Raw genomic sequence first — 72,089 nt, forward strand, 5'->3', positions numbered from 1 at the left:
TACGTCCGCCTTTTCAGAGGTGCAGTGGGTCCCACCTTCCTCCTGATGGATGATAACGCACGGTACCACCGAGCTGCCATTGTGGAGGAGTACCTTGAACCAGAATATATCAGGCGAATGCAGTGGCCTGCCTGGTCTCCAGACCTAGACCCCATCGAGCACGTCTGGGATGCTCTCGGTCGATGTATCGCTGCACGTCTTCAAACCCATAGGGCACTTGAGGAGCTACGACAGGCACTGGTGCGATAATGGGAGGCTATACCCCAGCAGTTATTCGACCACCTGATGCGGCCTGTGTACTTGTGCATGGTGATCATATCCCATATTGATATCGGGGTAAATGCGCAGGAAACAGTGGCTTTTTGTAGCACATCTGTTTCGGGACGGTTTTCTCAACTTTTCACCAATACCGTGGACTTACAGATCTGTGTCGTGCGTGTTCCCTATGTGCCTATGCTATTAGCGCCAGTTTTGTGTAGTGCCACGTTGTGTGGCACCACATTCTGCAGTTATCCTTATTTATATGCATGAGTGTATTTGGGATGTGGTTGTGGAAAAGAACGCTGAAAATTACGTGGGCTCTTAACATGAGTAATGAGGTAGTTCTCCACAGAATCGGCGAGGAAAAAAATATGAGGAAAATTCTGAGAAGAAGAAGGGACAGGTTGATAGGACCTCTGTTAACACATCAGGGAATAACTTCCAACATACTAGAGGTAGCTGTGGAGGATAAAAGCTGTAGAGGAAGAAAGATATTGGAATACACCAACAAATAACTGAGTGTTTAAGTTGCATGTGCTAGTTTGAGATGGCAAGGCTGACACAGGAGAGGAATTTGTGGTGCACTGCATCACACGACTGATGAGTCACATAAACACAAAAAAATCTGTAACAGGTAATGACCTAGAAATAATTTCTTATCATTAACGGTGCAATAACATATTAAGAAAAGTTATTAAAAATCCAGGGGTATGCACATCTTGTCTGGAACTGGTAGATAAGATGATAAAATGAAATCAGTATGGAATATTATTGAAAGAGAGACAGGGAAAAAAGCTGCAGAATATGGCTTTATTTAAGTCAAATATAATGGGAGCACTGTAAATGAAAGTTCATGTGTAGCAAATGTTTTCAATTATTTTTTAAAATAAATAAGAATGTTGATGTAAATAGTCCAGAAAACAGAGCAAAACAGTTCATTGAAGTAGTAATACAGACGGTATTTAGTGAATTAAAAACTATTCGTAAATTCCCATGTGAAATCAGGAATTTCATCATAATTGTGAAACGAAAAGTTCTTATTGCTCGGACAATATTTACAAGAAAAGACTAAATTTTTTTGACCCTGTAATATGTAATGTTCTTAGTCACTTATGTAATGCATCATTAGACCAGGATTTTTACAAGAAGGATCGAAATACGCCATTCTTAGGCCTCCCTATAAAAGGGTGACTCCATAGATGTGAATAACAACCACTAAGTCTCACTCCTTACATCATTTTATAATTTTTTTTAGAAGAAAACGAAATTCAAGGTTATGACTCACCTTTACAGTAATAAGATACTTAGCAAGTCCCAGTGTGGATTTTAAAGCAGCGATTTTACTAATTCGACTGTTTGTATATTGACTGCGAACATAAAAAAATTTAAATAATAAAATAACGCGAACTGAGATCTTCTGTGATTTACCAGAAGCATTTCATTGAGCAATTAAATTTTTATTGAAAGCGTATTTCAGCAAATGGCTGGTTTTTTTCTTATTTAAGAAACAGAACTCATAAAGTTTTTGTAGGAAAGAGACGACAGATCATTTGCATGCGTAGAAATCACAGTGAGCGTCTCAGAGTTCGATTATAGAGCCGTAATGTTCATTATCCGCCATTTTATTTGGATCAGGAGGAAGAGTTAGTCCTGTTAGCAGATGACAAAGGCATTGTTGTTGAGCCAAGTAAAGAAACATCAGTGAATAATATTGTATTCGATGGTGAGTTGGATTCCCGACCTAAATCGCACATGGGCATGTCAGAGGCACTGATTATCTGAGCAGTGGCAGGTACTGAGAAAGAGCACGTGGACACCCTAGCTTTTGTCACCATGAGGATTTATTGATTATTTTTCTTTGAAAGCTGTTAAACAGAATGTAGATGCAGTAATGCGAAGTACACGACACTAAATCTATAGCACTGTTTTTCATATTGCTCCTCTAGACTCGGTGAAACTTGGCATCAGAGTCGCGAGCATATGTTCACTTCGGCACGTTTTAAGGAGCTTCTGCGCATGTACCACTGGAGTGATGTAATTACCTAATGGGCCAAATACAAACGGATTTGATAAACAATGTGCGCGGTTCACTGCAGGCGCTTATAGCCCTTACCACTGAACTTCAAACATACATCAATGCCACTAGGTGGTAGCACACTGCAGCAGACTTTTACCTACGTTTGTTTACATATATCCCGCTAGGCGGTAGCACACTCCAAAATATGCAAATTCACTCACTATACACTATAATTAGATCAGACATCAGTATATGTTGTAGTTATACTGACAGAAACAATTAATTTGGTGGGACTCTTAATGAGGTACACTACATTAAGTTTTGGATTTTATCCTGCAATAATCCATTTCAGCCGGTGAGAACCATAAAGCACATGATCATCGATTGTGAGACTTTATCTTATGGTGGGTCGGTTTATCTGTACTGTAGGCCCACATTGTATGTATATCTGATCATTCATGAGAAGCTGTCTCACTGATTTCTCTGATATTGATTTCAATGTGAGGGTTTGCAGACGGTGACGTTTTCGCCCTTATGGTTCTCAGCGCCTGATTTGTGTTCTACTCAAGTGACCTTGTTGGTTGATAGTACTATTTTCAATATTTCCGCTATTGGCAGTTTGTGTTTGGAGTTTATTGTCTACTGTGCACGAATCGGCTTTCCAGTGGAGTGTCAGCATGAACTCTTTTGAACCTCTATTAAGCGCTAGCAGAAAAGAAAATGCCTGGAAAACTTAGCCGCAAGGAAACTAGGGTATTTCATACCAGTTCCATTGTCTGTGGAAGTGACAAAATCAAATAAGCATGACAATCAGCGAACATTTAACGAAGAAGTGTATAATAAACCTAAGCTGTTGTGTGGATTCAATGTAAGAATGCCTGATGTTCAGCCAGGAAGTTAATTCTTTAGCTAATACATGAGTTAGGGATCTTGTACATTTGTCCAAAAAAGCAAAAAAGCACATAAACTCCCACTTATACAAAAATGCGAAATGGAGAGTAAAGAAAGTTTAAACACTATTTCCTTCTTGCCATAAACTTTACTTAACTATGTACAAAACAACAAAAATCCACAAAAAAATTTTTCCTTTTTTCAGAGAAGGTATGCATATTGTTATTGTTATTATCGACAGCAACTGAAGTTGTATTAATATGTTGAAAAGCATAAATATTGTGCAGAAGATGATATTAATTTCTCACCCTCATATTTATCTGAATTTAAAAATCTGTGAACATCCAGGTAGTATACGTACGAGCCACCAATAGATCTGAGCGTTGGCAGCAAGCCGTCATCGTAAGGGGAAAGATCGCTGAGATATGTGCGTCACGTGTCGCCACCTGGTGGCGACTGTTCGCTGCTGAGACTGTTGCCCCTGCTCACGGTGTGACTCACTCCTTGCTGTACTCCTTACACCGGGATCAGAATAACAAAGTGATTGACAGCAAAGCACAGCTGAGCGTGGAAGGGGGCGATGTTGTCAGTTTGCTCAAGCGAGCAAGTCATTATGGCTATAATAGCAACAGCTGTGCGTTTCCTTACTGGACTACCTTCTCATGCCACCTTTTAATGTGTCGTATTGAGTTTGCTTTACAGATTCGTTATATCCTTGTGGCTTGACAAACGCCCTCCAATGTATAAAATGATAATATGTTCCTATTATTTGTGACTCAACAAAAGCAACAGGAAGCTCATGATTTTTACAATAATCAGAATGAATCACGTTCAGTTGTCGTATTTGATGCGTGAGGGCTGTTACAATGGATCTGAACTAACAACATTAAAAGGATATAAACTGCTCGAGTACTTACCAACCACTGTAGTGCACATGCAGAGTCTCATACTTGTTCAGAGGAGTATTCCTTAATAATGAGTTGAGCCAAGAATACGAACCACAGACACAAAAATAAAGACGAATTAAGGCAAAGGGTGAGTGGCAGTTAGTTCAGAATCACTTTCTTCCTTGACGCTGCCATTGTCTGAGCTCTGGCCCTTGAATGAGTCACTGGAATTACCCAAGGGTATAATTGTATTACTCTGTACATGCGCTTAACTTTTCCATGGTTCTTTCACAACTATTTCCTTGTGGCATACAACGTTTTTCCACTTCTCTGGCGTTATTTGTGCCACTGCTTCCTCTAAAATGCTTTGAATTTCTGCCACAGTGAAACTTTCTTTATTTGATGCCATGTAGTTTTTAATTTGTGCCCAAAACATTTCGATGGCGTTAATGGGGTATGGTGGAAGACTAAGAACCCTATGGCCATGTTCTTTAGCTACCTCGCCCACAACATACTGTTGAAACTGTAGCTTCTTTTTCTTCACTATTACTATGAGCTGTGCCTTACGTAAACCGTCCTGGATTTTCATGTTGTGGCGTTTCAACCATTCAACTGTGTCGGCGTTTTTGGTCGACAGCGGTGGAGATTTATTTGTAATAACTGGATGGTCTGGGGCATTATCCATTACAATGACAGACGGCAGATTTAAGTTTTCCGTTAGTTGCTCTTTGAAAAACTTCAGAAAACTATCGTAGTTCATTTCCTGGTGGTAGTCGTTTATTTCCTCTATTAGTAAATAAGGAGACAATTAGGTACGAAACCAGATGCAGTTCCGGCATGCAAAACAATGATTCTTGCGCCCTTTCCCACTGGAACAGCAGAACTTCCACATATGCTATCACCACCAGTCCAGTCTTTTCTGACGGAATAACCAGATTTATCCAAGTGTCATCGAGCCACACAATGTTTTCAAACGGCAGTTTAGCAATAGTTCTTAGATACTGACAACGCCGCGCTACGATGACACCTCTCTCCATTATAATTTTCCGGCGATTAATTATACTGAAGACCGGGAGCTCTGGCAATTAACAAAGATGTTTTGGTGCCACTGAATAACTCTGCCTCATGAAGAGTAACGCACAGTTTTTTGTAGTTTCACGTTTTTTTTTCTCTCGTGATATCCGTATATGTGGCTACGAACAGCATCTTGTTGAAAAGAGTCCAAATTTGTTGCAGGTGGTTCTGTTCTTCTCTTCTTTCCGGGTGTCTGCAGTTTGGATGAACCAGGCTCTTCTCCTTCTGCACAGCATTACTCTTTAGAAATTTTGACAACAGTATTTTTGTGTATCTTCAAGGCGTCTACAGTTCTTTCGACTACCTTCGTTAGAGGCCATAGAGTTGCACCACTGTCCCTCTCTTTACCGAAATATTCTCGCATCGAACACACACACTCACTGTCTGACCATGCAAAACGTGAGTAGATCTCTGGACTCTCTGTTTAGCAGACACACTTTTTGCGCACTTCCACTGCAAGCTTCAGACATTCTGTCACGCAAAATAAACTTCGCCGCACAGAGAAACAAAGCACCCAACGAATAGGGCCACAACTGTGTACAGTTTAGATGCAGATAACTCCAAGAGTGTGAAATTAATAGCATCTGCTATAGAACAGTTACGCTTATCAACAAGTTTATACAACTACAGAAACTGTCAATAATTATAACAATAGTAACAATAACAGTAATAAAATGCGTAACTTAACTGACAAAAGAAAGGATTGTTTACGTGGAATTTTGTTGTTTTGTACTTATTTAAGTACAGTTCAGGACAATAACGAAATAATGTATAGGCTTTCGCAGCTCTCCATTTCGCGTTTCTGTATAAGCGGGAGCTTTAGTCCTTTTCATTTTTTTCGACAGATGTGTAAGATCTTAACAGATGTATTAGTTCACGAATTTACCAATCAGATTTTCTTACGCTGCACTCACACGACAAATTGTGGTAAGTGTACAATTCCTTCTTAAATGTTAGCTTGTAGTCACGCTCATTTGATTTCGTCACTCTCTCAATCAAAGGATCTGTCCTCGGAGACCATAGTTCCTTTGCTGCTGACTTTTCCTGGTAATTTTCTTTTCTGTTCCTAGAATGAGATTTTCACTCTGCAGCGGCGTGTGCGCAGATATGAAACATCTTGGTAGTTTAAAGCTATGTGCCAGATCGAGACTCGAAATCGGGATTGGACCTGCACCCTGTCAGAGCCTCGATAAATTTTCCATTGAAAAAAACCTCTCGCTCTTTCTATTGGCCAACGACTGCCAGGAAGCTAATGAACTGCGTGGATCACAACTAGTACACGTTTCTAATCCACAAATGTACTGCTGCTTTAGGCAGAAAACTTAGTCAAGCTGTTTGAGGCTTTCGGCTGGCTGTGTCAAGAAGCATGGTGGATATGTTAGTTGAAAAAGAACCTAAATGAGAATGCACAGTCCACATAGGCTTATCACAGGAGACACACCTGCAAACAGGACGTTGCCATATCGTTGTAGTTGAATTTTCTTGTAACCATTGATAAATTATAACTAAGGACACAAAGCAAATAGTTGCTATAAACGTAAGAAAATTGTGAAACGTAGTCCACATCCATAGGAACAGCGACCAGGGCATCATTGGCAATCACAGAAAATCTCCAATAATGAATGCCAGATATAACTTTTGCAGCACAGTAATTGAAAATAAACTGCAACATTTAGCTGAAAATCACTCCCGGTAAATCAATGTGCCATTACAAAATGAATCTTGTACATAAACGCTTACTGAACGCAACCTACAAGTCTATGCACAGTTTGTAGGCTATGAGATGGCATAAACAAGTAATGTAAATTATAATATATGCTAAAATATTATCCACTATCATTTAGTTTAACCAATGCTATAAAATGCCTATGTCATGAAAAATGAATATTATTTGCAGACAGCAAGAGGAGAAAGTTCTTAGCAGCAAATCAAGAAATAAGGTTGTTTTAGGCATAGATATAGATATAATATCCACAAAATGAATGAGAAAGAAATATAACCAGTGGGTAATAATGATATTAGAGCACCGCAAAGACAAATAATTAAATGCTGATGGTGCATTCAGAAAACATATTGCGAAAAAAAGATACAGACGAACAAAATACTGGCAACACATCGAGACATCAGACAGTAAATCGAAGACTCTGCCAGAAAAAAAAGTTTGCAAAGAGCTAATATAATGGTCCATGTGGAAACTCTATAAGTAACTTCATTTAAAAACATAGATGTAACATATCTGTCAAAGAGGTTTGATGCTGACATAAAACACAATATCTAGCAAAATAACGATCTCATTGTACACATTAATAGGTGATTTGGGAAACAAGAGTAAAATTTCAAAACTTGAATGTAGAACAACAGTCCTAAACCAGCTCTGTTTTATGAAACTGGGATGTGAGCAGTAAGGCAACAAGATAAGAATAGGATAGAAACATTAGAAAATATACTTTTATGATACAAACTTAGAGTTTGCCTTATCTACATGATAAAATGAAAAATGGTAATACCAGTAAAGATCTTACTGTCAATAAAATTGTAGATGAATTACCCAACTTCCAAACGCTATAGCCATAATATTTCAATTGATGATCCAGACTGCGCAGTTTGCTACCTGTGAGCGCTCACAGGTAGCACACAGCACCTAGTAGACGTCCACCGCGGCGCTCGGGGACCACAGCACAGTTGCAACACATGAGGATAGGCTTATGAGAGCCGGAAACCGGTCGTGATAGTAAAATAAATTTACAACTGAAGCGGTGTTTTCAATCTGTGGTAAGATGATCAGAGTTTGCTTGTCCAAGTAATGACACCACATGTCCATATTTAGTTACTGCATATTTAAAAATATATACATGCCCTCTATATACATATATATGAGGTATGCAAGGGTCCAAAATCGTTATTTTTCCTTGTAACTAAAGAAAGAAAAAGTTTTACCTATTTATAGAGACAATGAAAGACATTGAGACTGGTGCGAGTATGAAATGTATTATTCAGGTATGAAATGTATTATTCAGTGCTGGGAAGATATAGGAAAAAAAACCTATCTCTTCATACAGAGCAAAGTATCATAAATGACGCTGTGTACCACACATTGCCAACAGAGAGACAATACCATGCGAAGATCAAAATGAAAACGAAGGACACCATTTACAACAGCATTGACTAGCAGATATGCAATGTGCTAACAATGTCAGAATCTTCTTTCTCAAAATAAGCTCCCAAAAATAATTTCACTATTATCTTTAGATTAATATAAAATTAGGATAAAAGGTATGGCTCTAAATAAAATTTTAAGTAATGATTTAATAATTAAGAGTTAATTAATTTTTAATGTAAGTGAGTTAAAGGAAAAAAGTGCACCAGAATATCATTTGAAATTAAAGTGTGAAAACATACATGATTTTTCCACTCTAGAAGAAATATTCAGGCCCTATTGTTCGAAAGGCAAATTCTAAAATTTAGGATTTTGCACAACGCTTTTGACTGCAGCCTGCCATTAAAAGATTTTCAGAGTCTTTCCACGTTCAAAAAACTTTTACTCTTAAAAGCTTTGTCACTGAGTAGACCAGATCCCCAAATAAAATCAAGACAGTATGACATTGGTAAATAATCGTTATATGAATGTATGGTGTCTGTTCTTTCAGACATGTACGTGTGTCCACCTGTGGGAAGCTCAGATTAGCTAGCATGGAGGAAATGGATATGGACTGCAAATAGGTGCCACTAAGTGGGAATGTGGATTGACAGCAAGGTGTGCCGAGATAGTTGTTCAAATGGTTCTCAGTACTATGGGACTTAAAATCTGATGTCATCAGTCCCCTAGACCTTAGAACTACTTAAACCTAACTAACCTAAGGACATCACACAAATCCATGCCTGAGGCAGGAATCGAACCCGCAACCGTAGCAGTTCCGTGGTTCCAGACTGAAGTGCCTAGAACCGCTTGGCCACTCTGGCCGGCTGCCAAGATAGTCTGTGCAGTTGAATAACACTGTACTGTGGATTGCACAGTAGTTAATGCACTTGCCTAGGAAGCAGGAGATCCTGGGTTCGAACCCCAGTCCAGTACATATTTTCACTGATCGCCACTGATTCTATGTAACAACATCAGTAATTCCTTCCCTTTCCTTCCCTTCTTCTCAAATCCACCTTCAATTTACATATAATGATAAATAGTCAGTAAAGAGTTGGCCTATTTTCTTATAAAATATAAACAAAACTAATGTTGTGCAAATGATAAATATAGCAACTCTATCACTATCACAAGGACTTTTTTTGTAAAATCTTACTTAAAAACTCACAATAATGAAATCTGAAACTGAAGAAATGAAATTAAATCTTAAGACAGTAGCTTCGAAGTCCATTATTACTCTCAGTATATAAAATAGGTTAAATGTGTTTGAAGCTTGTTCCTAAAGAATTTGTAGATTAGCATTTTAGTTGAAAATACTAAAATCATAAAATTTGACGAGAAAGGAAATATTTGTCATCAAAAACTAAAACCCTTAAGACCCATTTAACACTTCATTTCTATATTTAATGCATTGATACTTTTGAAATATTAAATATAAATGATTTGAGAAGCAATGTAAATGAAGGTTACTAAAATGAATATGAACATTTTGCTAATGATAAAAACGATAAATAACAATAAGTTTATTAAGTTGAAAGCCATTAAAAATTCTGGCATTAAACACAAGGTAAACCAAAAATAAATATAAGCATGACATCTCACTTTACATAGAATAATTGTCAGTGTTGAAGAAATACTTTACTAATAAACAATATTTAGAATTTGTTCCTCAATACAATTTCCAGTATACCTCGTATATGATGACTTACCACATCTAATTTGAAAGTATTATTTACAAGAATGTAAAGGGTATTAATTAAAAGAGCTATATTTCATTAATATGTATTCCACCTTCACTACCTCTTGTACCATCAAATCTGTTACAAACAAAAATCAGTTTTAAAGCACCTCCTCTTACACATAAGCAGCGTTTTATTATAAAGGATTTTATGATATAAATCAATAAAATTATAATTCTAAATTAATTTTATCTAAGTAGAAGTATTGTGACAAAAAAATGAGCAGCATCAGTTCCATGTTATCAGTCATGGGAAAGGTTCATTCGAGTGTAAAGAGTTGATGCACAACATTTTGGGCTTTAAGAATTTCACGCTGGTACCCAGTTAAATACAACTAACCTAACTTGATATGACTCAAATTTTTAAAATTAATTACTTCTTGTTTAATTTTTGAATAAGTATTTTAGTTATGTTGTATTTGTTCCATAAATAGGTATTGGTTAGAGTATGCCATTAGTGATGTCATAGATTGATTTTTATACATATCTGTAAATATAAAACACGTTATTTTTACAATAAAACTACATTAATTTATTGAACTATTATTCTAATACAGCTGCTAATATATTAAGTGTGTCGCTTTAATGTTAGTTTAATCTGTCCTTAATTAGAGATTTTCAGTTCAACTACATTATTAACAGGAATACAACTCTCTGCAACTCTACTGTTATATGATAAGTACAAATTTACGAAACTTCGAAGTCTAACTGATCAAATATTTTGTTTCTTATTCAGGAAAAGAATTATTAAATAATATCAGTGTATCTTGGATGTAATCCAAAGGTTATACTTAGCTACAACCCTTTATTCTACTCATTGCGCAGAATCGTAATGTAAAATATTTCTGATAGAGATGAAATTATAATATTTGATGTCTTTATTAAGATTCCTATTTGGTAATGTAAATGTTGTTCCTACAAGATAGTTTAGAATCTTATTGAAATTTAGATGAACTGAAGAAAGGAAGGTATTTAAATAGAACTTTGAGGATCAAATCCACATCGGAATAAATATTATTCTAATGTACTAATTACCTTCCCCATAGGAAGTATGCAAGTAATGCAGAAATTAATATGGCATTAAACATAATATGAATTATTATTCATAAAGATAAAGTAGTTTCTTTCAAATATAAATCATTATTCTTGAATGAAAATGTGCTATATGTGATATAAAGAACCAGATGTATATACTATCAGTAATTGAAAATATGTGATGTCGAAAATTTTTTGCAGAGGTTTATGTCCTGCATGCCTTCTCCACAAGTACTTCAGTTTGTGGCACATGACTTTGATAGGAGTGGTCTTTGGTTGGGAGCTGTATAAGTGTGATTTCTCATCAAATTCTTTGTTTTACTAACAGCAATATACGATGATAGAATGAGTGCAAAATAAATGAGGCAAACACTTATCCTGGATTTTCGTTTCAATTAACTTCCAGTGAAACAATAATTTAAGAAGAGCCAACACACACCTGTCAGTTAGAAAATAATAAATGCTTAAACTGGGCCTCTAAGAACATATGGTAGTTCTTAACCTAGGATATACAAAAACGAATAGTTCAGAAGAAATATGACTTTGTGGCAGAGAAACTATATTTACAAAGGACCCATAAATAATACTGCACATCAGTAGCTTATCATAAATGAGAAAAACGCCCTAAACTGACCACCACTACCAGCACACACTGCACAGATCTTACTCATGAGAAACACAAAGTGCACTGACAACACTCCATCGATCAGTCAACAATGAAATGATGATAGATTACAAGGCTCACCTCTACGACACAGACACAGCATAGCCTTTTGGTGCCTTTTGAATTAAATCAAAATTGTAAAATGATCAGAGCACAACATGTCCTCAAATCCTAGTCACACACTAATGCACACATGCAGTTCTGGGCGCATTCAATGGCAAAATTTGCTCTTATGTCGTACTTTAGTATCGTCAGAATGAAAACTTTCTTCTGCAATTTCTCACTGCCTCCCAGCTCCCATAGGTTCTGGAAGTCTAGAGGAAACATCACTTGGTACACCAGAAAAGGACTATTTTACATCTGGGCACACCTTTTATTAATCGTTTCAGTGTCTGTGTTGTGCTACCTCCAGCATTTCTCGGAGTCCTTGGAAATGTCTTCTCGTTTCTCCATGTAACTGCATTCCCCTTGTTACCGTCGGTGCAGAATGCTCAGCTCACGACTGCAGTCAAGCCTTTGACCAGTCTCACCAATAACAAGGACAAGCATGGCTGTCACATCATATGAGGCCAGTACCAAATGAAAGGTTCGTCAGCTGTTGCTCATATCGACCTCCAGTGCTGGCTCAAGTTGATGTGGCTACTTCCACTTCACACTGCACATTCCGAGTGCAGCTGCTGTCGCCGACTGCCTACTGCCAACCTTCAGTCATATGCCCAGGCTCTGCTGCATGGCAGTTAATTCCCAGAGCTGAGACTGTGAAGAAAACTAGAATTACGACGTTTGTACATTACTGGAGTGTAAATGTGTGTCTTAATAAAGTATGAATCGGAAACGATAAAATAGAATAGCCTTTTTTTGATCTTTACAGTGTTAGCAACAAGAAGTGATTGGTGTTGACATATTCTGCCTGATCCCGGTATGACTGAACTTGGAAGTATTACTACTCCCTGAGTATGTGGGAATAGGTACATGTTTCATGCATATTTCCTGGTCTAACTATCGCTGTTCTTTTACAATATTCTCCAGGAGTGCCTGCTTTATATGTCATAAACATATGAATTCAATAAAAAGAAATATGTAAAAAATATAAAAATTATTACCTGTGGTGTCCAGCTGGTGCTACGGCAACACTACTTCATGTCTGCTGTTATAATCAATTTTTCTTACTCAGGCTCAAATACCTGCATACTATGTCACATGCATACTGTGCTTCCAAAACATAATAGAATCACTGTGAACTGACTAAATATTACCAATGGAAGATGACAGCTGGTTGACAATTTGTTCACTGAGTGAGAAAATAAAAATACTAATAAAGAGATTGTACCAAAACTTATGTGTAGTCCACCAGATACTTGGATAACAATGCAGCGGCCATAATATGGAGAGATTTTCAGTATTCATGTGATAGTAGTACAGTGACACATAACTGTAGTAATACTGTGAAAAGTTTTCACTGTAAAGTGATTACATGATTATGTTCAACAAGTCTGTGATAACATCATGTTACAGGTACATCTGAAGCAAGGAGAAATCTCTATTAACCAGTGGACTTCAGAAAGGATTAAGAAGTTGTGTTTCTGTTGGTAGTCTTAATGTTCCTAGATCATGCTAAACTCTTTGAAAACCACTCAAAAGAACGACACAAAAAATGAAACTCCAGTTCAAGAAATGAAATCATTGTCAAGATAATTCTATTGATGAAGTTGCTGTATGTAATCCTTGATATGTTTCTTCTTGAACCACATTTTATATTTATTAAATTATAGGAAGGAGTGTAATTTGAGTTCCAGTTATGATTTAATTTGTATCATTTAGCTTCTCTTTCTAGCGTTAAAAGGTTTTTGCTTTTCGTATTTAACCAAATATAACATTGATGATGATAATTTATGGCAATGTTTGCCGACAAGATAAAGAATGCAACCTTTTAACACTAGATTGCATACTCACGGCAGTTCTCCTTGGCCGTTTTTTTTTGGTACGACTTGGAAAGAGAGAAAAATTAATGAATGATCGACGATGCCTCGATTCTCGATTGTGTTCAGGAGACGTACAGATTGATTGCGCGAGAATAGTTTCTCAAATGACCTCTTAACCCGGATTGCTTTCACGCAATCAGACTCTTCAATGAAATTACTTAAGGGACCTATTTGAATAATAATAAAAAATTGGAAATGAATGCAAAACAGTGAAACGTTGTAAAAAAAGTTGTCAGATCGGAAATTGAACACATTAATGGTCTCCCAAATACAATCGAGACACCGCGATAAAGAGCGAACCTGTAACATAGTTCATTTAAACATAAAGATTATTTGTGGTTAATTTAAAGAAAAGAATAAGCATAGATTTTCTGTACAGTGAAGCATCAATATATTCTCAAAGAACAAAGGCGTTAAACTATAAACATTAACAAATTTACAATGAATACAAAACTTACTTTTATATGTTTTTCTCATACATGGAGCAGTCCAACAATCGCTGCTTTTGTATGTGTGATATTTTGTAAAAATTAAATGTCCTGGCGTGTGCATAAGTATTTTTTATCGTCACAAAGTTTACAAAAGCGTTTTTGTTTTTCTTGGTGATAATGTGGTTTTTCACACTAAAATAAATATAACTTGTAGCGGTGCTACACAACACGTCTTTACAAGTCGGCGACCAAACATCAAAAGTAATGAAGTACATGTTAACATATCGGCGACCAGAAGTACAACTAACTATAAAGACTCTAGAATGTTCCTAACAAATGATGAATGGTTCTTTCTTCTGTTTCGCAGCTTCTTGCTATCAAGCGCTGCGGCAATGATTCTAAATATCTGCGCCCAGCGAGTCATAGTGTTTAAAAGTACCTTTTAAACGCTGGCCGCGCGTCTTGGTATAAGCGACGTTATAAACAGATTTCGTTTCTTTACTCTCGCGTTGTCATGCTTAGTATCATTACAAACTACAGGTCGGTGGCTGTCCTTTTCTCATATGCAAAATGTCTGAAATCCAATAATATCACATCTTGATGCTACATGTATTACTCCATTTTCTTCCCGTAATGTGAAGGTCTGTAATCTAATGAGTTAAATATGCGATTTGAGTCAGTTGTTAAAGTAAGTTATTTTTGTGAATTCTCTATCGTGTAGAGTTCTTAAAATGGAGAATACATTTGTCCAAATTACTGCTACTGCTGGTTCTAGGATTAATAATAATATACTAACAAAAAAGTGTAAGTATCCAGAAAGAGAGAGGAAACAAAGTCAAAACTCATAGTTGGAGAGGATATGTGATGATAACGAGTAAAATTTAGAAACAGCTTGAGAGTATGAGCTCATTTACAAGTATGACATTGCACACTTCTTGCTTTGATGTGTACACTGATTCAGTTTTTATGTGTCTCATAAAGCTGTTGTATCTTCTCCTGAGGGAAGGTGGCCCACAATTATTGTAACTTGTCCTTGATATGAAGGATAATGGCACTGGAACAGAGTTGACATCTGAACTGATGTCAACCTGTTGTTTCAGCACATATCTGGGAATCTTGCTAGTGATGGGAGTATCTGAATGTACTTCATACAGCTCATGGAGATAAGTGAATTTTTAACAATGACACTTTTGTGAATTTTGTGGAGTATAGAATTCTTAAAATGAAGAATACCCAAGACTTAATTCTTAATACTACTGATTAGTATTTATATAATATTTAGCCAATGGAAATAAGTGTATGGCATTGTGGGCTGGGAGTCCCCAGAATGGGGAAGTTCGGCCACTGAGGGCAAGTACTTACGGCATTCAACGCCACATTGGGTGACTTGCTCATCGGAGATGGGGATGAAATGATGATGAGGATAACACAACACCCAGTCCCTGAGCGAAGAAAATCTCCTGCCCCAGCCAGGAATCGAAGCCAGGCCCCCAGGTGTGGCGTTCTACTGCACTGACCTCAGCTAATGGGAGTGGACATTTAGCCAATAAATTTTGATGACATAAAATTTGATAATTAAATTTGTTCCTGTTGATGGTCTTGCCTTGCCTAATAGTGTTAATCAGTGTGTTGCAACTGTACTGTAAATGAAATTGTTGGCTGAATAACACTGATATTCAACACTTAATATGAAAATGTTCTATCAAGAAGTGATGCAAGAATCCATAAATAAGGCAAATGAAAGTGATAATATTCCCAATCATTTTCCGTTTGTTTCATATAATATTATAAATTGTACTGACACCGCGATGCTAAATGCATGACTAAGACTAGTTCATCATTACAAAATGAATCTCAGTCATATTGTTGTCATTGTGGCAAATCTTACTGTTAGGTCACTAGTTCTTGTGTAAGAGTATTTGAACTTAATTCCGAATTAGTTAATTAATATCACAATGAACATTAAAATGAAAACCAGTAATGTTGAACGACATGACTTTGCTATAAACAATGTTTTGTGTAATCACATATTGTTATGTTTAATAAGTTACAGATAAAATAAATTTGTGGTATTGTTAATTAGAGTAATGGAGGGATTAATAACAATGAGAAGAATATGCCTGTTCAGTAGGTAGTCAGCTGTTACTCATATCGACCTGTATTAAATATAGTGGCTGATGAATCAAATGGTGAGAATAAGTTTGTTACTGTTTGTTTTTTAATTTACTTTGTGAAACACATGTTGTTTTAAATGAGAAACTGAAACAATAAAAATAAGAATAATTGAGAGGAATCATCTGAGAGGTGCTATTTGATTTACTGAGAATGGTATCTCTTATCAGCAGTGGCTGTAAATTCACTATTTTCTAGTTTACATTCAGTCATATGATGTTCAAAGGGTACAAATTTTTAACAATTAGATATTGATACTTGTATATTTCAATTTTAGGAAATTCCTTAGACTGGCTTAAAGAATCACTTTATAACAATTGGTATGAAATAATTTCAGCTCCACAAATTAACGAACACTGTCCTACGAATATCTCAAGACTATTTATTGGAAAAGTTACTTTGTTTGATGGACTGAGTAGTGGACAAATCGTAACACCTAATGTTAGAACTACTCTTGGATATTCTGATGCTCTTGATGAGATTCAAACTAGTGTACATGCAGGTCAAAATCTTCAGTGATCTACATCTGATGTATGAAATTAATCAAATTCTACAAATATTTCTTAAAGTATGTAATAGTCAAACAGCTAAAAAAATCTGAGTACTCATAACTTCAACATATTTGTTGTATAATTCTTTTTTTTGAAATTATTGCATAAATAGTGTCATATAGTAATTAATGGAGTGTTGGTAGAACAATAGACATAAACATGATGGCTGTTTGGGATGTTCAAACAGATTCTATTAAATGACCACATTTTGAACTGTGTGAGTTAAAATTAATATTCAATGAAGATCATATTTTTCAATAAAATTAATTACTGTAAAGCTCATGTAATAGTCACAGAAGGATAACTGGCTCAAGGTCTCTATAATAATGATACAGATGAAATTTATAAGGTTTTATTACAAATTCACGCCTTTAGTTATACAGCTACAACCAATGGCACAAACCTACAAAAATATAATCTCGAATTGAATAGAGATCATTAATTCTTTTTCTTCTGGAAGCTTATGTTGTTGTTTGGTTTCTGTGCATACATTGGCATCCAGTTTGCAAGTATTCATTTTCATACAGTAATAATGCAGTGATAACTGCAACAAATGAGACAGTAAATTCTAGATTATATACAATATTTTATGATGTATCAGAATATGGATTATCAGAAAATCATGGAAGTACACCTGCTAATCCTAAGAAGTGTTGAAGAAATATTGCTACATTCATCGCAGTGAATACAATCGAAATTTAGGTTTTTAATCATGTGATATCTATAGTGAACTTTTTAAATGAAGTGTACCATTAAAAACACGTCTTGCATCTGAAAATACTACTATACATGTACTACATATTTTTAGTTTAAAACTACATTGTAAGTGTTAAGTAAAGAGAATCAAGAAGTGAATTTGTTAGTGTTAAACTTACTAAACTTGAAAAAGTAAATAGGGAAGTGAAAGCAGATTATAACAGTGATGGTGGATTGAACTTAAATTTTGTTCTCTAATAATCTACAAATTCAATTGTCGACATGGTAGCTCAGTGTGTTCAGTCAGAGGGTTAGCTGCCCTCTTAACACGAAAAACTGAGTTAATGGATCAACACTGAACTTGAACAAGTGTCAGAGGACGTCCACCACGAACAAATACAGCGATAAATTACGAACAAAATGAGGTCAACAAAAAAGGGCGTAGCGTCTTTGGTTCATAATCAAAACGTCTGTGGTCCTGGATTCGTATCCTGCTGCTGCTTAAATTTTGACTTATAATCAGCATTGGTGGCCGAGAACTTCCGGTATAAGAAGTCATCCCTCATTCTGCCAATGGCCTTGTCAAAGAGGGTGGAGGAGCGGATGGAGGTTCAGAGCACTCTCTTGTCCTAGGGATGGGAAACAGCCCCTAAAGGTGGAAGAATCTGCAATCATCAACGGTATGATGATGTAGAAGGTAATGGAAATCACTGCATGAAATACACACAATGTGTATTCACAGGACATGTGTCCTGTAATTGAAAAAGTGTCATGATGATCTCCCCATCGGCAAAAGATTCCGGAATAGTTCCCCATTCGGATCTCTGTGAGGGGACTGCCAAGGGGGAGCTTACCGTGAGAAAAAGATTGAAAATCAACGGATAGATAATGTTCACTGAGTTGGGGCATGGTATGTCAGAAGCTTGAACGTGGTAGGGAAACTAGAAAATCAGAAAAGGGAAATGAAAAGGCTCAATATATACATAGTAGGGGTAAGTGAAGTGGAAAGAAGACAAGGATTTCTGGTCAGATGAGTATAGGATAATATCGACGGTAGCAGAAAATGATATAACGGAAGTAGGATTCGATATGAATAGGAAGGTAGTGCAGACAGTGTGTTGCTGTGAACAGTTCAGTTATAGGGTTGTTCTTATCAGAATCGACAGCAAACCAATACCGACAACGATAGTTCAGGTACACATGCCTACGTCGCAAGCTGCAGATGAAGAGACAGAGAGAGTGTATGAGAACATTGAAAGGGCAGTACAGTATGTAAATGGATATGAAAATCTAATAGTCATCGGAGACTGGAAAGCAGTTGTAGGGAAAGTAGAAGGAAAGGTTACAGGAGAATACGGGCTTGGGACAAGGAATGAAAAAGGAGAAAGACTAATTGAGTTCTGTAAAAAGTTTCAGCTAGTAATAGCGAATATACTGTTCAAGATACACAAGAGGAGGAGGTATACCTGGAAAAGCCATAGTGATACGGGAAGATTTGAGTTAGATTTCTTCATAGTCCCACAGAGATTCAGAAAGTAGATACTGGATTGTAAGGCATACTCAGGAACAGACATAGACTCAGATCACCATATAGTAGTAATGAACAGTAGGCTGAAGTTTAAGCCATCACTCAGGAAGAATCAATACACAAAGAAATGCGATACGAAAGTACTACGGAATGACGAGATACATTTGAAGTTCTCTAAGGCTGTAGATACAGCAATAAGGAATACCTCAGTAGACAGTACCAGACATCTCTAAAAAGGGCCATCACAGAATTTAGGAAGGAAAACATAGTACAAAGGAGGTAACCGCAAAGAAACCATAGGTAACACATGAAATTCTTCAATTGATCGATGAAAGGCGGAAGTACAAAAATGTTCCGGGAAATTCAGCAATAGAGAAATACAGGTTGCTGAGGAATGAAACCAATAGGAAGTACAGGGAAGCTAAGACGAAATGGCTGCAGACGAAATGCGAAGAAATCGAAAAAGAAATAACTGTCGGAAGGACAGACTCAGCATACAGAAAGTCAAAACAACCTTCGGTGACAATAAAAGCAAGGCTGATAACATTAAGAGCGCAACGTGAATTCCACTTTTAATCGTAGTGGAGAGAGCAGATAGGTGGAAAGAATGCATTAAATGCTCTATGAGGGGGAATATTGTCTGATGTGATAGGAGAAGGAACAGGAGTCGATTTAAAAGAGACAGGGGATCCAGTATTAGAATCAGAATTTTAAAAAGCTTTGGCGGACTTAAGATCAAATAAGGCAGAAGGGATAGATAACGTTCCATCAGACTTTCAAAAATCATTGGGGAAAGTTGCAACAAATCGACTATTCACGTTGGTGTGTAGAATGTATGAGTCTGGCGACATACCCACTAACTTTCGGAGCAGCATCATCCACAAAATTCCGAAGACGGCAAGAGCTGACAAGTGCGAAAATTACCGCACAATCAGCTTAACAGCTCATGCATCCCAGTTGCTTAGAAGAGTACTACACAGAAGAATGGAAAAAAAATTGAGGACATCGTAGACGACAATCAGTTTTCTTTAGGAATGGTAAAGGCACGAAATAGGCAATTATGGCTTTACAGTCAATAATGGAAGCAAGACTAAAGAAAAATCCAGACACGTTCTTAGGATTTGTCAACCTGTAAAATGCGTTCGACAATGTAAAATGGTGGAAGATTTTCGAAATTCTGAGAAAAGTAGGGGCAAGCTTCAGGGAGAAACGAGCCATATACAATATGTACAGCAGCCAAGAAGAAATAATAAGAGCGGGCAACCAAGAACGAAGTGCTCGTATTAAAACGGGTGTAAGACGAGGATGCAGCCTTTCACTGCTACTGTTCATTTGTACAATGAGGAAGCAACGTTAGAAGTAAAAGAAAGGTTCAGGAGTGGTATTAAAATTAAAGGAGAAAGGATATCAATATACGATTCGCTGATGACATTGCTATCCTGAGTGAAAGTGAAGCAGAATTAAATGATCTGCTGAATGGAATGAACAGTCTAATGAGTATAGAGTATGGATTGAGAGTAAATCAAGACGAAGGTAATGAGAAGTACTAGGAATGAGAACAGCGAGAAACTTAACATCAGGATTGGTGGTCACGAAGTAGATGAAGTTAAGGAATTCAGCTACCTTGGCAGTAAAATAACCAATGACGGACGGAGCAAGGAGGACATCAAAAGCAGACTAGCAATGGCAAGAAGTCCAATACTGGCCAAGAAAAGGCTACTAGTATGAAACATAGGCCTTAATTTGTTGCAGAAATTTCTGAGAGCGTACATGTCGAGTATGGCATTGCATGGTACTAAGCATGGGCTGTGGGAAAAACGGAACAGAAGAGAATCGAAGCATTTGAGATGTGGTGTTACAGACGAATGTAGAAAATTAGGTGGTTCTGCGCAGAATCGGAGAGGAAATGAGTGTGTGGAAAACACTGATAAGGAGACGGCAAAGGGTGATAGGACATGTGTTAGGACGTGAGGGAATGACTTTCATTGTACTAGATGGAAATATAGAATTCGTGACGGGCCACATCAAACTACTGAGAAGACTGATGAAAATAAAAAAAGTAAATTTCGAAGTGTTTCAACATCTGTACCTAGGGTAAGTACAGAATGTATTCGCTCAATAAATGCTATTAATCCAGTTGATAATACAGCTTAAATTATTCCTAGTGGTCCAAATGACCCAGTTTCTATGCTTTGAGAAAAAAATTGAAACAGTAACAAATTCTGGAATAATTAAACTACATAAACCAGTGTAGCCAAAGTAAACACAAATGTTACTATAAAATGGCGTGACCTCTTCCTGTTGGATAAGAGATTTTGATACGAGGTGAATGTACTTAAATTTCTGTCAATTACTGACACTGGTATGCTGTTAGTGCATGCTAGTTCCATTACTCGAAGAAGATGAGCTGTAATGATAACTAATCAAATAAGTATATCTTTATGGTAGTGATTTTTTTAATGAACTACATCAAGAAATAGTGAGACCCCTGCTACATGTAATGAAAAAATGCGTAGTCTACATGTGCATCTATATCTCTAATAGCACATAGTAGTGTTGGATTGAACAACACTCATATCATTGTGGCTTTATCTACTGTGGAAAAACAAACAAAAAATATGGTATACCCTCTCAATGTTTCCAAAGTTCACTCAACTGCACAGCATCATATGCATCACAAATCATCTCTAATCGCTTACACCATTGTCTAAAGACTAGCTAGCCACTACAGCGAATGTCAAAGCTGAGTGCTGGGACCACACAGGCCTGATATTGCCTGGACCAGAAGCAGAGCCCTCCAGGCCAAGTCTCGCTCACACAGAATCAAATAAGTAAGACGACAAGACATCCAGTACTGCAACCATGTCTCTGTGAGATTTTTCCGTAATGTATCACTATTGAACGAGTAATGATTGTTTCGACCATTTCATTGAGTAATTCTGCTGAAACGTTGTCTTTTCTCAAAACGCAATACATGTTAAACAGTTTCATATTACAGAACACGTATCACACATAATTTAGAGCTGCAGAACAATGCTGTAATTTTATATTACTGGAGCACACTTGACAGCAATTGGCGAAGATCTTTATACTAATCCATCAGTGCACAATACACACGTAATGCAGTCTAGCATCTTAGTGGTGGGTAGCCCATCTAGGTCTCCCGTAATTCTCTACTACCTTCTTATAGCCAAATGCAAGATCATACGCCTGAATCCAAACAAATAACCTGCAACCCTCTGTACAGTGCGTGGCAGAGGGTATAATAAAGCAGTATTATCGCTTCTCTTTCCTAACCCAGCAACTTACTGATCGAAAAACAAACGATAAAATGGTTGTCTGGGTGCCTCCGTGTGTGACCTAATCTCGTTTATCATAGGCATATGACAGCTACGTCAGATACATGATAGTGACGATATAATGATACAAGAGGCTTAGTTGAAGGCGGTTTATACTTACCAATAGAAATTTGCGAGAAATACACTGTCTTTTTTTCAGATGGGATGTACCTGTACAATACAGCGCAAATAAAATACAGTGTGGACAATGTGAAAGAGCTTACGACACTGTTCAAAATGGTTCCAATGGCTCTGAGCACAATGGAACTTAACTGCTGAGGTCATCAGTCCCCTAGAACTACTTAAACCTAATTAACCTAAGGACATCACACACATCCATGCCCGAGGCAGGATTCAAACCTCCGAACGTAGCGGTCGCGCGGTTCCAGACTGTAGCGCCTAGAGCCGGTCGACCACTCCGGCCAGCGTCTGACACTGTCCTTTGTATCATTTACATTGGTGCAGCGACTTTTTGGGTCAGCCACAACCAGTGACAAATCATGCAGCGTTGCTATAAGAGTACGAAAAGAGTTAGGATTTAGTGACTGCGTTGTTCGTTTTTCCCCATGTGCTATTCAAGAGTTGCATGACCTTGATACTGTATTCCAGGTAGAGCAGTGAGTACCTTTCACTCCCCCATGGGAAGAGTTGATAAGCATAGGGGTAGTTATTTTAGAAACAAACCCAGTACCTACATTTTGGTCCTAATTGTAGTGTTAGGACTTCTAAGTGACATGTGGATGAGATGTACAGCCACTCAAGTGCAGCATGTAAGTCGGCCTGTTAGTTATTAGAACACCCACAATATTTTGTTTTCAGACGATACTAGTGCAATATCGAAAATCAGGATCTGCAACACATGCATGTCACCATACAGCGTGTGCCAGAAAGTACGCCTGAAATTTAACCCACGTACATTCTTCACTCAGTTTTAAAGAATGATTGTCGGTAAACACCCATAATTCCTCAGTGTAGTCATTCTATGAAACATGTCTACGAATAAGTAATATATCAACTTCAACATACACCTTGCATTTCCAGCAGTAAAACTCTCTTGTAGCGAGGAACATATATGACTTTCTTTAACATTTTGCTATTAGTATAGAACTGGCTCTGTACCGCTCTTCATCAGACTCCTTATTAATCCAAGCTGATAAGCAATACCAAAAACTACTGCTTTTGTAAGCCACTTCTTCTTCCATGCTGTTACTATTGTTACTGTTTCCATCAGTAGTGTGATCAAATAGCAATGTACTTTCGCCCATTTATATGTGAAAACTACAGTTGTATGTGTCCCTGTAGCAATCATCCCTCCACCATATAATTCGTTATAACCGTCTGGTGTTGGCTGCTATCTTCTTATAGACAGGCACATCGTCCAAAACCTTGTGCGTACTGACAAGGTTTTAATATTATGATCCCATACACAAGCATCATAGACAGACTTGTGAAGTGCTCCTGAGAGAAGTATACGCCTACACAATCCACCTTTGCGCTCCCTGATGTGACGTCATCTGTCATGTGTCACCTATATTGTTGTGTAACCCTGTAATTTGATATGTGACTCAGAATGTTCCATCATCCCTGTATTAAAGCAAACGTATGTGTTATCTTCGTATTATATGTAGCAGGTACTGCTTTTTTCTAGTTGTATCTATGAATTACCATAATATGAGGTATAGGTATAGGCAACCAATTGTAATAGCTATGTCACATGTGTTAATGAAATAGAATTTTTTCCCTTGAAACACGTTGATACAGATTATAGGGGTGTCCATAAGGCATCTGGCTTGCTATGCTCGATGCTGTAAAGTGCGCTTGCTAATGGCTGATACGGAACTGCGTAACACCTACCGGTTTTTTCGATGAAAGTGTTAGAATTATGGTGTAATCGTATTAAGAATTTTCCTAGCTAGGTATTATTTGTCTCAATAGAGAATGTTGATGTATAGAGTTAACAAGAAAATAGCTACATCCTTTGGGCATATTTCATTATGCCGTGTTTCCTGCTACCTCTATCACAGTATCTGTCTAATGCAGAATATCCAGATTTCTGTGCTACATGTCGAAGTATAGTGTAGGCTACCATGCATATGTGTTCTGCCATATGTCATAGAAGTAGAACCGTGTTTTATTATCAGACCCTTAGAAGATGTTAGCCACCAAAGAGAGACTGCGTACCCACACTTACCACTGTATGCATACTGTTCACTACCCCAGTGGTGCAATATGTATTTTTTCCACCGATATAGTTGCTGCTGTATTCCTACAATGAGGAGTCAAATGAAAACGAGACAGGTGAAAAACGTAAAATGTTTTTTATTTGAGAAGCATTCACTGTAACTGGTAATACATTTTTCCCACTATGTAACAAGACAGTCGATGACATCATGGACCAATGTGTGTGATTGCCTCTGGAATATTTATTGTACCCATAGGTGCACTTCTTTGTCCAAAGCAAATTCATGGCTGTGAATTTCTTTCTTTCGGGTTCTGAAAAATATGGAAACCACATGGGGAGAAATCAGGACTGTACAACATTATTCTGCAACAGAACGATACCATCTGTCAACATACCCTGACATTTGGACTTGATGGTGCACTTCAGTTGTTGCGAAGTGTCCATTTCTGTAGACAGCCTTTACAAGTGGTATGTTATGGATGGATTGTGTGGTGAAAGAATCTGATATTTTTTTCCCTGTAACACAACTCAATGCAGAATCGAGTTGTTACTGGTTTAGTGGAGTGTACATTCCGTCCCTGAAGACCTATACCTATACTGGAAGGCATCTGTTACTGGATGATATGAACTGTGTATTACAAGTCTTAATGACAGTACTCTGCCGAGAATAAAATTATGTTTTCAGTCACATGGAAGACCGTCTACGTCGACAAACGCTGGTAATATCTGTCAGTTCTACACTTTGATACTAAAATCAGGATCGTTTAATGCAGACTAATTCTTTTCGAAGGTAGTGTTTAGATCATGCTACAATCATAGCGAGAATTCATGTGATGTACAGTTCCCACATCACATTAAACCAGTTAACAGAAAATACAGAACAGTACAGTACAGATTCGATTGTCTTAGCGATAGCATTCTGCAAAGAATGAAATAGTGTTTTCTTAATCCCATAGAAGACCGTCTACATGGACAAACGATGGTATTATGTGGCAGTTCTACATTTCGACTCTAAAATCATGATCATTTAATGCTAACCAGTTATGTTTTTGGAAGAATGTGTTAAAATTAATGGTGTAATCATAGTCATCAAGAGAGAACGATAGTGCTTCATTCACTAGTATGCATACCATAAATATACAAGAAATATGCAATAAACTAATAGTATCTTCTAAGAAGAACTTCGATTTTGTAACTTTTATTGTAGCTGAAACACCTGCAACGACACACAAGGAAGAGGAAAGTCCACATTTAACACAAGCAGCAATATCTCTGCAAGCGAGGGATAGAAGTTGCATTTCTTCCCAGAAGTAGTTTTAACACATGAAAGCATTGTCGAAAGTTCTTGCAGTCATTTGGCGTTCTGATGCTGCTTTCGGTATAACAGTCTTGACAGCTTCCAGAAGATTTAATGGAAGTGTAATAACAGCTGGATCCTTTGTATCGCTTTCGTCCTACACATCTCAGGAAATGATCTCAACAACAAATTATGGAGATCAACCTACAGACATTCTTTCAATGGGCCATTCTTGAATGATATAGTGATGGATGGTACTAGCAACAAAGGAAAAGGATGTGTCTGCAAACTCCTGGGCCTGACGCACTTTGTATCTGATCGATATGATATTGCAACTTGAACAAGAGAAGGGCCATTTGCCATAACTGGAACTTCAGTTTATAGTTACTATGTTAGTCAACAATCATTACTTCAGAATATTAAAACTGGCAAAACATAATGAGATGTGAATTTTTAATCATTTGATCTATGTATCAACGGATCCCGTTAATGCATTTTGTCACGTATAATTGATATTTCATTTCATGTAAATTGTATACCACTGCACTATTAAGGTGATGAGATGGAATGTGTATCTACTATATACCTGTAGATTAACCTATAGATTTTAGCCAACTGCTGTCGAGTGTGCTCTGATAAGATAAAAGTATAGAGTCGGTCTGCAGTTCCCAATTGCTTGCGATAGATGATCTGTTCGTTTGATATGTGTTGCAAATTAGGTGTGTTGAGAAAAGATGATTTTTCAGCAGAATTATACAACGAAGGGGTCAAAGCGGTCATTACTTTTTAAATAAGACAGCCTCGGTTGCAAAATATTTTTATTTACCAGAAATGACGCGTTTCATCTATTTGGGGCATCATCAAATTGGCGTGTCATTTCTTGTAAGTAATAGGGTTATGCAACCGAGACCGTCTTATTTCAAGAAATTTAAAACTGGTTTCTGCAGCTGGCGCCCAATGTGGAATCGAACCAATTTTACAGTCATTACTCATTTAATCTTGATATATTATGGAAGACTCAGTCAGTGGTGGCAATGGAGATAGGTTGTGATGCTTTCAGCATAGTGTAGATGGGCGCACTTTGTATGTGTTACTGGAAAATTCTTCTCACATTTTTATTTTAAGTAAAGAAGAAGTTATTGTCCTACTTCCTTTCTGTTACACCGTGGCTGGTAGAGTGCATCCATATACACAATAATTGTTAAAGCAAGGAAGCCATCAGTGTTATTTTACCTGTATGTAAAACAAAGTGTCGTGTGTCACCATGGCCTAGTGCAAATCTTTCAACTGGGCGCCACTTCAGCGACTTGGTATCCTTGAAGCCGATGGCACCCAGTTTTCCTCGGATTGCCGACAATCCAAGTACTAGATGGGCTCAACTTTGCTTAACTTCAGCGATCACGCAGGTACTGATGTTACCAGTGTGGCAAGACCCTTGGCATGAGAATGTTATGTGTGCATAGATGTGTGACTACTCAGACTACCTGCAGCTATTTACAATTGTGCAACGATCTTACAGTGTCAGAAGCCTCTCGGGCGAACTGATAGTGTCGTCACACACTAACAGTGCAGAGATAAGTCCATTACAGAGGAAAAATGTAGCAGCAGTATATTTGTTACATTGTGATAATTATTAAATTTTAAATTATTAGGTATCAGTGTAATTCGTTTAAATATTGCACTGTAAACAATTATAGCTTTATATTAATGTGTATCTTATTGAAAATTTGGTATTTGTCGAACACTGGGAAAGGAATAGACGAAATTGTAACAAATATCCCGAAAATTTAATGGGGAGAGGTTGCAGAAATTGCACTGTGGCTGTAGTTGTTGAACATTTGCTGCTCTGTATTTACGTGTGTTTTCTTGAAATGTGGGAAAAAAATCAGCAGAACTGTAAGACAGAGTCCTTAAGTTATTAATAACGTCATACACTGGAAAGTTTGCAGGCAATGCCTTTGAGCACGATACTTCGTCGGAAATTCAAATAACACCTGAATTTCGTATTACTGCTGCTGAGCGACTAATATACAGAATAGGAATACCATTTCCCTCTCGTGATGCTGGGTATCTGAAGAGTGGTGCTATGGGAATTGGGAGGGGGGTGAAGAACAAATAGGAACGGGTTACACTTGTGGACGAGCACGAATGCGCAGCTTATTTAATTAAACTAACGGCTTCTGGCACCCATTTTGTTCATATATAAGGTCACAGCTAAAAGCGTTCGGTCAATAATTCTATCCTAAATAAAAAAAATGAGAGCACAAGTGAGCATCTTGTTCAAATTAGGGTCATAAATTACATGCTTTGTTTACTAACGGTCATTATATAGCTAGGGCAAGTGGTGGGTCTGTTTACTTAAGAAAAGAATGCTCATCGTGATCCAAGAGAGTCACAGGTACATTACTCCTTTATACTCTACAATAAGGGCTAAAAATCCGAGTTGTATCTAATAGTATAGTGTATTAGTTGTCAACACAGTTATGACCGATGTTTGCATTGGTAAATTATCTGTCAGTGACCCGGCCAGTTACCATTTAATCCAAAGGCATATACTGTATACGACGGCTTACTTCACCATGACTCTAAATTATATGCCAAACGCACACAACACTTCACCTATAACTGTTATAGGTACGCTGAGTGACAGTGTATAGCATGTGTTTTGCGATGGTAATGATTCATGTCTCGTATCATGGTTGCGCATGTGAATTCCGTGATCTGCGGAAACTAGCGAAGCAAGATCGTCTTTATACAGCACAAACAAAATCACCTCCCACGTAATTTCCTTCTCGCACACCCACTCCTGAAGTATGTAAAACATCAGCAGAGTCTAGGAAAACATTAGGTTTGTCCCCAAGTTTTTGACTTGTAAGACATGATGCTGGGTCAATGGAACACTGAACACAAATTTTATTAGATGTAGCTCAGACAAAATGGTATGATACACTGACAAGCCAAACCATTATGATCACCTCCACCGCGGCACTGGATGCTGCATGGTGGCGTTGCGGGTACGTGACGTGGCAGCAAAGGTATGTAAGCGGAGCAGACATGTAAGGGGGATCATCCTAACGAAGATAGTGTCTGGCAATTGGGAAATCCATTGAGATAAGCGACTTTGAAAAAGGGTACATTATTATTAGGCAGCGCCTGAGAAGGTGTATCTTGAAAACGGCGAAGCTGGTCGAATGTTCGCGTGCTACTCTCGTGAGCACCTACGGAAAAAGGTAGACGGACAGCGAAACTACTTCTAGGCTCTAAATGGTTGGACGACCACAACTCTTCACAGAAAGTGGGATTCGGAGGCTTTTCTGCTCTGCTAAGCAGGATAGATGGTCATCTGTCACAGTTCTGCGGAAAGAGCACAATTCTATCTAAAGATGAGGTTTCGGAACACACCGCTCATCGTACATTGTGGAACACGGAGCTCCGTAGCAGACAACCCAGTACATGTTCACATGTTGGCGCAAGGACATCTTCAGTTACGATTGCACAGGGAACGGGACCATCGGGAATGGACTGTTGAACACATTTTTTCCACACTAGGTCGTTGGTCGTCTCCACAAGCGCCGTCATCGATGTAAACGACAGCTCTGTACGTGCAGCACGCTGCGGACGAAGACTGGTGGGAGCCGTGTTATGCTGTGGGAGACACTCCTCTGCGCTTGCATGGGACCTATGGTAGCGATCGAAGACACGATGACAGGTGCGAACCACCTGCATCCCTTCATGCTTGTTGTATTTCCCGACGGCGATATCATCTTTTAGCAGTACGCTTGTCCGTGTCTCGGAGCCAAAATAATTAGACGAGGATTATGGAGAACTGAAGTTGATGTCCCGGCGACAAAATTCGCCTGATGTAAATCCTATAGAACCCACCAATGTCGCTATAGCGCTCCATTACCACGTAAGAAAATCAGCGGCCCGTTATTTACGCGAATTACATGACCTGTGCGTAAAGAGCAAATGCCTAATAACTCCGAAGTTTTACCAATAAACTGTCAGATTCCTGATACGCACATTCAGTGATGTGTTCCGAAAGTGGACAAGCAAGCTATTGAGCTGGTGCTAATAATGTTTAGGCTCATCGGTGTATGCCCCTTCATTCGGTTATATCACACAAAACATTCATTAGGTGTACCAATTGAACAATTCGGTTTGCAACACAAGAAATAAATTGACAACTGGTTCAACTGGCTCTGAGCACTATGGAACTTAACATCTAGGGTCATCAGTCCCCTAGAACTTAGAACTACTTAAACCTAACTAACCTAAGGACATCACACAACACCCAGTCATCACGAGGCAGAGAAAATCCCTGACCCCGCCGGGAATCGAGCCCGGGAACCCGGGCGCGGGAAGCGAGAACGCTACCGCACGACCACGAGCTGTGGACAATAAATTGACAGATTTGGGCTGAAAACAAGAGGTAAGTTGTGAAGAACAAAAACAAGAACTTTCTGGTCAGAGTGAATGCTCAAATAATCTGAGATCTAAAACGTAACAGTCTCAGGCTGAATTCCTTTAAAGACAATACAAATGAATTTTGTAGTTTTGGCACTAAGTAAGCCACTTTCCAGTGTAGGAGATGTGTTAAAACAAAATTAAAACTCCTAACAACTCAGCAGCTTCCCGTCAGGCCAGTCGCATTTCATGGTGACAGCGAAGAGTGGAAGAGTTCATCGTGGTAGCCCGTCCTGTGGGCGAGGTCTCCACAATGCTGCTGGATGCGCTGGAATTGCTGGCCGCCATCGATGAGCGAGCCTAAATACTCGTCTCGCGAAGTAATGGTGCTGTGTGAGCCGCACAAACTTGGTTTTGGTGAAAGCAGGAAACAGTCCGACCTGCGGGCGCTGATCAGGGCTGTGCGTCCGCCTTGGAGCTGCTGCTGGCCCGGCTACCGGTGACGCCCCTCTTCACCTGCTAGTAGGCCGGCTGCAATACCACCGCCGTGATGTATGTTGTGCGGGTTGCTGGTGGCCCCTGTTACAGCTGTCCGAAAGAACAGAGAACCATGCATTCACATAATTGACTCACCTCGATGGGCAATGAATCCACAACCTTCTCTGCGGCTGCACAATACGCTTATCGTTCATTCTCCTGCGGGAATCTGAAATTAGCGAGCATGGTGGATATGGGCAGGGACTGTGGATCGGCTGGAGAGCGTGCCGAGAAAGTCTGTGCATTGGCGATAAACATTGTGTCCGGATGGCGCAGTGGTTAACGCAACTGCCTAATGTGTTCGAGGCACCGGGATCGAATCCCAGTTCGGAACACATTTTCACTCGTCGCCGCCGATTTCGCATTAAGTCCCGATATAATCACTGCCTTCCGTTTCCTTTCCTTTTCCCCCCTCCGCCTTCAATTCAGACAACAAACTGTAATATTAATAAGTTGTTTTGGTCTTATTGTGCAAGTAATTATCTTCATTTCTCTCCTTCTTGTTTTGTAGAAGAAAACAGCTTAAGAATCTGAAGTTGTTTGTGGTCAGCTGAGAGCGGTTAGCTAGTTCCTACTGAACTGTACTGCGGTCAAGGCTATTTAAATGAGTAATAAGTAATACAGATCTCTCTCTCTGTTCACCTGACGACGGTAAATTTTGTAAATGAAGTATATCTCCGCAACTAACTTCATGTGAGAACTATTCCGTTCGGTTACACTAGAGTGGCCAGACCACAAATTATTTACTAGGCGGGAACATCAACGCAACAGTAGTACAATAATCTAAATACAACATCTCAATAAATGTTGTGAACTGTTACCGAATGCTTCAAACGTAAACCATTGCCGCATGGTTCGTATCGACTGCGAGTTCTTGTGAACAAGTCTGTTCTCATGGCAGCAGTGTTGTCTCCTAACCACCTAGCACAACGCCAGCCAACTAGCCGCGATAACCCTCCAAGTTATCATTGCTTTCAATTGATAAATTATACTACAAGCTCGGAAAAACAGTTAAGAAGGCAGACATGCTCTGAAAATTTCCCTTGATTATAAGCAACACATTTTTAAGTAAATAGCTCATACACAAGCTAAATACAGGTTTGAAATTTATGGACTGATTTTGTGGGATGGAAACATGTTTTACTGCTGCGGGAAGGGCCTCCTGGATCTTTTCCAACCTTCCCAAGATCGAGATGCAGTTCCTCATGGCACCATCAAATGTGCGGCTGCCCTCTGTGCACTTTACTCGATCACGACACTTATAAGGAGCAACTATGGTCCCCAAATGGTTCAAATGGCTCTAAGCACTATGGGACTTAACATCTGAGGTCATCAGTCCCCTAGATTTAGAACTACTTAAACCTACCTACCTACCCAAGGCAGGATTCGCACCTGCGACCGCAGCAGCAGCGCGGTTCCGGACTGAAGGGCCTAGAACCCTCTGTCACAGCGGCCGGCGGCCCCCAAAACCTTGGCTCGCATGTCTATGCCTAACCGAGACTTTCAGGTTGTATATCAGCTTTCAGACAATTTTTAAGATCAACTGCAGCGCCTGTCAATAAAACTTGGTTTCTCCCATGTAAGTGATCTTGTATATCAGCTTTCAGACAATTTTTAAGATCAACTGCAGCGCCTGTCAATAAAACTTGGTTTCTCCCATGTAAGTGATCTGATGAATGTCCGCCCCCGGTAGCTGAATGGTCAGCGTGACGGATTGTCAATCCTCTGGGGCCGGGTTCGATTCCCGGCTGTGTCGGGGAATTTTCTCCTCCCAGGGACTGGCTGTTGTGCTGTCCTCATCATCATCCTATCATCCTCATCGACTTCAGGTGGCCGAAGTGGCGTCACATTCAAAGACCGGCACCCGACGAACGGTCTCCCCAACGGGGGCCCCTAGCCATACGATTACATTACATAAACAATTTACTGAATTACTGTTCTGTTTCGTCACACCATAGTTTTGTGATACCGTGATACAATATTTCTTTCTGGCTATCGAAGATCCCTTAGCTTTTGGACTTGAGTGTATAAATTATTTGAATTATTTATGGTAAATAGATCCCAGAACCCTATTTTGGGTGAAAAGAGTTCATCAAAAACAAGGACAAAAATTGGACTTCTGAGGACCTAAAAAGGTATTACTCAGAAAATTATGATCACCAAGTAAATGTAAGGATATTCGAAACAATTTATTCATTTATTTATTTGTCTCAGTTTAGACATACTATTGACAGTTGACCGGCAACGTTTTCAAAATTTCATAGAGCGTTTATTAAGGAATCTATTAACAATTTCAGTACATATGTTTGGCAACAAGTTGTGTACTAATTGATTCATTTTAAAGCCTCACCTTCTGAGGCTTCACTGAAAGTTTCTTATCTTAATCAACATCAGAATGGCAATACATGCTTTATAAAATGCTAGCAGAATGACCGTCAAATCCATGATTTTCACTGGCTATGAGGCACATGTGGACTGCGAGTCATTCCGCACACATTCTACGTATTGCCATTTTGATGTTCATTCGTAATCTCAGGCTCTTTCGGGGCAGGTTCGGTAGCACAGGCTTGAAAATAAACCACCTGCTTCGGAGCTAGCGCCAAACATATCTACTGCACTGTTGACGTATTCGTTAATCTACGCTTCTCGAAACAGTTTAGATTTATTCACTTGCGATAAATGCTTCATAGTTTCCATACATAAGACACAACAGTATCCATGTGTAGTATTGTTAACAAGTGTCTGAAAATCGCCAACCTGAGTAAATAAATATCTAGAAGTTATAAACTGAGATGTTGAAAGCAGACCCAAAAACCAGTTACAAATCCAGCGAATCGCAGACTTTCATTTATTGGAAATTTCTAATAATGTTCGGCGCATATTTGACGGAGGGTACTTAAACGACTCTTGGGTGACCTTTGCATAAGTTCTGACTGATCGTTTCGTAAGTTCATCATACCAAAGTAAAGAGAGAAGTTTAAGGAATCCTGAGTCATGTAATTAGGTTTAATAACAGATCTGTTTAGTTCGCACAGGAATCTGACGGAAAGGCACAGTACAACAATGACAACAAACACAAGAAAAATAATATCCTACACGCCGATCATGTTAGAAGGAATAAATTTAGCATGTTAATCAACTCTGTTACAACATCGACTACTCTTCGCAAATAGCGTACGGAGAGCGTGACAGAAGCGATGATATGAAAGGGGTAGACGACGGTCTTTCACAGCATTTGAAGACCAGGAACTTATCTTAAACTTGTGATAACCCTTTTTCTCAAAATTATCTTTTATGTAAAACTTTGTGTAATGATTCAGGACCAAACAGTCCACATGTTAATATTTACATTATTTGTACTAACTAACGCCGTGCGGGGTAGGCGCGTGGTCTTGGGCGTCTTGTCACGGTTCGCGAGGCTCCCCTCCGTCGGAGGTTCGTGTCCTCCCTCGGGCATGGGTGTGTGTGGTCCATAAAGTAAATTAGTTTAAGTTAGATCACGTAGTGTGTAAGCTTAGGGACCGATGACCTAAGCAGTTTGGTCACATAAGATCTTACCACAAATTTCCAAAAAACGTAGACGCGGCCTTCAGTTTTTTCTAGAGTAGCTAGGAGATGCCTAGCTGTTCGCTTTTGTCTTTTCCCATCCTGCTCTCATCATGAAAACATCGTTAACTGCGACCCTGTGTAAATTATAATACATTAAGATAATTCTCAAACAAAATGTGTTCGACTTCGTTCTTACGCTGACTACCAATGTATTAATAGTTTCATTTTTTAGCCTTCTGTGGGAGAAAGGCAACATTTCGACGTGGCACCGATACGTCATTGGCGTGAGTTTGTTACAGATTTACAATATGTTTTTTTCGCTTATTGTAAAACATAACCTTCCATTCGTACGAAAAAGAAGCCAGAGAATTTTAAGTAAGTACACAACATAAAGTGATTTCGAGATCGTCATACGCCGTTTACATTTGAAAATTCAATCGGTACACATTTTTAGTTGTTGTCCCAACACCAGTCTGGCACAACTACATCGTGCAGATTCGGCATATATTTAATGGGCGGAGGTGAAAGCCAACTCACAAGCTCTCTTGAAGTTGCTCAAGTCAAATTTCTCTCAATTCTTTGAACATAAGGCTCCTCCGCTTTCGTTCAGATCAGTTGTAACAAAGTACGCGCGTCAGCCGTGAGACATATATGCCAAATGTGACCATATTTCTGGGATACCACTGTCGTTGTTAACGCAGAATTGAGAGCCGTAACAGATGGGTGTTACTGGGAAAAGAGTACTTGGAAACAACCCGTAGATTATACACTGAGGTGACGAAAGTCGTGGGATGCCTCCTAATATCGTGTCGGACCTCCTTCTGCGCGGTTTGGCGTAGCAGTTCGACATTTTATAGACTCAACAAGTCGTTGGAAGTCCCCTGCAGAAATGTTGAGTCATGCTGCCTCAATAGGCGCCCATAACTGCGAAAGTGTTGCCTTCGCGGGATTTTGTGCACAAACCGACCTCTCTATTATGTCCCATAAACGTTCGATGGGATTCATTTTGGGCGACACGGATGGCCATACCATTTCCTCGAGAAGTCCAGAATGTTCTTCAAACCAATAGCGAACAACTGTTACACGGTGACATGGCGCATTGTCATCCATAAGTATTCCATCGTTGTTTTGGAACATGAAGTCCATGTGTGGCTGTAAATCATCTCCAAGTAGCCGAACATCCAGAAGATCCAGTCCATTCCATGTAAACACAACCCTCGTTCTTACTGCAACCCCGACCTCTCGCTGTAGTTTCTCTACTCGACCTCTCGATATCCTCGCAAAGATCTGCTTGCCAAAGGAAAGCGTCCCCTCCCATTGAGCGCCACGGCCCAAGCACGTATAACGGGTATCGGTGAAACCAAGGTAATTGGCAGTTCTAGTCATTCAAAGAATGTCTATGGCCAGTAGCGCATAAATACCCAGATCGTGCATTACTAGTTGGAGGTGGCTTTAACCTACGGATTGTAGATTGGTGTGTCTATGGCTTCATTGCAGGAGGTACACACAAACAGTGATGCGAAGTTCTTTTGAACACGTTTTCTGAAAACTGTCTAGAGCACCTAGGTCGGCAGCACACACGCTATGGAAATATCTTACACCTTGTAGCTGCAAATAGGCCGGACCTTATCGACAACGTCTGTATAGAAATGAGGATTAACTATCATGATGTCATTATAGCAACTATGGTTACGAAAGTTAATAAATCAATTCAGAAGGTTAGGAGAGTATTTTTAGTATAAAGAGCAGATAAGCACTTGTTAGCATCTCAGACAGTGAAATGAGAAAAGTTCAAGCAGACTTCAGATCGTGATCTGCAGTATTATGTGCCTAGTAACGTGGATTAAGGACGGAAAAGACCCACCATGGTTTAATAACGAGATTCCGAAAACGCTGAGGAAGCAGAGGCCGTTGCACTCTTGGGCAAAAGAGAATGCGCAAATGACGACAAAGGTTAGTAGAGATTGGTGTATCTGTGAGAAGATCTATCCACGAAACATACAACTACTGCCACCATCGTACCTTAGCAACACATCTGGCAGAGAACCCGAGAAAATTCTGGTCCTTCGTAAAATCGCTTAGTGTGTCTAAGGCTTTCATCCAGTCGCTTGTTGACCAGTTTGGTGTGCCTGTTGAAGATAGCGAAACAAAAGCCGAAGTTTCATTTTTACGTTCTAGAAATCGTTCACGCAAGAGAGTCGTACAAATGTACCGTTCGTTGAGCATCGAACACACTTCCGTATGGACGACATAGTAAAATATCCCTAAAACAACTGAAGGAGTTGGAAACAAATAAGTCACCATATCTGGATGGAATCTCAGTGCGGTTTTTTAAATAGTACTCTAGGCAGTGGCCTCTTATTTAGCTTGAATTTGTTGTTAATCTCTAGCCCAGCACAAAGTAGCCAGCGATTGTAAAAAGCGAGGTGACCCCTGTTATAAGAAGGGCAATGGAACGGACACCCAAATTTACAGACCAATATCTCTAACATCGGTTTGCTGCAGAGTATAATAAGTTTTCTTGAGACTTATGTTCATTATTCAGCATGCTTTTGGAAATCATCACTCGTGCGAAACACAGCTTGAACTTTTCTCACGTGATATACTGCGAACTACGGATGAAAGGCAACAGGCAGATACCATATTACTAGATTTCCGAAAAGCATTTGACACGGTGTCCCATAGCAGGCTGTTAAAGAAGGTACGAGCATATGGACCTCTTAACTTATAGAATCCAGTATATTGTTCTCAATGGCGATTGTTCATCAGAGATAAGGGTATAGTCAAGAGTGTTCCGGGTAAGTATGGTAGGACAGCTATTATTTTCTATATACATAAATGATTTGGCAGACAGTCTCTGAGCGCTATGGGACTCAACTTCTGAGGTCATCAGTCCCCTAGAACGTAGAACTACTTAAACCGAACTAACCTAAGGACATTACACACATCCATACCAGAGGCAGGATTCGAACCAGCGACCGTAGCAGTCTCGCGGTTCTAGACTGTAGCGCCTAGAACCGCACGGTAACTCCAGCCGGCTGGCATACAGGATGGGCAGCAATCTGCGGCTGTTTGCTGCTCATGCTGTGGTACACGGTAAGGTGTCGAAGCTGAGTGACTGCAGGATGATATAAGATGACTTACACAAAATTTGTAGTTGGTGTGATGAATGGAAGATAGCTCTAAATATAGAGAAATGTAAGTTAATGGGGATGTATATGAAAAACCCGTAATGTTCGTATACATCATTAATAGTGTCCTACTTGACACAGTCACGTAATTTAAATATCGGGGCGTAACTCTACAAAGCGGTATAAAATGGAACGAGCATGGGGATACGTGGTAGGAAAGGAGAATGGTCGACTTCAGTTTATTGAGAGAATTCTTAGAAAGTGCTGTTGATCTGAAGAGGAGACCTCATATAAGACGTCAGTGCAACTTATTCGTCAGTACTTCTCCGTACCAGGTAGGATTAAAGAAGGATATCGAAGCAATTCAGAGGTGGCCTGATAGATTTGTTGCTGGTTGGTTCTAACAACACGCAAGTGTACGTAGATGTTCAGGAACTCAAATGGAATCCCTGTACGGAAGGCGACGTTCTTTTCGGGGAATACTAATGAGAAAATCGAGAGAATCGGCATTTGAAGCTGATTGCAGAACGATTCTGTTGCCTCCAACATAGACTGCGCATAAGAACCACGAAGATAAGATGCAAGAAATTAAGGCTCATACGGAGGCGTATAGACAATCGTTTTACCCTCGTCCTGTTTGCGAGTGGAACAGGAAAGGTATTGGCTTGTACCACGCGCCGTAAGGTGGACTGCGGAGTGTCGATGTAGGTGTAGAAGGCCGTCGGCCACTGCGTTTCCGTGGTGAGACGTAATGCCTCAAATGTAATATTCTCGGCACGTCCTTGACTCTGTGGATCGTGGAATAATGAATTCCCTAACGATTTCCAAAACGAAATTTCCCCTGCGTCCAGCTACAACTACCGTTCCGCGTTCAGTCTGGTAATTCCCGTAGTGGGGCCATAATCTCGTCGGAAACTTTTCAGATGAATCACACGAGTACAAATGACAGCTCAGCCGATGCATTGCTCTTTTGTGTCTTGTGTACGCGATATTACCGCCATCTGTATACGTACATACAGCCTTCCCATGACTTCTGTCGAATGGTTCGAATGGCTCTGAGCACTATGGGACTTAACATCTGAGGTCATCAGTCCCCTAGAACTTAGAACTCCTTAAAGCTAATTAACCTAAGGACTACACACACATCCATGCCAGAGGCAGGAATCGAACCTGCGGCCGTAGGAGCAGCGCAGTTCCGTACTGTAGCACCTAGAACCTCTCGGCCACAGCGGCCGGCTGACGTCTGTCACCTCAGTGTACTAAACATACAGGGTAGTCAGGAACTGCCTGAGAATCTTTTAAGGCTGTTGCGGGGTAGGCTGTGCTGAAAAATAATTGGTAATAAGAGAACTGATACGTTGGGCCATTTTCGAATCATTTAGCATTGAAGTAAGCCAGTGAGGTCGTTGTCCACGTAAATTCAAACAGTTCCACGTGCTAAAATGCGATAATGTCTAGACGTTGGTCCGTGAGTTACCACTTATTCAAACGCCCATTACCACTTAAAATGTGGCATTTTCGCAAGTGATAAACTTAAGTTAGGTAGCAAAAGCTACGTTTCTTCGGTTTGAGGAAAACGAACGAAGAACGAGTTTTGTGACTGTCTCTGGTGGGCAGCTTGAATTTGAGCGCGTGACAGCCCGATCGGCTAACTTCATTGCTAAATAACTCGGAAACGGTGGAAAATCTGTGATATATTTCTGAACAAGGTTCTTTCAGCACAACCTCCCCTGAAACACCGTTTCAGGCTTTAGACCGTTTCTGACCACCCTGTATATTACTGACTATTTAAATTAATTTTTAAACATATGTTTTATCTGGAATTGCAGGTATGTTGTCAGACGTTTTTGTAGCGCTGATATTTTTAGTTAACGAGGAAAACCGATATAGATCCGTTAAAGGAAAGGGATTGTTAGTACAAACATCTTGACATATAACTCTGAAGAACCGACGTTTGTTGTTTCGGGCATCAGTCGCAAGGCTCGTCTGATGCGTTTCTCCATTCCAGTCGCTTGTCAGTCACTTCATTCCTACATAGGTCCTGCATCCGACATTATAGACGTTCTGGCCTTCGCCAGAGCTTCTTTCCTTCTGACAGTTTTCAACGATGACTGTTGTCGTAACAACTGTTATATGTCTTCGTCTCATTATGTTCTTTTTCAGACCCTTCTTCTCTTTGACTCATTCGAAGGCTTGTTCATTTCTTATCAGATCAATTCACGTGATCTTAAACAAACACCAGTAACATCTAAACATTTCACTTCTGTCTTCCCCATTCTATGTGTTTCGCAGCCACGCAGAGCTCTGTTCGACAAATAGCTTTTCATAGATGTTTTCCTAGTCTCAAGGTTAGTATTTTTGGGGGTCAGAAACTGTTTTTCCTAATAGAAAACAAGGAGCACAATGATTAGAGGCGGAAAGGTAAATGGGTAACAGAGGCAGAAAATAAGACAGCAAAATGTAGTTAATACTTTCATAAATTTATAAATAACAATTAATTTTGCCCTTCCGTCCTTGCGACAAAGTACTCTCGTGAGTGTTTATAATTGATGTGATGCTACACTGACTGCACAGTAACTTCCACAAACACCAGTTTTGCATTACATCAATCAGACGTAAATTTTCAGTTTACGAAAAATTCACTCACGAGCATCCATAAGGTTTGCTCCGCCATTTGGCCTGATACCCGAAAGATATCGCTGCCACTGCATTAATAACATAACCTATTGAAATTCAGAAATAAATAGCGTACCTCCTCTAAAATTTTCTTCCACCGATTTCTAATTTTCTATTCCTTAACTTCATCTGCACGGTACAAAATTTCGAAAGTATTAATTCTTGTCTTATTTTCTGCCTCTGCTACCAGTTTACCTACTCCGCATCTAATAATTGTGCTCCTTGTTCTGTTCTCCCTGCAGTGATTATTTACCATACTTTTTGTAACATTTACGTTATCCTATTGCATAGTTCCCCCCCCCCCCAACCCCCCACCCCACCCATGAACCATGGACCTTGCCGTTGGTGGGGAGGCTTGCGTGCCTCAATGATACAGATGGCCGTACCGTAGGTGCAACCACAACGGAGGGGTGTCTGTTGAGAGGCCAGACAAACGTGTGGTTCCTGAAGAGGGGCAGCAGCCTTTTCATAGTTGCAGGGGCAACAGTCTGGATGATTGACTGATCTGGCCCTGTAACAATAACAAAACCGGCCTTGCTGTGCTGCTACTGCGAACGGTTGAAAGCAATGGGGAACTACAGCCGTAATTTTTCCCGACAGCGTGCAGCTTTACTGTATGGTTAAATGACGATGGCGTCCTCCTGGGCAAAATATTCCGGAGGTAAAATAGTCCCCCATTCGGATCTCCGAGCGGGAACTACACAAGAGGACGTCGTTATCAGGAGATAGAAAACTGGTGTTCTACGGATCGGAGCGTGAAATGTCACATCCCTTAATGTGGCAGGTAGGTTAGAAAATTTAAAAAGGGAAATGGATAGGTTAAAGTTAGATATAGTGGGCATTAGTGAAGTTCGGTGGCAGGAGGAACAAGACTTTTGGTCAGGTGAATACAGGGTTATAAATACAAAATCAGATAGGGGTACTGCAGGAGTAGGTTTAATAATGAATAAAAAAAAGTAGGAGTACGGGTAAGCTACTACAAACAGCATAGTGAACGCAGTATTGTGGCCAAGATAGACACGAAGCCCACGCCTACTAAAGTAGTACAAGTCTATATGCCAAATAGCTCTGCAGATGATGAAGAAATTGATGAAATGTATGATGAGATAAAAGAAATTATTCAGGTAGTGAAGGGGGACGAAAATTTAATAGTCATGGGTTACTGGAATTCGAGAGTAGGAAAAGGGAGAGAAATGCAGTAAATGAAGCAGGCAAAAAGGAATACGAACGTCTCAAAAATGAGATCGACATGAAGTGCAAAATGGCTAAGCAGGGATGGCTAGAGGACAAGTGTAAGGATGTAGAGGATTATCTCACTAGGGGTAACATAGATACTGCCTACAAGAAAATTAAAGAGACCTTTGGAGAAAAGAGAACCACTTGTGTGAATATCAAGAGCTCAGATGGAAACCCAGTTCTAACCAAAGAAGGGAAAGCAGAAAGGTGGAAGGAGTATATAGAGGGTCTATACAAGGGCGATGTACTTGAGGACAATATTATGGAAATGGAAGAGAATGTAGATGAAGATGAATTGGGAGATACGATACTGCCTAAAGAGTTTGACAGAGCACTGAAAGACCTAAGTCGAACAAGGCCCTGGGAGTAGACAACATTCCATTAGAACTACTGAAGGCCTTCGGAGAGCCGGTCCTGACAAAACTCTACCATGTGGTGAGCGAAATGTATGAGACAGGCGAAATACCCTCAGACTTCAAGAAGAATATAATAATTCCAATCCCAAAGAAAGCAGGTATTGAAAGATGTGAAAATTACCGAACTATTAGGTTAATAAGTCACTGCTGAAAAATAATAACACGAATTCTTTACAGACGAATGGAAAAACTGGTAGAAACTGACCTCGGGGAAGATCAGTTTGGATTCCATAGAATTATTGGAACACGTGAGGCAATACTGACCTTACGACTTATCTTAGAAGAAAGATTAAGGAAAGGCAAACCTACTTTTCTAGCATTTGTAGACTTAGAGAAAGCTGTTGAGAATGTTAACTGGAATACTCTCTTTCAAATTCTAAAGGTGGCAGGGGTAAAATACAGGGCGCGAAAGGTTATTTACAATTTGTACAGAAACCAGATGGCAATTATAAGAGTCGAGGGGCGCGAATGGGAAGCAGTGGTTGGGAAGGGAGCGAGACAGTGTTGTAGCCTCTCCCCGATGCTATTCCATCTGTATATTGAGCATGCAGTAAAGGAAACAAAAGAAAGGTTCGGAGTAGGTATTAAAACTCATGGAGAAGAAACAATAAACTTTGAGGTTCACCGATGACATTGTAATTCTGTCAGAGACAGCAAAGAACTTGGAAGAGCAGTTGAACGGAATGGACAGTGTCATGAAAGGAGGATATAAGATAAACAGCAACAAAAGCAAAACAAAGATAATGGAATGTAGTCGAATTAAGTCGGGTGATGCTGAGGGAATTAGATTAGGAAATGACACACTTAAAGTAGTAAATGAGCTTTGCTATTTGGGGAGCAAATAACTGATGATGGCCGAAGTAGAGAAGATATAAAATATAGACTGGCAATGGCAAGGAAAGCGTTTCTCAAGAAGAGAAGTTTGTTAACATCGAGTATAGATTTAAGTGTCAGGAAATCGTTTCTGAAAGTATTCATATGGAGTGTAGCCATGTATGGAAGTGAAACATGGACGATAAATTGTTTGGAAAGGAAGAGAATAGAAGCTTTAGAAATGTGGTGCTACAGAAGAATGCTGAAGATTGGATGGGTAGATCACATAACTAATGAGGAGGTATTGAATACAATTGGGGAGAAGAGGAGTTTGTACCACAACTTGACGAGAAGAAAGGACCGGTTGGTAGGACATGTTCTGAGGGATCAAGGGATCACAAATTTAGCATTGGAGGGCAGCGTGGAGGGTAAAAATCGTAGAGGGAGACCAAGAGATGAATACACTAAGCACATTCAGAAGTATGTAGGTTGCAATAGGTACTGGGAGATGAAGAAACTTGCACAGGATAGGGTAGCATGGAAAGCTGCATCAAACCAGTCTCAGGACTGAAGACCACAACAACAACAACAACATTGCAAAGTTGTCTCTGTCTTTTGAAATTTTTCGTCCCTTCATTCTTCTTTAACACTGCTACATTCCTGCATAATTTCATTTCTAGCTGGTCTTTATGGTCGCTGTTTTCTTTCTAGGTTTTTCAAATGGTTCTAATGGCTCTGAGCACTGTGGGACTTAACATCTGAGGCCATTAATCCCCTAGAACTTAGAACTACTTAAACCTAACGAATGGAAGGACATCACACACACATCCATGCCAGAGGCAGGATTCTAACCTACGACGGTAGCAGTCGCGCGGTTCCGGAATGATGCGCCTAGAACCGCGCGGACACCGAGGCCGGTTCTAGTTTTTTACTAATACTTCTTTACTTTGTACATTTTTTTAAATCATTTGAATATTTCAGGCTGCCTCCGTTTTACCTTTCTTAAGCTAGTACGTTTGACTGTGTTTGCAACATATCTTTTGAGGCCGCTACATCGATTTTCCACGTCAATGACGCCTTGAAATATTATTTCTTTTCTTAAATATTTTTTAGAAGCAGCTTAAGTTGCCAGTCCTTAAAATTGTCGAATTCTCAGTGATTAAGCTACTTTCTCTTAACTTCTGGAATTTTTACTTCGGTTAATTAGTATTAGGATATGGTCACCATCAGAGCCAGCATCTCGAAAGCTCTTTCGATCCTTAAATTAATTTCTAAGGCTTTATTTAGTGAATTGTCAAAATGATAATTCTTTTAATCTTCAGCATCTTCCACGTATAGCTATTTCTATATCAAAGGGTTCTCGGAAATGATTCGGTAGTGGCAAAACAGGGTTCTATTAATCTTTTTCTCCTCTCATGTCCCCTGCGAGAGCAAAGGATTCCGTTATTTTCTATTTGCTATATTCGGAATGCCTCCCACTCACCCATTCCCATTAAATTCTCATCCTCTTTGACATACTGTAAACTGTCCAGTCACATTAATGTGACCACCTGTCAAAAGGCTGAATTGAACATCTTTTGCATCGTGGACCGTAGCGAGACTTGCGGGAAGAGAGTCAGTTGGGTCTGGAAGGTACCGAATGAGACGTGGGGCAATGCCGACTGCACGGTGTGACCTGTCGCGCTATATTTCTCGGTTGGGGATCCATGACGCTTACAGCCCTATCGAGATTGTCTTAATTTGCGACTACGTCTAGGACGAATTCACAAACAGCAACAGATGGATTTGCGATGGCAGAGTACTGTCTCACAGTCCGCACCACATTAATGTCTTGTATGGAGCGACATCTCGAGGAGGAAACTATTCTAAAGCAAAAATTCTTCTGGTCTTATTCTTATCCACAGAAATGTAAATAAGTTTTCTCTATTTTGTTGTCTATTATTGCAGATGACGAACAGTGAACAGGTAGCACCTGTACTGCAACACACAGAAAGAAACAGAAACCTCAGCATTGGTAAACAACGAGCAAAAATAAAATTCTGTTTCAGTTTGTGAATATTTAACTTAAAAACTGAATTTCATATGTACACGTAGTAAAAGGAAGTTTTCCTGTTACTTGATAGAAGCAAATAACAAACCGACAGCTGATGCGCCAACTTAAGCGAAACATATCTGGCTGAAAGAAGAAAATATCTGTGTATTTTCACGGTGCAGCCTAAACAAAATAAAATTTATTTTGAAGCAAGCACAGGAATGAGTGTGAGCTTCACCCTCAATATGTCACTCATTTGGAGTTTACTTCGAGTTGTCACTAAAAACATTAAATCGCATATTGGAAACCGTGTTCAAGAGAAACAGTGCCAAGTCTCTCGCTTACAGATAAAATGTAATGCTACTTACACAAAGAATGTTTTTCTTTTGCCTTTAAATTGAAAATGATGCAGCTGTAATCATTTTAGTTAAGTCTGATGATTTGAAGCAATTACTCTGTGTCACATAGGTCATAACTGCAAGAGTAATGATTCAGTAGGCCAGTGCTGCAACAGAAACAGAACAGAAAATTTGAGACACTGTTTAGCTACGACACAGGGTCCGGAAAAGCTGACTGGATGAGAAAAATATGCCAAATGAAGTCACTATTGTGTTAAGATGGTGAGTGAGGATGCTAACATGCATTGGTTGCCGGGATAACGCACTGGCGGGATGAAAACACTGGCCGGCCTGTAACTTAAGAGACGAAGACCGTTCACAGTTAGAGTTGCGCTCTGCCAGAACTATAGTTCGGTAGGTTTGGTACACTACGAAAATGACCTAGTGAATAGTAGGATTACCGGAAGTATTAGGAGAATTGTTAGGGAAAGAAACATAATAAATATGTAAGAGGGAAACTGGAAGGTCATGATTTCACCTTGTTTTTTATTTGTTTGGCTATCTGTTTTACACATAATTAGAAGCGTATATCATTCAGCGTTAGTATACTGCGTATTTTATAGCCTTATAGAATACAAATTGCATTTCATAAGTAATAAAAATTAGTTGAGCGCCAGCTTTTGCGCTTTTCTGTAGCCACAGCAATTACAACATATTTTTTTTGTACTCTGTAGAACGTTCTTTACCATGATCGAATGTAAGAGTTTCCTGTTATTATTTTTAAATGTGAAAGTTGTTTATGAATGATAGGAACGTGTTTTATATAAGTTCGACGAAGTATTGAAACGATGTTTGATATGTTTTGTTTTGCGTTTTCTACATTTTTATCTTTATGTTGAGGAAATTACGTTTTCTAGCGGTCTGTGATGAATCTGTATTGTTTACTTGATTTTTATCACAGATCCTCTGTCAAGTCACGAATCAATAATATTCGAATATAACTTGAATTAAACGTCGACAAATTCATTTTCTAATAAATACTGTTTATTTTTAAGTAAGATACAGGAAGATAGCTATACGGAACAAAAGTGTTCCACAGGTTACGAGGCCCTTTGTATATCCTCACTCAGGTTCTAGGCGGTTTACCCCTTCCGGTTATTAGGGGAATCTGTTGAGACACCGATCGCAAATATCAAGAAAGCGATCCTTTTTAGAGATGACGCCCAATAGTTATGCAACGCATCTAACATACAGGTAACGCAGGTACCACATTAGCTGACCAAAGCTGCCAGGAGAATTGCTGCACCTATGCTTACTTATGATGGTCTACGGCTAGGTACGGTATTTTTACAACTTTTTCAGAGTGCATATTAATGCAGACAGTCGCCTTTGGTGTTCTTAGGCCCCAAAAGCTACAGGTGTCCAAATGAACAGGAGACTGTATGTGGGCTACCTAGAGTCTTAATATCGACAAGTTATTTATGGGGCGACTATACTCAGATAGTGTCTACTTCCCTGGTGGCACATGTCTTCGAGTCATGACAGCCGCATGACTGTCCTGTGGCTGCACGTCGGTCGTTGTGAACCACCTCGTCGCTGACTACAGCTCAAGGCGTTCATTCACCATCGACGTCAATCATGCTAGGGGCTACGGATAGAGTACCGTTCTCCCTTCTGCAGTATCCGCGGCCAGGCAAGCGGCCTTGAATTGGCTCTCATTCATCGGCCGCCGAACGCGATCCCTCTCAGTTATTCCAGATACCAGCGGATGATGCTGCCTGCACTCATCGCTTCCTGCCACGAACGGCTCTGAGCACTATGGGACTTAACATCTGAGGTAATCATCCCCCAGAACTTAGAACTACTTAAACCTAACTAAGGACATCACATACATCCATGCCCGAGGCACGATTCGAACCTGCGACCGTAGAGGTCGCGTGGTTCCAGGCTGAAGCGCCTAGGACCGCTTGGCCACACCCGCCGGCTGCCACGAACGGATGATGCTGTATATACACATAGCTGCCCAGGATGTGCTTCCACTGTCTCCACCCCAGCGGCCGCCACATCTCTGACCCTAACACGAATGAAAATCTAGTACATTGAAGGATGTCTTAATAGAGACCCACAGCTTGATTCCAGTTACCGCCACCACTCTCAGTCCACCACCAGACGAAGGAAGTGGTGCTTTATCCTGAGCTGCCGAGAATAGTTCCGGATTGTATGACCGTGGTCCATGGAACTCTTCTATCCCTAACGTTTCGTCCAAAGCTACGTTGGACATCTCCGGAGGTGCTTCTGGTTGTGCTGAGTGTTGCCGACTGACGAGTCTCACGGCGAAAGACGGCTTAAATACTGTGGAAAGTGAGCGTGGTCTGGATTTCACGTGATGGCAGAGATAAACCCCGTCAAGGATAAAATATAACTATGTATCATAGTACGTCAGAGATAAAAACTTCTCATCCATTTTGTAGCGCCATTGTCCATATATCGCTGAGTTTCATAGCTTCTTCTTTTCTGTTAAAATTATCCCCTTACTTAGATATTTCAATGGCTTCTCCATACAGCAGTGGATAATAGTTCGTCATAGTACATAAACAGTTTCCGAAAATATCACTACGTATCACCCGACTGAAGAGCATGCTCCTCCACGTCTGCCTTGTCTGTTTTCCCTAGTCGGCAAAGACCTTTATGTTCCTTCACACTTCTCTTTGAGTTCCAGTGTAGACCCTACCACATGTACACGGAATCTTGTACACACCACTTGCAAAAAAATGGCTTTGAGCACTATGGGACTCAACTGCTGAGGTCATAAGTACCCTAGAACTTAGAACTCCTTAAACCTAACTAACCTAAGGACATCACACACATCCATGCCCGAGGCAGGATTCGAACCTGCGACCGTAGCGGTCGCGCGGTTCCAGACTGTAGCGACACCACTTGCAGACAGAGGGTCTGTTTATGACTGTCACTCTGAGGTCGACGATTCGATCTACTACGTTGGTGAAAAGACTTCAACAGTATTAGAACAAATAAAAAGCTGAGGAAACGGCGTGACTCGGGATATCATAAGAGACTGAGGAAGGTGTAGGGCTAATGAACAGCTCAACGTCATCTCTTTTACGGCCGGAATAGCTGACAGGTTTTCACTACAGAAAATACATCGAAAATTGCTTACAACAAACTCAGAAAATTGAGATCTATGAAATTAGTTCTCATGATGATAAATAAACACAGTTAAAACAGCTGCTGCAATATTGATATGTAAAGCAGGTATTCTTGTCATTTTAAAACAAATAGAGGTAGATCAATGTTATACATCTACTATATATAGATACTCTGCAAATCACATTTAAGTGCCTGGCAAAGGGTTCATCGAAACACCTTCACAATTCTTTATTATTCCAATCTCGTGTAGCGCGCAGAAAGAACGAACACCTGTATCTTTCCGTACGAGCTCTAATTTCCCTTATTTTATCATGGTGATCGTTTCTCCCTATGTAGGTCGGTGTCAAAAAAATATTTTCGCACTCGAAGGAGAAAGTTGGTAATTCGAAGTTCGTGAGAAGATTCCGTCGCAATGAAAAACGCCTTTGTTTTGATGATGTCCTGCCCAACCCCTGTATCATTTCAGTTACTCTCTCTCTCCTATACAAACCGTGCTGCCCATCTTTCAACTTTTTAAAGGTACTCCGCCAATCTTATTTGGTAAGGATCTCACACTGCGCAGCAGTATTCTAAAAGAGAACGGACAAGCGTAGTGTAGGCAGTCTCCTTAGTAGATCTGATACATTTTCTAAGTGTCCTGCCAATAAAACGCAGTCTTTGATTAGCCTTCCCCACAACATTTTCTATGTGTTCCTTCCAATTTAAGTTGTACATAATTGTAATTCCTAGGTATTTAGTTGAATTTACGGCCTTTAGATTTGACTGATTTAACTGAAGTTTGACGGATTCCTTTCAGCACTCATGTGGATGACCTCACACTTTTCGTTATTTGGGGTCAACTGCCAATTTTCGCACCATTCAGATATCTCTTCTAAATACTTTTGCAATTTTTTTGATCTTCTGATGACTTTATTAGTCGATAAACGACAACGTCATCTGCAAACAATCTAAGGCGGCTGCTCAGATTGTCTCCCAAATCGTTTGTATAGATAAGGAACAACAAAGGGTCTATAACACTACCTTCGGGAAAGCCAGAAATGACTTCTTTATTAACTCGATGACTTTCCGTCAATTACTACGTACTGTGACCTATCTCATAGGAAGTCACGAATCCAGTCACATAACTGAAAGGATATTCCTTAAGCACGCAATTTCACTAGAAGCCGCTTGGGTGGTACAGTGTCAAAAGCCTTCCGGAAATCCAGAAATACGGAATCGATCTGAAATCCCTTGTAAATAGCACTCAACACTTCGTGCGAATAAGGAGCTAGTTGTGTTTCATAAGAACGATGTTTCCTAAATCCATGTTGACTGTGTGTCAATAGACCGTTTTCTTCGAGGTAATTGATAATGTTCGAACACAATATATGTGCCAAAATCCTGCTCCATATCGACGTTAATGATATGGGCCTGTAATTTAGTGGATCACTGTTACTACCTTTCTTGAATGTTGATGTGACCTGTGCAACTTTCCAGTCTTTGGGTACAGATCTTTCGTCGAGCGAACGGTTGTATATAATTGTTAAGTATGGAGCTAATGCATCAGCATGCTCTGAAAGGAACCTAATTGGTATAACGTCTGGACTTGCTTTTATTCAGTGATTTAAAATGCTTCACTACTCCAAGGATATTTACTTCTACGTTACTCATGTTGGCAGCTGTTCTTGATTCGAATTATGGAATATTTACTTCGTCTTTTTCTGGGAAGGCATTTCGGACGGCTGTGTTTAGTAACTCTGCTATAGCAGCACTGTCTTCGACAGTACCTCCATTGCTATCGCGCAGAGAAGGCATTGATTGTTTCTTGCCGCTAACATACTTTACATACGACCAGAACTACTTTAGATTTTCTGCCAGGTTTAGAGACAGAGAATGTTGAAAATATAAGTTTTCATAGAGCCAGATGTAGAATCTCCAGCACAGTGAGGAAGTCGCGAAGTAGTTTCTATCAAAGTTGTCGTAAATGCTTCTGACAGTCTACGAATATTTGAATATAGCGTACATTATGAGAAATAAATCAATTTCAGCTTACCAAAAAAGATACTTTGAAACTGGACATTATGAGTTCGAGAGTGCAGTTATCTGAAAATTTCAGATTTCGATTTCCATTGCTGGACTTCTTTTTCTACGCTTCTGTAATAAAAAAGGCAGTAAATACGTAATTCGAAGGAATGCGAGGTATTCAACATAAGTAACCAGAGTTATTACGAAATTCGTACGTCTGGGAGTTATCTTTAAATTCCTGCCGGCCGGGGTGGCTGAGCGGTCCTAGGCGCAACAGTCTGGAACGGTGCGACTGCGACGGTCGCAGGTTCGAATCCTGCCTCGGGCTTGGATGTGTGTGATGTCCTTCGGTTAGTTAGGTTTACGTAGTTCTAAGTTCTAGGGGACTGATGACCTCAGCAGGTAAGTCCCATAGTGCTCAGAGCCATTTGAACAATTTTTAAAAAATTTCTGGGGATAGCAGGGATAAAAAACAGGACGCTAAAGGTTATTTACAACTTTTACAAAAAGGAGACAGCAGTTATAAGAGCCGAGGGTCATGAAAGAGAAGCAGTGGTTCAGAAGGGAGTGTGACAGTGTAGTAGACAATCCCTAACGTTATAAACTCTATACATTGAACAAGCGATAAAGAAACCTGAACTAAATTTGGAGAACGAATTAAAGTTGCAGAAGAAGAAATAAAAGCTTTAAAATTTTGCCGATGACACTGTTATTCTGTCGGAGAAAGGAAAGGACTTGGAAGTGCAGTGAAGGAGGATATAAGATGAACATTAACAAAAAGAAAAGAGGAGTAATGGAATATTTCCGAATTAAATAAGACGATACTGAGGGAAATGTGATTAGGAAATGAGACACTCGAATTAGTAGATGAATTTTGTTATTTAAGCAGTAAAATAACTTACGATGGCCGAAGTAGAGTGGATCTAAAATGTAGAATGGCAATGGCAAAAAAAGCGGTTCTGAAGAAGAGGAAGTTGTTAACACGGAATATAAATTTAAGTTTTGAGATCCTTTTCTGAAGGCATTTATCTGGAGTATAGTCTAATACGTAAGTGATACGTGGACGATAAGCAGTTCAGAAAAGAACAAAATATGTGTTTTTTGAAAAATAGTGATACAGATGATTGTTGAAGATTAGATAGGTAAATCACATAATTAATGAAGAGATGCTGAAAAGAATAGAACAGAAAAGAAAGTTGGGGCATAATTTGACTAAAAGATGGGATCAGTTGATAAGACACATTCTGACACGAGGTAAATCACATAATTAATGAAGAGATGCTGAAATGAATACAGCAGAAAAGAAGGTTGTGACATAATTTGACTAAAAGATGGGATCAGTTGATAATACACATTCTGAAACCGCGAGGAGTTATCAGTTCAGTACTAGACGGAAGCATGGGTGGTAAAAACTTCAGATGGAGCGTAAGAGATGAATACAGTAGGCAGGTTTAAATAGCTGTGGGTTGCAGCAGTTATTCGGAGATGAAGAAGCTAGCGCAGGGTAGAGTAGCGTAGACAGCTGCATCAAACCACTCGCGGGCTGAAGACAACAACAACCAGAGATATTAAATACAGACATATTTTATTGCGAGTTACACTTGACATGAAGTACGATGTTATTTTCAATAGGGGCGCTTTATGGAACTGATCCAATAATAACTGTATACTTTAGCGAAATGTTGAAAACGGAAGCTTAAACAATATTAAGATATTGCGTCGTAATTTTTAACAACACAGGTATTACAATCTCATATTTTTCCGCCGCTACCAGGAAGCGACTGTCAATTAATATGTCTTCCCCCTGCACTGAAATTACATAACTTGTAGAAATGCAGGTTGTGATGCACGAACGGTGACATATGGAAGTTTGGGTCTTGGCCATGAATCGTGCACGGATAGCCATTGCGGTTACGCCGTCCGCCCGCGTAAAACGGGAAATCCGGGTTCGAGTCCCGGGCCGGCACACATTTTCATTGTCGTCATACAGCTGATGCTTGCCCGTGTTACCAACTGCGAGTAATTTCATGTATTAAACGTCGTAATTGGTACTCGTAGCGATATATGTAACGCTGACTTGTTTCACTGCAATTAACAAAATTAGGACTTTCATAAAATACCGAGCGATATGTTTTCGCCCCGTCTTTGTCTGCTTTTTTTATCGTTTTTCGTTTTTAGGCAAAATCTATTTTTATTTTGTGCATACTCGGCGGTCCAAAACACTAAGTTTTAGTGCTCACTGAAACCATCAAATTAAATATTACTGGACATATTTCATCGTCACTCGCCAAGAACGACTTTATTCCTCCCGAAGGCACGTACACGCTGCAAGTACGGCGAGGGATTTGTGCAGTGGGCTGACTTTTTGATGGACAGCCTTATACTCGTTTATAATAGAAGAACACACTTCCGTAGTTAAGTGACCAATCAAGGCCGATAACAGCTCATCTTAGGAAACAGATATCAATTTGCCTCTGAAACGCCTAATGTGTGCTCTAAGGAGTGGTATTATATTGTTAGGTGGGTGTTACTCCGAAAGGAGGAAAAGTCATTGATAACTGTACTAGACTTCTGTTTGCAGGTAACAGTATCTATAAAGAATGTGTCTCGTAAATTTTCCAGCAAACGATATACCTGCGGGAAAGCTCAGGGTATACTTGGCAGCCTCGAATGAAGCATTTGACTTTGTTAGAAAAGCGTCTTGCTCGATTCTTTGAATTGCCTGGAGTCCACGTGACTGAGAACAGTGCCTTAAATAACGGAAGGGGTGCTCAATTTCTCGTGTTGATGTGTGAGGACCGGAGACAGCCGACGCAGAAGCAGAAGGGTGCCCACCAGCCAGAAGAGGTACGTCAAAAGTCTGGGCGCCTCGGATTCGGCGCTTTCTGAACGACCCCCCCCCCCCACCCGTCTCCCCCCCTCCCATAGGTCTGGGAGTTGTAGTATTCACCTGGCTCACGTGGACGAATCTTGCTTGCAATATTCGCCTTCAGAAGAATACATGAGTAAATCTGATGTCTATTAGTTATGATTCATAATGTTGTCGTGGAACATATAATTCTGAAATCATATAGGTTTTTACTTTGAGTATAGAGGAATAACACCAGATAAAAGTGCTACATGTCGAAACAAAATCACCGAACAACGTTAAGTTTGAAAAGGTAATTTCTGATGTTAACTGTAGTCTTAATGAGAGAGTACACTAGTACTGCTACTAAAGAGGTGCCATATTTCTCTACTTTGTCGCGAAAGTAGAGAATTTCTAGGACTCAAGGTCTTTCCCGTGTTCTCGGTAGTCATCTACGCGTTTTCGAAAATCTCACTCGAGTTTTCGTTATGGACTGGCTTGTATTCGTAGTAGTTCTCGCCCCTTGTAGTCGTTCACATACGGCTTTTGCTGCGCTTTACAACGGGAATCAATACAACGCCTGAAAGTAGTACAAAATTAAACTTTGCGTTAGTAGATGTGTTAAAAATAATTGCCGTTGGATAACGCGCACTTAACCTTTGCACTAGGAAAACATTATATAGTTTTGCAACACGTTTTTGCATTCACTCTAAAATGTGATTGTGCAGATGATTGTCGCTGTTGTGGTCTTCAGTCCAGACACTTGGTTTCTTGTAGCTCTCCGCTCTACTCTATTCTGTGGAAGCTTCTTGAACACCCCGGTATAGCTACTGCAACCTACAAGCATTTGAATCATTTGCTGTATTCTTCCGTTGATCTCCCTCTACAAATCCCCCCCCCCCCCCTTTCACTCCAACAAATTGGTGATCTCTTGATGTGTCAGAACGTGTCGTATCACCTGATCACAAGTTTTTAAATTTCTTTTGTTCGCACTTCTATTCAGTACGTCTTCATCAGTTACGCCATATACCCATTTAATCTTCAGTATCCTCTTCTAGCATCTCGTTTGTCTTCTTGTGTAAACAGTTTGTCGTCCACGTTTCATTTCCGTACAAGGTTGCACGCAGATAAGTAGCTTCACAAATGACCTCCTAACACTAAAATACTAAAATTTATGTTCAGATTTAAATTACTTTTCTTCAGTAACGCTTTTCTTGCCATTGTCAATCTACATTTTGTATCTTCCCTCCTCCGACTAACGTCAGTTACTTTACTACTCAAACAGCAAAAAAATCATCTACTACTTTTAGTAGTTAATCCCTCAGAGTCGTCTGATTTAATTTGACTACATTCCATTACCCTTGTTATGTTCAACATTCAAGACAATCTTTATTCCGTTCAATTTTTCTTCCAAGTCCTTTGCTATCTCTGACAGAACTACAATGTCATCGGCAAACCTTAAAGTTTTTATTTGTTCTCCCTGAACTTTTCTTTTCCAATTTTTTCTTTGGCTTCTTTTACTGTTCCTTCAATCTACAGACTGAATAACACAGAAATACGCAAAAAATGTCACTTCCTTCACCACCTCTGCTTCCCCTTCAGGCCCCTCGAATGTTTTAAGTACCATCTGGTTTAAGTACAAGTTGCATACAATCTTTCGCTTTGTCTTTCTTTAACCTACCTTCTAAGACAAGTCGTAGGGGCAGTATTGCGTGCCGTCTTCCTATATTTTCAGAAACCCAAAGTTATTTTCCCCAGAGTCAGCGTCTATCAGTTTTTCTGTTCTTCTGTAAATAATTCCTGTCATTACTCTGCAGTCGTGACTTATTAAACTGTCAAACTGCAGATAGGATAATTAACAACATTCTTCTTAATAGAATTTTCGTATGATCTTCAATGAAACGAATGTAAACAAAAAAGATGGGTTACCAGAAGGATCCATCATGACATCGCTGCTATTTTAACGGTAAATATTACCAGGTACTACAAAATAAAAGAACTTGAAAACTGTATTGTGGAATGGGAAGAGGAAGTGGATAAAAGAAATATGAGAAATATTATACTGAGAGAATATTTGACAGAGCATTGAAAGACCGAAGTGGAAACAAGGGACCTATAGAAGACAACATTCCCACGGAGTTATTAAGATCCTTGGAAGGACGTATCGTGCCAAAATTATTTAACTGGAAAATGAATGAAACAGGCGAAATATTCTCGGCCTTCAAGAAGAATGCTATAATTCTAATGTCAATGAAGGCGAGCATTGACATACTTGAACGTTAGAGAACAATCAGTTTAATTATTCATGGTCTCAAAACAATAACACAAATTATTTTGCAAAATAATGGAAAGATTGGTAGAAGCCGATCTGAAGAAGCATTAGTTTGGGTTCCGAAGAAATGTAGGAACATACAGGCAACAGTGACCTGCGATTTATCTTACACAACAGATCGAAGAAAAGCGATAAATTTTGAAATTTTAAACTTATTAGAGATAAAATAGAGAGTGAAATATTAAATACAGGATGCACAGACACAAGACAACAGATAAAAAGTCGAAGGGCATGAAAGGGAAGCAGTAGTTGAGAACGTGGTGACGAAGGCCTCTCCCCGAGATCATTTAGTCGGTAAATTAAGAAGGCAGGAGAGGAAACGGAGCAGAAATTTGGAATGGGAATTGAAGTTCAAGGGAAAGGAAATAAAAGCTTGAAGGTTTGAAGAAACGATCGTGTGGCATTTATGGCCGCGAGGCAGCATGTGGGGAAGTTCGGCTGTCGGGTACAACTCACATTTCATGTGACGTCACATTGAGCGGTGACGTTTAGAACAACATAACAGCCAGTCCACGAGCGGAGAAAAGCTGTAACCCGGCCGTAAATCGAACTCGGGCTGCATGGTACGCAAATACGTTACCACTCACCTAAGGAGGCAGATGCTAGACATATAATTAGACCTAAGAAATGAGATACTAAAAATAGTAAGTTGGTTTTATTCTACCAACAGTAAAATAACTGGTGATGACCGAGGTTGAGAGAATACAAAATGCAGAATGGCAATAGCGAGAAAATTCCTTCTAATAAGATTATTAGAAAGTCTTTTTCGAAGTTATTTGAACGGAGTGTAGGTAGCATTGCACGAAAGTAAAGTAAGGATGACAAACAGTTCGGATGAGATAGAAGCTTTTAAAATGAGGTGATGCTGAAGAATGTTATAAATTCGAAGGGTAGGTGCGATAACTAATGAGGATGTACTGAACTGAAATAGTACAGCCTGGGTAAAAGAATTGGTCGGTTAATAGGACGCATTAGGAGGATTCACATAATCGTTAGTTTGGTAACGGTGAGAAGCGTTAAGGGTAAATTGTAAAGGGAAACTGCTGGCTGACTTCAGTAAGCAGGTTATAATGGATGTAGGTTGCAGTTTGCAGAATGTCATCCACAAGCTGTATTTACAGGAGGAACTACCGCACAGGGGCTGAGTTAGACTGAACAGAACCTGAACGTGTTACGGAAGATGTCCATAAGCTAAAACGGGTTTTTGGTCAGGCACCTTCATGTAACGGAACGCGCCAGAACGAGCTGTTGCTCATACTGTGAGGGAAAATGCACTTCAAGTGTACCAAGGGGGATGGAAGGACTTCTTTGAGGCTACTCCAGAAGCTCTTCTTATGAGTAAAAGTTTTTGGTCTTTTTTTGCTACGTTCGAATCTTGCACACTTTTACGTTCGTTTTTTACTTCTGACACGTCTAAATCTAAATTTCATACTTGCATACGCGGTTTCGTCATATACGCCATATGATAATTAAAGAAATGAGGCCACACAGTAACAGAAGGGGTCATATTTGCATACACATGTAGGGTCATTAGAACTGTGCAAATATTTGGGGCCTCCTAAAAGCAAAGTACCTGATAAGAGTTTCAAATCTTCCTAAATAATCTCAAGTCGATTTGACAAAAAAACTTTGACTAGCGCAAAAACGATTTGTTCTATGGTGGAACGAACATACATTGACGGAAAAAACCAGAACCAAGTTATAATTACTGTAGATTAATTAAATTTATAGAATGAGTTTGTCTCGGTAACAGATTTAGGCTATTAACGTTGCAAGATCACAAGTTAATGTGAGCACGAGGAAAGCCATTGTAAATGTGAAATGCTGGTTCGTTAGTAACCAGTGTAACCGCCAGACTGTTGAATGCAAGCATGCAGACGTGCATGCATCGTATCCTGCATCTGCCAGATGTCAGTTTGTGCGATGGAGTTCCATGCCTGTTGGACTTGTTCGGTCAGTACAGGAAAGACTAATGCTGTTTGTGGATGACGATGGAGCTGGCGATGATATACCCTACGCGCTCGATTGGAGACAAGTCTGCTAACTAAGCAGCCCGAGCCAACATTTCGGCACTCTGCAGAGCATGCTCTGTTGCAACAGCAGTATGTGAGCGAGCGTTTTCTGGTTGGAAAACACCCCCTGGAATGTCGTTCATGAATGGCAGCACCGCAAGTCGAATCGCCGGATTGACGTATAAATTCGAAGCCAGAGTGTGTGAAATATCCTTGAGAGTGCTCCAGCTGTCATACAAAACCACACCCGAGATGTAGTCCCAGTGTGTCTATGTCGCAGACAGGCGCTCACCTGGCCTCCTTTATGGCCAACGTACGGGCATCACTAGCACGAGGGCAGAACCGGCATTTTTTGTAGGTCATCAATCTTCTGACTGGTTTGATGCGGTGCGCCACAAATTCCTCTCCTGTGCCATCCTCATCTCAGAGTAGCACTTGCAACCTACGTCCTCAATTATTTGCTGGATGCATTCCAACATCTGTCTTCCATTACAGTTCTTGCCCTTTACATTTCCATCTCGTACCATGGAAGTCATTCCCTCATATCTTAACACATGTACTATCATCTTGTCCCTTCCCCTTATCAGTGTTTCCCACATATTTATTTCCTCTACGATTCTGCGCAGAACCACCGAATTTTCTACATTCGTCTGTAGCAGGACATCTCAAATGCTTCGATTCTCTTCTGTTCCTGTTTTCCCACAGTCCCTGTATCAGTAACATACAATGCCGTACTCCAGATGTACGTTCTCAGAAATTTCTTCAACAAATTGAGGCCTATGGTTCATACTAGTAGACTTCTCTGTGCTACTATTGGACTTTTTGACATTGCTAGTCTGCTTTTGATGTCTTCCTTGCTCCATCCATCATTGGTTATTTTACTGCCTAGGTAGCTGAATTCGTTAACTTCGTCTACTGCGTGGCCATCAATCCTGATGTTAAGTTTCAAAAAATGGCTCTAAGCACTATGGGACTCAACATCTGAGGTCACCATACATTACATAACTGTTGTGCGTTTTCTTCTTCAAGATAATTATCAGCCGCATTCTGCAAGGGCAATGAAGATGCTCCTGCATCGTTTTCAGTTGGAAATGTTTGATTACCCACAATACAGCCCGTAATTGTCTCCCTCTAAGTTTCATCTCTGCTCACATGAACCGCTGGCTACGAAGACAACATTTTGGCACAGACAAGGAGGTGTAGGCCAGCGCAGAGAATTGGCGGAAAGCAATGATGGCTGCCTTCTGTAACGAGGGTACTGGAAAGTTGGTACAACGATACGACAAACGTCTAAGTCGGATCGGCGACTGTGGAGATAAGTTGCTAGAATATGTACGTAACTGTTGCAAATGAAACAGTTTTTATTTTCACTGCGGTTTCCATTTCGCGTCCTATCGTTTCTTACTTTCCGAATAGCCCTCGAATATTGTGCTCTGAGTCTGTATCATCTCCTGAGTACGCCTTACGATCCAGTATCTCATTTCGGAATCTCTGTCTGACCATGATGTAATCTAACTGAAATCTTCCCGTATCACCCTTTTCAAGTACACGTCCTCCTCTTGTGATTCTCGAACAGACTATTCGCTGTTACTAGCTGAAACTTGTTACAGAAGCGGCTATCATCGTAAAACACAAGAGACCTCCACTCTGCACTCGAATGAGTTCGCACTTGATGCCACTGAAGTGGCAAACGGCAGTGCTTTGGGGTCGGTGGAACGCACGCTACAGGGCGTCTGGTTCGGAGCTATCTTTGAAGTAACAGATTTGTAATAGTTCGTTGTGTCACTGTGGTGCTAACTGTTGCTCAAATTGTTACTACAGACGCAGTACGATGCACCAGCGCCTCACGCCGAACACGACGTTAGTGCCACGTGGCCGTACGGAGTCCGGGCTTCTTGCGACCGAACATCCTCGTGAGCACCGCTGCCAGGAATCACGTACAGTGGTCACGTTCCTGCCAAGTTTTTCTGTAGTATCGCAGAAGGAACACCCAGCTTCTCGTAGTCCTATTACACGATCTTGTTCAAACTCAGGGAGGCGGTGATAATCACTTTGTCTTAGCCACCTCAAAGCCATTGTTGACTAACATCACCTCACTTCGTACAGTCTCAAAGGTAACTAACGCTCACGACCGTTACAGTGCGTATTCAAAGCAAACGTGGTTTTCATCCTCTTAGTGACGCTACTAGCGCCATTCTTAAGCAAGTGGAGCTAAATCTGGCTAGACGTCATCTTTCAGATGTAGAAACACGTCCACCAACTTTCCTTTATCTCGCAAAAATCTTTGTTGGTGTTGGGATTTTTTCCCCGTCAGCGTATAATTTTCAGATTTGTACTGGCAAATATGTTTGAAGCAATGGAAATTTAGACTCTGAAAGACACTTTGATCAGAATAAATCACGCAAAACTGATACATCAGGAAAGATCAACCACTCTGATTTATGGGGCAACTTCTTTTCTTTTTAAGTACGCTTTATAATCATATGCATTTCTTCCGCTATTGTACCATTTCTTCAATCTCTGCATCTTGAAATTTGTTCAACTCGAATAGCCAACCATAGCGCCATCTGGTTTCCCCCTTCAAGCTAGACGAGTTTCGTTCTTTGTAGTTTCTTCGTTTTATGATTATTTCGGTAGATATTTGGCCCGGTTACTATCAATGGTCCACCCTATATATATATTTTAGTCAAAACATTATGACTACTGGACACCACGAAATTATAATATATATATATATATATATATATATATATATATATATATATATATATAATTAGCCCACGTTTACTACGACTGCGGAACAACATTGTTTGGACAGCGATTAATATGTTGGTTAACTACGTCTTTATATGCTAATAAGGCACTTGATAAAGGGATAGTAGAGGAAGTAATCCTTTCAAGGTTGTCATTGCTCAGCCATAGGGGCTCTGGACACTGCTAGCCGCACAGTGGGTTTGAAGACTGTGCCTTCCTCAACAGGAGCCACAATGCAGCACTCCTCGGCGGACAGCGCCTCGCTGTTGGGTCCAGGAGCCACCCTGCGGCGGATGATGGGTCTCTGGCAGCCGAGAGGCCGGTTGGCCCGCGTCCTCAACGGATTACTCGCTTGTATGACGCTCGCCTGCATCACGTTTCTGGCTCTATGTGTGGTCCTCAAGCTGTATATGGACCCTCCGGAAGAACTCGAGCAGATCACGCTGTGCTGCCTCGTCGCTTCTATCTGCGTTGGTTTTTTTTGCAAGGTACACTTTGCTTTAATGTCAATCTTTCATGTATGTGGTTACTATTCTCATGCACGGTGTACATACTTTACGATGCCTACAGAAATATTAACGCTCGAAACAAGAAATAATTAGCTGACGATATTTCCAGTTATATTGTTTTGCTTAGCGAATTGGTTAGTCAATAATTAACGAGAAAAGATTTTTTTGACTACAGGGACAGCCTTTGAACACCTCCTGTGCCAAGAAGCGGCGGCTGCGTGGGTACGTCAGAACAAGCTGAGACTTCCTGGTTCATGCTGACAATACACGATCGATAAAAGAAGAAAATTAAACTCGTTCATGTGACGTTATAACCGAACCCTGGAGGAAGTAGAGTTTTTCAAATGTTATGCGCTTCTTTCTACTGGACTGACTGCTGAAAGTTATCGTGCATTCTGTGATAAATGTACTCTATTTAGACAAAGTACCTCCATGAAATCTTCAGTTTCTTGCAAATCATTAGCTGAAAGCCAGTTCAACATCAGCTGTAATGGATATAGGATGAGATTTATACATCTTCCCTCGCTGCGTGCGTCTGTCTCCAGCATATAATGCCCTGTAAAATATGACAGTCGTCTGTCCACTTCTACCGGGTGGCGCAGTTCTGGGTAGCATGTTTCCACAGATACCGCAATGGGTTTGTATCCCGGCAAGATCTGACGCTCTCCCCTACGTTTCCTCTTACAGATCAATAGCGTAGGTCAGCGATTATCACTCCAAGCCCTTCAGCTTGATTAGTTATATGTTAGGTCCTGAATGAAAGTTCGCCACTGGGTAGGATTAGTTCTCGGAAAGCTCTCGATATCAGGTGTTACCTGGGTACAGGGTTCGTATAGCAAGATCAAGATCTTTCTAATTATTCTGTAGCTTTTACTCAGGCCTTCTTGCATTCAAAGCGGCAACACCAAGTGGAAGAATAATCAGTTGAAACAATTTGCAAACAATGTTTCATAACTTCTCCTCGAGTTATGCATAGCCAGGTACTACAGCATCGTTCTCCATTGATCTTATTCACGCCTAAATTGTCACTGCTGCTTGCTCGTTCTATACTTCTTCTGGATGCCTGGATGCCTTCTGCATCTTCCTCAACCTTGAATCCGCATTCAGACTGCAGAAGAGTCTAGTTGGGGGATATGTGTCTTCGAAAACCGGTTCATTCCGATAATTGACCTGTATACTTTTATTTAACAATCAACCAATAAAAGTGGATAGGGTGGATAGCAATGTGCGGCTGTTTGCTGATGATGCTGTGGTGTACGGGAAGGTGTCGTCGTTGAGTGACCGTAGGAGGATACAAGATGACTTGGACAGGATTTGTGATTGGTGTAAAGAATGGCAGCTAACTCTAAATGTAGATAAATGTAAATTAATGCAGATGAATAGGAAAAAGAATCCCGTTGAATACTCCATTAGTAGTATAGCGTTTGACACAGTCACGTCGATTAAATATTTGGGCGTAACATGGCAGAGCGATATGAAGTGGTACAAGCATGTAATGGCAGTTGTGGGAAAGGCGGATAGTCGTCTTCGGTTCATTGGTAGAATTTTGGTAAGATGTGGTTCCTCTGTAATGGAGACCGCTTATAAAACACTAATACACCTATTCTTGAGTATTGCTCGAGCGTTTGGGATCCATATCAGGTCGGATTGAGGGAGGACATAGAAGCAATTCAGAGGCGGGCTGCTAGATTTGTTACTGGTAGGTTTGATCATCACGCGAGTGTTGTGGAAATGCTTCAGGAATTCGGGTGGGAGTCTCTAGAGGAAAGGAGGCGCTCTTTTCGTGAATCGCTACTGAGGAAATTTAGAGAACCAGCATTTGAGGCCGACTGCAGTACAATTTCACTGCGGAAAGACCACAAAGATAAGTTAAGAGAGATTAGGGCTCGTACAGAGGCATATAGGCCGTCATTTTTCCCTCGTTCTGTTTGGGAGTGGAACAGGGAGAGAAGAAGCTAGTTGTGGTACGAGGTACCGTCCGCCACGCACCGTATGGTGAATTGCCGAGTATGTATGTAGATGTAGAAAGTACATGGTTTTACAATAACGTGAATCTCTTTCATTATTACAGTCGCAAGCACAGCAGAAACGTAAGTAATACAGCCTACCAAGAAAAAGGTATACAATACACTTGCATTATATGTACGGTACGCATGTATAGAATTAACGTTTAAGAATATCCCTAATGTTGGTGTGCCTAAGCAAGTTCACTCACTTACGAACAGCTAAGTCACGCACATCTTTCAGGAATAACACCTGATGCTGTTCGTTTCATTCTTGAGTTCCAAATGATCAATAGGCAGCATCTAAGAATGTAAAAGCTTCGGAAGCAGGCACAACGTGTTCATCACCATTTCCCGGACATCTAGTTGGTCGCGTTAGTTCCCGTAAAGTCGTCGATATCAGCTATTATCTGGCTGTACAGTTCGTATTCGAGGATCAAGACCTTTCTAATTCTTCTGTAGCGTTTAATCAGGCCTCCATGGGTCAGTGACGAGGTTTACAATTTAGTTATCCTACATGATTTTGTGTCCTGGATCTGCACCGTCGAGACTCATCCATTACTGAACGCATTCTTCACCACTTTCAGGGCAATTGAGTTCTTTTAGCGTATTGATCGTTTCAGACATATCATCCTCTTTGTTATTTTCAAATAGACTTCGAGTATTTTCCGCCATACTTAAAATTTTATTCCAGACTTTATTCAAATTCTGTTCCTTTACATTTGCCCAGGCTGCTCCGGTCATGTAGGACGCAGCCATCGAATCAATACATCTTAACAGACTTTCTTCTCCCTCCTCTACTCTTTCTAACAATAACTTAACCAACAATTTTTTGCCGTTATACCGTCTGAAAGTCTCAATAGTGCCGTGATTCAGGGGCTGTAGTAAGAAGGTTACGTTGGGTGCAAGAAACTTCACTTTTGTGGTGGTGGTGGTTGTTGGTATGTTTAAGGGGGACTAAACAGCGAAGGTCATCAGTCCCCCTCACTTTTGTGGAATCATCCTATTCGTTTAGGTGATGGATGGGACGGAGTTGTGTCTAGCAGCAGTAAAATATTCTCCCTTTTGCCATTATTTAACTAATGAGATTTTGCAGAGGGTACAAAACCTTCCATAAACCACTCCGCGAAAATCGCTCTATCCATCGAGGCGCTGTTTTGTGAGATGTAAACTATAGGGATCGCAGACGTATTTACGTGTTTGAAATTACGAGATTGCTTGATTTTACCAATGAAGAATACATGCAGTCGGTGGCTGCGAGTAGCATTAGCACAAGCTAAACCAGGCATAAGATATTTGCTTAATTTAGGAGCAAGTTAGCAAATTCGCAACGTTAAGCAAGGGTTTTTCTTGGCAAAATTTTCCAATTGAGCCCAGTTTCGGTAGCATTGTGAACGTTCTCCAGAGTAAAATCTTCTTCACTCAATACAGCCCTTAGTTTGATTTTGAAAGAATCAGCTACTTTCTTGAAGCTCACTACTTACAGCTTTTTAAGCAGCCCATACTTGCTTTAAAATTCGACGCTCTTGCAAGATTTTCATTAAATAGAATTGTCTTTTTGGGCAGAACGGGTTCCACTTGTGATTTTTTCCGTGTAAACCACTCGTAAACGGAGCTATTCGTGTCAGTGGCGTGCTTCATAGCCTTACGACCTGTCGATACATCATTAGAGTCAAGCTCGGATATGTCATCTGTGATGCTCATCATTTGTAATTTTAGGCCAGTAATTGTCGAATTACCGAAACTGTACTTATTAAATAATGTGGATGGATGCAGATTCACCTACCACTAACCTTTTATTTATCTCGTATTTATCCCTTATACAAGGACAACAGGCTTACGTCTAGGCATTTGTTATCGCAACATTATTTTACGCGGCAAATCTGACACAAGTGAACCGGCCGGCGTGGCCGAGAGGTTCTAGGCGCTACAGTCTGGAACCGCGCGACCACTACGGTTGCAGGTTCGAATCCTGCCTCGGGCATGGATGTTTGTGACGTCCTTAGGTTAGTTAGGTTTAAGTAGTTCTAAGTTCTAGGGGACTGATGACCTCAGAAGTTAAGTCCAATAGTGCTCAGAGCCATTTTTGACACAAGTGACCGTAACAGAGTGCAATCGGTTAGTGTTGTCGGCAGCTCGGCATTGGTGTGCGTGTGCCGGGGGGCGGGGAGCGGGAGGGGGGTTAGGTTTAGGGGAGCGCACGAGAGTGACAGTAGCAACTGTTCGGTTAAGCGGTCCTTCGGTTGACCGACATTCGGATAATCGACGTTCTACTGTAACTCACACTGAGATAGCCAACTCCAATCCCCTCCCTCAAACCCCTCCGCCTTCCACAGCCTGAAAACATCACTAACGTCGCTGTAATACTGCCTCGCGGTCACCAGAGGTTATTATAGATCACCACTAGTGTTGTAATACTACCTTAGGCTACCACAGACTGTCATATATAAGTATAGAATACAGTAGATTTCCTAGTATCTTTGGCCAGTTAAGGTCGTACCAACGTTACCTGTACGTTACGTGTGATGCATATCTACTGGGAGGGGCTATTTTGTGATCAGTGTCTTACTAGATTCTCCCAGAAACCAGATGTGGTGAACCTTCTAGGAACTTAATTAGGATATGTAAAGGGCTGCATTACCTATGCAACATTTTTATTCAGTTGAAACTGTGAGTGTTAAAGTGACGTTTCATTCGATAATTGTTGATTCATTATGTGAAAGAGAGGGATATTTTAATAAAAGTGAAGAAAACTATACATACTTGACATATAGCGCTAGAAAAAGTAATTTCCTGAAAACAAGGTAAGGTACAAAGACGCAAGACAGAAATATAGGCGACATCGCTTTGCTTCATTACTTCGTCGACCTTACATTATACATATTTCTGTCATTTACGAACAGCTTTCGTATTTATCGATAATAACAGGAAAGTCATGCCTTTGAACATGATGATGAACGTTCTATTGAGTACAAAATAACAACAATAACGACCTGTTTTATATGTTTGTGCATCTAAACTGTACTTGAATCAAAAGTAACTGCTTTTGTTAGGTGAAACTGCAGAAGTTATGCAATCAACAAATTATACTACTTATGAAATGCAGTTTATATTCTATAAGGGTGTACAATATAGAATGGACTAACAATGGATGACGTGCAATTATAATATGTGCAAAACAAGCAAAAAAGCTAAGAGAAGTCGTTGGGTCCCAGTTTCTCTCTTACACATTCATTTATGTTTCTTGCACTACCAGTTCTGTCAATACCCTCGGTAATGCTAAAATTAACTACGTCATTTATTTACTGCAGAAAAGCTACCGAACAGTATTTTTGGTTGAGCACAAATCTCTAATTTCTTTAGTTGTTTACTGATGTAGAAAGTGTGTTTCTACTGGTCACCCATTCTGTAGCCCTTCTAGTTGTGTCCTGTCCACCTTATCACGTTCTTGGGACCGCCCTTCGTGAAGATAGCGTATAGAGCGGCGTTCCAGCGCTCACTTGTTGCGAACATCCCGTGCGCCACTGTTGACCTATAGGGTCGCCAAGAAATTTTTGGGTTTTAGCAAGACGATTTTCACAAGTGATTTAACCCTACTGCTGTGTATTATAATCAGAGGTTCTGGTGTTGTTGTTACAGAAGCAGCCTTAATGTTGCGAGTGTTCTGTGCCCGTAGGCGTCACTCTTCATGGCACAGGGTGGCACGCTGCGACAGATGGTGGGACTCCTGGAGGACATCAGGCTGGAGTTCTGCCGGGGAGACAACAACCAACTGACGCGGCACCGGTACCAGAAGCTTTCAAACAACGTTTACTACTACTGTCAGGTTAGCACAACAAGGGCAACCGGAACCTCAGCTAAAGGTAACTGCGGTTCTTTACGCATAATGAGTATCTAAGTCTGCGACAGGCTGAAAGCAGGTAGGTTTTATTCAAGATTCCAATACACCATATTATTCCACTAACTTATAGCTACAACTTCATCTCCGTTCAATGCGACGGCCTATTGCTTCCGTGCGTGGAGGGCTTGTATGGCCTCACGGTACCACTCTATTGGTCGACGTCTAGGAGAACTGCTTGCTGCATCTATAACCTCCCCCTTATCCATGTACTGCTTCCCGCGGAGTCATCCTTCATTGGGCCAAACAGACGATCCTCTTTACTCTTTATGGTCTTCTGTTAAGCAGCGAGGAACTCAGCGTTCATCCCCATCTAGCTGACGATTGTGTCAGCACTACCAGCAGAGACGTCCACTTCTGCAGCGAGGTGCTGGATTGTGATTCTTCGGTCACCTCGAATGAGAGTGTCGGCACGTTCCAACTCTGCAGAAGTCACAGCCGTTTTCGTCGGCCGGCACGCGGCAGGTCGCACAGGTTTGCGCACCTTCTTGCGGTGATGACAGACGCCTCTCCCAACGATTCACCATGATTTTGCTCACTGCCTCTTCGTAGACACTCTGCAAGCGCCTTTGAATATCCGCGATGCTATGGTTTTCCGAGAAAAGAAACTCAACGACAGCTCTCTGTTTATAATGCGCTTCCACTATAGACGACATTTTCAAAGGCACGTTTAACGCCACCACTCATCGGGACTTCGTGAAACTAGTGACTCAAGCAAGAATATTCCGCAATCTCCCACAGCAAATTTCTCATTTTTTCAATCGAAATAGGCCGAGAATAAAATGTGTATAATTGCTTATTGGACTGCTCTCGTACTACAGGTTTTTAAAAATTGACTGTGTATCCAAACAAAAACACAACTGCATCGTTAATAACAATTAAAATGATATAGGTGATGTAGTAATAATGCGGACTATCACAGTTAAGGCTACGACATCACAGTTATGTCGCTCTCTTTCATTGTTCGACTTAACAAGGTTCATAATAAGAGTGCTTTCCAAGCTGTTCGAATGACCGATACATCATTAGTAGTGTCTGTTGATGGTTTCGTATGTAAGATCTTTTTTATGTAATATATTTTAAACTGTCCTATGTAACAGACGTCAGACAGATCGTGTAAAATGTGAGACCATCAAGAATTTAACAGAGTGAACATTTTTGATGTTACTTTTAACTAATTATCTTCTACAAAACGAGGCATATTGCTTGCAGTATCAAGCAACAAAAATCTTTCGAGAATCAGATGGCTCAGAAATCATCAACTAAGAGAAACAATCGCGACAAGTCGCTTTTAACTGAGGTTTACTGCAGGACTTTGTAGAAAAATATTTCGAACTTGCACTCCGATTATCATAACGAAAGAGAGAGATGCGTTAACTGAACACCTAACAGAAGAAAATATATCCCATGGGATTCATCCAGCCATGGTATCGAAGACGAAATACGGGGCATAATACAAACAATTTAGTGCCATCTCAGTTGTGTTTATTCGTGGAACATACCAAAGTAATGAGATACTATTGTACTAGACGGATACACACTCGTCGATACAACGGTGGATTTTTTGGTTTTCTATGGAAGGAGGCCGAGTAGATACTATAACACATAAAATATTGTTATTGTTGTGGTCTTCAGTCTAGAGACTAGCTTGATGCAGCTCTCCATGCTACTCTACTCTGTGCAAGCCTCTTCATCTCCGAATAACTACTGCAAATTACATCTTATGAATCTGCTTAGTGCATTCATCTCTTGATCTTCCTCTAAAATTTTTACCTTCCACCCTTCCCTCCAGTACTAAATTGGTGATCCCTCGATGCCTCAGAACGTGTCCTAGCAACCGATCCCTTCTTCTTATCAAGTTGTGCCACAAATTCCTCTTCTTCCCAATTCTATACAGTACCTCCTCATTAGATACGTGATCTACCCATCGAATCTTGAGCGTTCTTCTGTAGCACCACATTTTGAAAGCTTCTATTCTCTTATTGTCTACACTGTTTATCGTCCATATTTCATTTCCATACATGGCTACACTCGATACAAATACTTTCCGAAAAGGGTTCCTGACATTTGAATCTATGCTCGATGTTAATAAATTGCTCTTCGTCAGAAACGCTTTCCTTGCCGTTTGGTCACCAAATAACAAAACCCATTTACTACTTTAAGTGTTTCATTTCCTAATATAATACCCCCTGTACCATCTGACTTCATTCGACTGCATTCCATCATTCCATTATCCTCGTTTTGCTTTTGTTGATTTTCATCTTAAGTCGTCCTTTCAAGACACTGTCCATTTCGTTCAGCTGCTCTTCCAGGTCCTTTGCAGTCTCTGACAGAATTACAATGTCATCGGAAAACCTCAAAGCTTTTATTTCTTCTCCATGGATTTTAATTCCTACTCCAAATTTTTCTTCTGTTTCCTTTACTGTTTGCTCATCACACGGATTGAATAACATCGTAACATCGGAGATAGGCTACAACCCTGTCTCACTCCCTTCTCAACCACTGGTTCCCTATCATGCCCCTTGGCTCTTATGACTACCATCTCGTTTCTGTACAAATTGTAAATAGCCTATCGCTCCCTGCATTTTAGCCCTACTACCTTCAGAACTTGAAAGAGAGTATTCCAGTCAACAAATGCTAGAAACGTAGGTTTGCCTTACCTTAACCTATCTTCTAAGATAAGTCGTAGGGTCAGTATTGCCTCAAATCTTCTAACTTTTCTACGGATTCCAAACTGATCTTCCCTGAGGTCGGCTTCTTCCAATTTTTCCATTCGTTTTGTCATGGCTGGCTCTCCCAAGGCTATCAGTAATTCTAATGGAATGTTGTCTACTTCCGGGGCCTTGTTTCCTCTTAGGTCTTTCAGTGCTCTGTCAAATTCTTCCCGCAATATTATATATTAGTTCACTTTATTACAACATAGGTAAGATGAAGTTGTCGACTTTGTACATACCATTTCTAGAGGAATGTCATGAGTATTCACAACTGTCTCTGAACTTTATCGTACCACTTGATGCAAACAAAACACAGGTCTCTCGGTTAGAGTTCAGTTGACAATAACATTCGTAGAGAGTCCCGCCTAAAACATTGATCATTCAGGTGGCCTTCTGTCGTCTTAGTTGATGATCGCGGACTAGGATGAGGGGTGCTGCGTTGGCCTGTAAGAAGAAGTCCTGTTTCGGCGGAGCAATGCCGGTGTTGATCATTCGTCGATGTAGGTGGCTTGTAGCGACTATCTTGTATTGAGTTTGCGTTGCGGGATACCAACCTTACTTTGGCGCCTCGTTCTTTTCTTAGCTATCGAGTTAAGTTTGTGCGTGTGTGTTGTGGGGGGCTGTAATAAGTACTGATGCAGGAAAGGTGTTGTGTCTGATTCCTTGGCGATGGGGGGGGGGGGGGGGTAGTGAGAGTTGGATACTCTTTGAATGTTCCCGTTCGAGTGGCAAGCTACCATAACGTGTCACATATTCTCGATCTATGAGGCACTGTGTAGACTGGCTGATTAAAAGTCTTCTGGATGTTGTACGGCGTCGTTTTATTAAATACTTTAATTATACATTTAAAACCTACGTTTCAACCGTATTACAACGGACGTCCTCAGGGAAAGACTAGTTTCGGGAGAGGAAAGATCACTCTATTTATTGTGTCAATAAGCATATTTTTGAAACCTCAGTGGTCCTAGAATATAATAGGCTAGTAATGAAGGAAGTTTCAGGGTAGCAAAGAAGCTATTGGTGAACTAGCCGGTTTGTCAGTGGTTGGCGACAGTCTGCAAATCAACACACGGCTTCTGGTGGGCACGTTTTCTTCCTAGTGTGCGTGGAAATGCTGTTTGTTTAGGATGACGGGTCCCTGTCAGGTGAGGGTTCTACCAAGCAACCGCTCCCGGCCAGTTGGACTGGGATAGCTGGTAACCAGGGCGTCGGAAGTTTGCAGTCGTCCTCTCTATTGACGTTGCCAGGCTGCTTGACAATTTCAATCAGCTCTCGAATTTTTCGTTGGCGCGTCCACGACTCTTCCGCCAGGACACTGGCTTCCTTGAACAATACTGGCTGTCCACAGTCACGGTGGTGTTCCGATGTCGCCGATTTATTATGCTGTGCTAATCGCACATAGCATTCAAGTTCTGCTACTCGTGTGCTAATTGATCTCCTTATCTTTCCTATAGAGCCAGCTTCGCAGTCACAACATGTTTCATATACTCCAGCATATTTAGATTGTTGACTGCATCCTTGGGGGCACCTATCATGTTGTGGATCCTGTGGCTGCTGCGGGAAATCAGTTTGAAACCTCATCGGTGGAGGACCTTGCCTAGCCGTACACTGACGACCTTCCAGTATGGCAAATGCACTAGCGGATGCTTCTCTTCCTTGCCCTCTTCTCCTGTTTTATTTAGGTTAGCCTTGGTGGCGTTTCTTATAAAGTTGTTGTCATAACCGTTGGCGCGAAATGTGTGGTATAGCTTCCTTAATTCTTTCTTGATGTTGTTGGTATCACTTATGCAATTGGCACGGGCAGCCGGCGTGTGCAGAACTGAGTACTTCTGAGCTAGTTGATGGGTTCTCTCTCTGCGTGCAGGTATCGATTTGTGTGGGATGGTTTCCAGTATACTTTGTGTCCTAGTGAACCATGCGCAGTTCTATGTACCTCCACGTTCATAAATGGCAATAGTCCGTTGTTTTCGATTTCGTGGGAGACATGTATATTCTTACGAAGGCTGTTTAAATGCCGAAGGGAACTTCCCAACTCCGCCTCCCCATGTAGCCATGTAACAGATATGTCATCTACATACCGTAGTCAGCATCTGGAGCGCAACGCTGCTGAATCTAGGGCTGTTTTCTTAAAGCTTCCATCAAGAGTCCGCAGCTCGTGGTCGTGCGGTAGCGTTCTCGCTTCCCGCGCCCGGGTTCCCGGGTTCAATTACCGGCGGGGTCAGGGATTTTCTCTGCCTCGTGGTGACTGGGTGTTGTGTGATGTCCTTAGGTTAGTTAGGTTTATGTAGTTCTAAGTTCTAGGGTACTGATGACCATAGGTGTTAAGTCCCATAGTGCTCAGAGCCATTTGATCCATTTTCCATCAAGATGTCCGGAGCGACTGGGGACAGGGGGGAGCCCATTACGACTCTATCTACTTGCTCGTAATAATTTCCCCGCCAGATAAAGTACGTTGATGATAGGCCTGTATTTTCTGAGTCGTCAGTCTTCTGACTCGTTTCACGCGGCCCGCCACGAGTTCCTCTCCTGTGCCAACATCTTCATCTCAGAATAGCAATTGCAACTTACGTCCTCAGTTATTTGCAGGGTGTATTGCATTCACTGTTTTTCCCCTCTACAGCTCCTTCTAGTACCATGGAAGTTACTTCGTGACATCATAACAGATGTCCTACCATCCTGTCCCTTTTCCTTGTCAGAGTCCGCAGCTCGTGGTCTAGTGACACCGGCACGGTAGCTCAGCGTGTTCGGCGAGAGAGCTGGCTGGTCTCTGTAATAAAAGACTGAGTAAGGGGATCAACAACCTTCAACGGATATCATGTGACTTCCGCTACGACC

The sequence above is a fragment of the Schistocerca americana genome, chromosome 1 (genome assembly GCF_021461395.2).
Source record: "Schistocerca americana isolate TAMUIC-IGC-003095 chromosome 1, iqSchAmer2.1, whole genome shotgun sequence".
NCBI classification, from domain to species: domain Eukaryota; kingdom Metazoa; phylum Arthropoda; class Insecta; order Orthoptera; family Acrididae; genus Schistocerca; species Schistocerca americana.